At 40.1% G+C, this 68,321-nt stretch overlaps 1 protein-coding gene and 1 long non-coding RNA gene across 2 annotated transcripts; both read left to right on the forward strand.

Moving 5' to 3' along the window:
* The first annotated feature begins 684 nt into the window (after window positions 1-684).
* Window positions 685-15,005, forward strand: LOC129624696 (uncharacterized). Its single transcript, XR_008701104.1, has 3 exons — window positions 685-917; window positions 12,801-12,912; window positions 13,719-15,005. It is a non-coding gene; the product is annotated as an uncharacterized LOC129624696 (long non-coding RNA).
* A 4,935-nt stretch (window positions 15,006-19,940) lies between these two features.
* IPO5 (importin 5) lies at window positions 19,941-60,446 on the forward strand. The gene is made up of 26 exons (XM_055542876.1): window positions 19,941-20,096; window positions 26,280-26,360; window positions 28,672-28,864; window positions 30,664-30,766; window positions 31,847-31,943; window positions 32,162-32,266; window positions 34,536-34,658; window positions 34,741-34,861; window positions 36,639-36,726; window positions 38,616-38,722; window positions 44,257-44,381; window positions 44,475-44,564; window positions 44,646-44,819; window positions 46,573-46,791; window positions 48,213-48,296; window positions 49,685-49,817; window positions 49,915-50,036; window positions 52,047-52,143; window positions 53,323-53,495; window positions 54,409-54,520; window positions 54,609-54,664; window positions 55,717-55,839; window positions 56,695-56,914; window positions 57,495-57,723; window positions 58,942-59,083; window positions 59,684-60,446. Exons 1-26 carry the CDS (start codon window positions 20,007-20,009, stop codon window positions 59,768-59,770), a joined length of 3,294 nt encoding a protein of 1,097 aa, XP_055398851.1. The 5' UTR covers window positions 19,941-20,006; the 3' UTR covers window positions 59,771-60,446.
* The last annotated feature ends 7,875 nt before the right edge of the window (window positions 60,447-68,321 follow it).

Genomic DNA, 68,321 nt, shown 5'->3' on the forward strand with positions numbered 1-68,321 from the left:
TGGAGGAATGGCTGAGATTCACTCCTTTAATATGTTTGTCATACGTCCTACGATCACCTTGTAATCAAGCATTGATTCTTAACCTGTATAACTTCTGATTTTGGACTCTTGGTAGGATCCTCAAGCAAAATGCCATGAGGACACCTCACAGACATGAGCCCTGCTCAGGAGCCAAAATATTAGAACAAATCACACGTGATGGAACTGGGGACAAAGAAGTGGGAAATTGGCACCAAAGAACTTTCAGGATTGGCAGGGAGACCTTGAAAGTGCTGAGACCTCACATTTTACCAAGGGGGGAATAAAAAGTGACCTTTACAAAGGGGTGTGCATGTGTTTTATGAAACAATTTTATAAACTGAAAATTAAGAAACAGAAGAAATACTAAACACAGTGAAACTAGGTCATCAAGGACAATCTAGGCCAAATTTGATCAATTAATATATCATATAAGAACTTAAAACTACAGACCAAAATGCCATATGCTTATTTAACAGGGCACTGCCTTCTGCTTCTATATAAATTTGTCTCTATCTAGTTGAGAAATCAGTTTCTGTTTTCAGTACTGAGTAGTAGAATAGAAGTGAAATCCTAGGTCAAGAAGCTAAGTAGTTTCAAAACTGAAGTTGTTGATATATTTGGAGTCTGAGTAACCCCCAACCGTATGAGTTGTCCCTTCCGTGGCTTTGGGAACAGTTGGGTCAGCTAATAATAACTGAACGGCTGAACCGCCTGGGAAGCCTGTATGGTGGGCAAGTTGAAGGGGGCCAGCAGCGTGGTACTGCTGACCCGCAGCGGGTCACAGTGGTAGTCGGCGGTCTCCATGGTAACGTCTATGAACCATGAGGTCGGAACTGTGGGATTAATGACATCCCACGACTGGAGCAACCAGAGTGCTGAGAACAGCTTTGACTACGGTAAGTCATCCCTGGACCTGAGATATAAATGAAAAACTGGAAGAACTCAATTCATACTGAGGACAAATTCAGGAGATTCTGGAGGGCAAGTCTTTCGTGTGAGATCCTGCAGGGTCTTTTCACTTTCTCCCCATTTGCGGTCCCCACAGTGGTACCAACAAGGGAGGAAAGGCCAGAAAAAGTGATTCTGAGAATGGATTAGACAGAAACCAAGAAAGAAAGAATGTGAATTCTGTGACCGCAAGTTATTCCTTGAAACTGTGTCTTAAATTAGCCGTTGACCGCCTTTGTGTATTTAAGGAAGCATCATTTGGTTAGAGTTGCCCAAAAGAATGTAGACCATTGCCCGAGTGATCTGGGTGGCCATCCTGAAAGAGTTGGAATTGCGTTTTTGTTTCATTTAGGTGGTTCTGGGAAGAAACTTTTCCAGGACCTATGTATGGGCATGGCTGTTTCCCCTGATCAGGATCCTTGCAGCACCCAAGTAAGACTAAAATTATCAGATACATTTTGTTATATATCTGGCCACTGCTAACTGCATTCTTTGTTTCCTTTATAACAAAAAGTATCTACTCTTTTCTTCTACAGTGGTGATATTCATTTCTTGATCATTTAACCTTCTAGTCATCAATAGATTGCAATCCAAGTCACCAGGATTTTCCACCTGACTTTCCCACAGGAAAATAATCACTTAAAAGCAGTTTGACTCTTAGCGTCTTTCATTTCTCAAGCATCTCAAGATAAGCTCTGTTTAAAGTCTTTAGAATTTCCATCCCAGGCCTCCATACATCCTGGCTGCTTCCTCTCAGAGGCTGAGGACACGTTATTTTCATTTTCAGGGACTATAGGCTAGTAAAGGAGGGATAACATAATTCATTTTCATTGCGGGAAAAGTAAATCACTTAGTAGTCAAAAGACTACTTACTTGATGGACTACCTTACTTAACTGTTTCTCTGAGAACTTAATCCCCTAACAAGGTATATGAAGTTGCTGAGTCGTGTCCAACTCTTTGCGATCCCATAGACTGTAGCCTACCAGGCTCCTCCATCCATGGAATTTTTCAGGCAAGAATACTACAGTGGGTTGCCATTTTCTTCTCCAGGGGATCTTCCCAACCCAGGGATCAAACCCAGGTCTCCCACATTGCAGGCAGACGCTTTACCATCTGAGCCACCAGGGAAGCCCAGCAAGGTATAAAAAAAGCCAAAATTACAAAGAAAATGATTAGATACAGGCGGCTTGTCAATGGCAATGCTCTTATTATTTAAAGTTCTAATTTAGGCCTCCCTAAACACTTTTGCTCCACGTTTTTAAATGTGTTGAAACATATATATGTCGGAACCTCTGTAACACTAGCAGTGAGAGGCAGCTTTGTGCTGGGGCATTGGGTCTGCACCTGCTTAAATGTTTGGAACACAATTAGGAAGCCCTCAGTGAAAAATATCTGAGAGGCCAAATAGTAGTAAAGTTCATGCATGGGACTCTACAGAAAATATACTCAGTTTTCCCTATTTCATATACCATTTAATATACTTGGTTATTCAGTCTCCAGAGTCCACAGCAAACCAGATGATGAGAGCAGTTGACAAGGAGAGACGGCTGTCATTTTACGTCGGCAGCTACGAAAAGTGGCAGGAGACCTGTATTCGATCCCTGGGTCGGGAAGATCCTCTGAAGAAGGAAATGGCAACCCACTCCAGGACTCTTGCCTGGAGAATCCCAGGGACAGAAGAGCCTGGCAGGCTAAAGTCCATGGGGTCACAAAGAGTCGGACATGACTGAGCGACTATTACTCACACACTCACTCATAAGAAGTGGCAGCTGAACTGACAGGAAAAATGAAAAACGAAAGAGAGAAAACTTCTAAAAGCCAGGCAGATATAAGACCTCAAATCCCAGAGGTGCAGAACAACTTTGTTTCAGGACAAGCACCTCTAAGTGCCCTCTGTAGTCATCTGTTTCAGCAACAGAGAGATAATTGACTTAATTATTCTCAAAGCTTGGTGCTGGAAAGATTTCTTGGGACTCGGCCCAACTCTGCCAATTCACAGATGAAGAGATGGAGGCCTAGGGAAGCTCCAGGGGCCCAGGTCAGCATTGTAGCTGGTTAGTAGTGGGGCTGTAGTTGGAACCAGTTTTATTCTGACCCCAATACACTTTTTTCTTGAGAAAATGGTTGAAGCCTCATTGGTTAAAGATGAGGATCGACTGAGATCAAGTACAGAAAGTTCATACAAAAACAGAAAGAAATTGAAATCTTGTTAGCTATTATTATGAATTTTTAAATCTGATCTAAACAATGGTTGAGCATTTTTAATACAAATCTTTTAAATATTGTTTCTTCTTCTGAAAATTAATTTCCATGAAGCAACCCATTCTTGGGTGCTAAAATGTCACCTCTTCAGAAAGGTTCTCCCTTGATCACCCTGTTAAAAACAGTGCCTCTTTCTTTTACTTTCTATCTCCTTACCTTGGTTTAATATGTCTTATAACCTACCACCATATGAAGTTATATATCAGTTCAGTTCAGCTGTACAGTCATGTCTGACTCTTTGCAACCCCATGGACTGCAGCACTCCAGGCTTCCCTAGAGTTGGCTTCACCAACTTCCAAAGCTTGCTCAAACTCATGTCCATCGAGTCGGTGATGCCATCCAACCATCTCATCCTCTGTCATCCCCTTCTCCTCCTGCCATCAGTGTTTTCCAGCTTCAGGGTCTTTTCCAATGAGTCAGTTCTTTGCATCAGGCAGCCAAAGTATTGGAGCTTCAGCTTCAGCATCAGTCCTTCCAATGAATATTCAGGACTGATCTCCTTTAAAATTGGTTGGATCTCCTTGCAGTCCAAGGGACTCTCAAGAGTCTTCTCCAACACCTCAGTTCAAAAACATCAATTCTTTGGTGCTCAGCTTTTTTCCATAGCTTTGACTAGATGGACTTTTGTCGGCAAAGTGATGTCTCTGCTTTTTAATATGCTGTCTAGGTTGGTCATAGGTTTTCTTCCAAAGAGCAAGCATCTTTTAATTTCATGGCTGCAATCACCATCTGCAGTGATTTGGGGAGCCCAAGAAAATAAAGTCTGTCACTGTTTCCATTGTTTCCCCATCTATTTGCTATGAAGTGAAGGGACCAGATGCCATAATCTTCATTTCTTGAATATTGAGTTTCAAGCCAGCTTTTTCACTCTCCTCTTTCACTTTCATCAAGAAGCTCTTTACTTCTTTTTCACTTTCTGCCATAAGGGTGGTGTCATCTGCATATCTGAGGTTATTGAATTTCTCCTGGCAATCTTGATTCCAGCTTGTGCTTCATCCAGCCTGGCATTTCACATGATGTACTCTGCATATAAGTTAAATAAGCAAGGTGACAATATACAGCCTTGATGTACTCTTTTCCCAATTTATATATATATATATATACACACACATACACATACACACACATATAGAAAGGCTTTCCTGGTGGCTCAGTGGTAAAGAATCTGCCTGCCAATGCAGGAGACACAGGTTCAGTCCCTGGGTTGGGAAGATCCCCTGGAGAAGGAAATGACAAACCACTCCAGTGTTCTTGCTTGGGAAATCCCATGGACAGAGGAAACTGATGGGCTACAGTCCATGGGACCACAAAGAGTCACACATGACTGAGCCACTGAACTGAACAAATTATACACACACACACATATATAAATGTAACTTATTATAACAAGCCTAAATTATAACATATAACAAAATCCTTTTATAACGATGGTGTTTATATATAAGTACCAATATTCCCACCTTAAACTGAGTTCTATCAATATTTTCTATCTGGAGTTAGGTTTTAAGAGGAAGTATTTGGGCTGCAGTAGAGGTGAATTCATGTAACACAAGCATTCTTTTTTTTAAAATTAATTTGTTTAATTGGAGGCTAATTACAATATTGTAGTGGTTTTGGCCATACATTGACATGAATCAGCCATGGGTGTACATGTGTCCCCCATCCTGAACCCCCCTCCCACCTCCCTCCCCATCCCATCCCTCAGGGTCATCCCAGTGCACCAGCCCTGAGCGCCCTGTCTCATGCATCGAACCTGGACTGGTGATCTATTTCACATATGGTAATATACATGTTTCAGTGATATTCTCTCAAATCATCCCACCCTCGCCTTCTCCCAGAGTCCAAAAGTCTGTTCTTTATATCTAACACAAGCATTCTTATAACACAGTTTCAATGTTACTGTTACTGGACATGGCATAAAAAAATTAGAACACCTTCCTGAATCTTCCAATTTACTTTCTGTGTTCTTTAAAAGGGCCTGGACTTTCCTCTCTGAAGATCAAGCAAAAACTTAAGTGTAAACAAAATTTAGATAACAGCTTAGATTGAGATGGGAAAAGAATAGCATTTGACATCTTAGTTTTGATTTGATCTTGTAATTGCTTTAAATGATCATTTTAATTCCATATTGTTAAAGCGTGGTTTCTAAGTGAGCTTGAGAAGTAGATGAGATAGTAGGAAGGCTGATAGTCGAAGATTCAGAGAAAATAGTATTTCCTCAGTACCACCACCACTACCACATCCCCTGAAACGTGAAAAATAAAAATAGGGAGACTTCCTTCATGGTTCAGTGGTTAAGACTTCACCTTCCCATGCTGCAGGGGCACCAGTTCCGCTCGCTGGTCAGGGAACTAGATCCCACATGCCTCATGGGCCAAAAAACCCAAACAGAAAACAGTAACAATATTGCAACAAAAGCAGTAAAGACTTTAAAAATGGTCCACATCAAACAAAATCTTTTTTAAAAATCCCCTCAAATAAAATGCTGTGCAATTGACATTTAACATTTGTACCGACTTGTTCCTTTGACTACCTGTACTTTCGCCCTTAGTGGACGCCTAGATGTTAAAACAGCCCTTGCAAACAGATCAAAGGAAATTAGAATATAAGGGGACAGGTTCACTGTGCCAGTTCCCTCTTATGATGATATGTGTGTTATGTACGAATTAGAAACCTCCTGCCTGACCTCTAGTGTTAAGATGTCTCGAGGCTGAGTCCTTGGCCCCCTTCTCTCTTCCCCAGGCAACATCACCCACTTCCACAGCTTTAAATGCCATGAATGTGATGGCTGAAGTTGGTATTTCCAGCTCTGCCCTCCTCCTTGATCGCCTGGCCTCTCTGTCCAACTACTTGCTGGACATTGTCACCCAGGTGCCTAGTGGCATCTCGAATTCACCATGAACAAAACCCAACTCTTATTTTCTTCTCTCCAGACCTTACCCTTAAAAGATCTTCATCTAAATTCCATCACCCATTCTCAGACCCCAAACCTAGGTATGCTTGATTTGCTTGATTCGTCCATCTCATCTTCATCAGAGAAGGATCCACCATAACGCTTGTGAAGTTTCATCTGCCATGCCTTCCACACGCACAGGACCCTTGCAAGGCACCCCATTTTGTGTTCGGGTTTTCATTTTTCTTACAGAGGGCCCTCAACTTGTGTGTATTTCAGGTCCCGTTAAACTTGCATCTGCCTCTGCACCCTACCTCCTGCCCTATTTCGTAAGAAAAGTATTTCAAGCCACCACCTTCTCTGACCTCGAGTACAACAATGACCTCCTGATGTTCCCCAGCTTCCTCACTTCCCTCTATATAGCAGCCAGAATGATCTTTTGAAACTGTTTTCCAGTGGTACCCCTTACTTAACCCACTGGCTTCCCGTTCCACTTAAAATAAGTCATACCACGGAACCATCACAATGCCTGTGGTCATCTGGTCCTTGCTTAGCTCCCAGGCCTTTCTCTGCACAGCTGACTCCCCTCTAGCTGTACCCTTCTTTCCTTGCTGGAATATACCGCAGTCTTTTTTGCCTCAAGGCTTTTGTACTAGCCCTTTCCCTGGCTTAAGGGAATCTTCCCCATTTCTTCACTTGTCACCTCATCATTCAAGTCTCCCTCGTGGCTCAGACGGTAAAGTGTCTGCCTGCAGTGCAGGAGACCAGGGTTCGATCCCTGGGTTGGGAAGATCCCCTGGAGAAGGAAATGGCAACCCACTCCAGTACTCTTGCCTGGAAAATTCCATGGACTGAGAGGCTCCTCAGAGCCTCGTAGGCTGCAGTCCGTGGGGTTGCAAAGAGTCAGACACGACTGAGTGACTTCACTTTCACTTTTCATCAAGTCTCAGCTCAAACGTCACCTCCCCTCAGAAGACTGTGTTCTTTGGGTGGAGATTCAGCTCCACCCCAGTCATTCTTGATCCCATTATCCCCTTTTTTCACTTGTCACAATAAGAAACTACCTACTCAGTTTTCTTTATTGTCTGACTTCTTTCAAAAGATTATGTACTCCCTGAAGGTTCACTTGCTCACCACTGAATCCCCACAGCCTAGCAGTATCTACTGCAGAGAAGGTTCCCATAAAGTATTTGCTAAATAAATGCACAAGTGAAATGTGTGTTAAATAAATACTGATATAGTAAAATATACTACACATAGTGTCAGTAGGATTGAGGAATACGAACTTTTTATGAAGTTTTTTTTCACTTGTTCCTTATTAACTGTAGACTGTTAAAACTTTATCTTTCCAGTGGATGCAAATTTGAGATGTGAATTGATGTCACAATTAATATTCCACTCTGTACAGCATCATAATATGTGAGCTAAAATGTATATGGCATTGTCTCCAAACTGTAAGGTATTTGCCATAAGTAGCAAGTAAATGGAGAGGAAAATATACAGACTAAATCTCATCTGAATCTCCCCATTCCTCTTGCCCCCAGACATTGGTTCAGGAGTGCTCAGGTTTAAGAGTTATGAATGCCATCCATATATTCTTAACAGAACTACATATATTGTGAAAAAAATAGGAAAAAAAATCAGTATTTGAAATCTGCATCAATTTCCTTCATCTAAGGAAAGGCATTTTTTTTTAATATCCATTTTATCAGAGATATAATTCATATACCATAAAGTTCACTCTTTAAAAGTGTACAGTTGAGTGTTTAGTATATTTACAAGAGTTTCACATCCATCACCACAATCACATTCCAGAACATTTCACTCCCCCAAGAAACTCCAGACCTATTACCAGTCACTCCACATTCCCTCCCCTCCTCTCTTACTCAGCGCCCTCACCTCCCGGCTCCCGGCAACCACTAGTCCATGTTCAGTCTCTCTGAATTTGCTGATTCTGGAAATTTCATAACCATGTAACCAAAAAATATGTGACTTTTAACATTAGGTTTCTTTCACTGATAATGTTTTAAAGATTCATCCATGTTATACCCTGTGTCAGTATTTCATTTATTTTTATTGCCAAATAATACCTCATTGTGTAGACAAGCAACATTTTATCTGTTCCTTGGTTGATGGACATTTGGATTGTTAATTCTTTTTGGCTATTATGCATAATGTTGCTATGACCATTCATGTACAAGTTTTGTGTAGATATACATTTCCATTTCTCTCAAGGATATACTTCAGTAGAATTGCTGAGTCATATAGTAGTTCTGTTTAACTTCTAAAGAACTGTCAGACTGTTTTGCAAATCGACTGCTCCATTTTACATTCCCATCAGCAGTGTACGAGGGCTCCAGTTTCTACACCAATCTTTCCATCAGAACTTGCTATTATCCTTTTTATTACAGTCATCCTTGTGGTATGAAATGGTACCTCATTATACATTTCCCTAATAATTAAGGATGTTGATCATCTTTTAATGTACTTAAAGCTATCGGTATCCATATATCTTCTTTGGTGGAGTGTCTATTCAAATATTCTGCTCATTTATTAGTTTTGGGGGGTTTTTTGGCTATAGAGTTGTATAGTTCTTTATACATTCTGATGTAAGTCTCTTAACAGCTATATGATTTGCAAATATTTCTCCCATTCTATGGATTGTCTTTTAATTTTCTTGATGGTTTCCTTGCAAGCACAAAAGTTGTATCTGTTTTTTTTTTTTTCTTTGTCTTTTTGTAATTTTGGTGTCACATCTAAGAAACCAATGCTTAATTCAAGGCCATGAAAATTTGATCTCATGTTTTCTTCCAAGAATGTGATAGTTTTAGCTCCCACATTTAGATCCATGCTTCATTTTGAGGTCTACACATTGTGCAAGCTAGCAGTCCATTTCATTCTTTTCCACGTGGATATCATGCAAAAGATAATATCAAGTTGTACCGGCAATCTTTGTTAAAAAAAAGAGTGTTCTTTCACATTGAATGGTCTTGATACCTGTATATATCAGCATTCTCCAGAGAACCATTAGCATACATTATAGAGAGATTTATCTTAAGGAATTAGCTACCACGATTGTCAGGCCTGGCATGTCTGAAATTGTAGGGCAGGCCAACAAGTGGAAATTCAGATAAACGTTGATTTTGTAATCTAGAGCCTGAACTTTGCAGATCAAGTAGCAAGCTTTCTTATGTTGCCATCTTGAAGCAGAATTGCTTCTTCTTCTGTAAACCTGTCTTTGCTGTCCAGGCCTTCCACTGGTTGAATGAGACCCACTCACATACTGAGGGTAATCTGCTTTACTTGGATCAACTATTGTAAATGTTACTGACATCCACAATACCTTCCCAGCAATATCTAGACCAGGGTTTGACCAAACAACCAGGCTTCATAGCCTAGTCAAGTTGAAACATAAGACTAACCATCACAGCACCCTTGTCAAAAATCACCTGACCACAAATGTATCATTTATTTCTAGATTCTCCACTCAATTTCATTGATCTATATATGCCTATCCTTATGCCAGTACTGCTGTTTTGATTATTGAAGCTTTATGGTAAGCTTTACAATCAAGGTGTGAGTCCTCCAACTTTTGTTTTGTTCAAGATGTTTTAGCTATTTTGTAGTCTTTGCAACTCATACGAATTTTAGGACCAGCTTGTCCATTTCTGAAAAAAAAAATAAAAAAAGAAGTTGAAATTTTAATAGTTACTCCCTTGAATCTGGGCTTCCCTGGTGGCTCGGACGGTAAAGTGTCTGTCTGCAGTGCAGGAGACCTGGGTTCGATCCCTGGGTTGGGAAGATCCCCTGGAGAAGGAAATGGCAACCCACTCCAGTACTCTTGCCTGGAAAATTCCATAGACTGAGGAGCCTGGTAGGCTACAGTCCATGGGGTTGCTAAGAGTCGGACATGACTGATAATTTGAGGAATACTGCCATCTTAATATTGTCTTCAATTCATGTACATAGAATGTCTTTCCATTTATTTAGCTCTTTATAAATTTCTTTTAACTATGTTTTATAATTTTCAGTGTACGAGTCTTACTCTTTTGTTAAATTTGTTCCTGAGTATATTATTTTTGATGCTGTTATAAATGGGATTTCCTTAATTTCATTGTTTTGATTGGTCATTGCTAGTTTATAGCAACGTAATTGATCTTTGTATATTGAGCTTGTGTCCTGCAACCTCGCTGAGTTCTAATAGCATTTTTGTGGATTCATCTGGATTTTTTTCCATACAAGATCATGTCATTTATGAATCTACAGTACAATGTAAAATAGAAATGATGAGAATGGACATTCTTATCTTATTCTTGATGTCAGGGACAAAGCATTGATTTTTCCACCCAGGAAGCATGATATTAGCTGTGGGTTTTTCATCAATGGCTATTATCAGTTTAATGATGTTTCTTTCTTTTCCTAGTTTGTTGAGTGTTTTTTGTTATGAAAGGGTGTGGGATTCTGTCAAAGGCTTTTTCTGCATCATTGAGAGAACATTGTGATCTTTGTACTTTATTCTATTACTATGATATATTACATTGATTGATTTCCTTATGTTATACCAACCTGGCATTCCTGGGATTAACTCACTTGGTAATAGTATATAATCCTATTATATGTTGCTGGATTCACTTTCCTAGGATTTTGTTGAGAACTTTCACATCAATATTTATATTGGTAAGTGGCTCTTCTGAGCTGTCTTTAGTTTTGGTATCGGGTTAACATTAGCCTCATAGAATAAGTAAGTGTTCACTACACTCCTGTTTTTTGAGTTTAAGAAGGATTGGAGCTAACTCTTCTTTGAATGTTTGGTAGAATTTACAGTGAGTCCTGGAATTGTGAAAAGTTTTTTTTTAATTATTAATTCTATCTCTTTTCTATTCCAATTTTCTATTTCTTCTTGAATTTACTTTCAAAGTTGAGATTTTCTAAGAATTTCCCCATTTTATTTAGGTTATTTAATTTGTTAGCATATGATTCCTCATAGTATTCCCCAATAATTCTTTTTATTTCTGAAAGTTTAATAGTGATCCCCTCTTGTCTTATTTTATTTTGGGGGGCTGTGCTGTGAGGGTTGGGGGATCTTAGTTCCCTGACCAGGGGCTGAATCTGGGCCACTGCAGCGAAAGCACCAAGTCCTAACCACTGTGCTGCTGCTGCTGCTGCTGCTAAGTCGCTTCAGTCATGTCCAACTCTGTGTGACCCCATAGATGGCAGCCCACCAGGCTTCCCGTCCCTGGGATTCTCCAGGCAAGAACACTGGAGTGGGTTGCCATTTCCTTCTCCAATGCATGAAAGTGAAAAGTGAAAGTGAAGTCGCTCAGTTGTGTCCAACTCTTAGCGACCCCATGGACTGCAGACCACCAGGCTCCTCCATCCATGGGATTTTCCAGGCAAGAGTACTGGAGTGGGGTGCCATTGCCTTCTCTGCCTAACCACTGTACCACAAGGGAATTCCCCCCTTTTTATTTCTAATTTTAGTAATTTGAATCTTCTTTTCTCGATCAATCAAGCCCAAAGTTTATCAATTTTTTGACTTCCCAAAGAATAAAAATTTTTTTCTATATTGTTTTTCTATTCTCTATTTCATTTATTTCCTTTCTTTTTATTTCTTCTTCTTACTCTGGGTTTAGTTTGCCCTTTTCCTAGTTTCAGAGAAATTAGATTATTCATTTGAGATCTCTCTTCCTTATTAATAAAGATCCTTACAACTCTGAATATTCCTATGAGAATTGTTTTCACTGTATCCCCTAAGTTTTGGTATCTTATGTTTTCATTTTCCTCCATCTCACACTTTCTAATTTCTCTTGTGACATCATCTTCAAGCCACTTTTTATTTAGGAGTGGGATGATTAATTTCTACTTATTTGTGAATTTCCTTTGTTCTTAATCTCTAATATCATTTTACTGTGGATGGAGAACGTACTTCACATGACTCCAATCCTTTTAAGCCCACTGAAGCTTGTTTTATGGTCTAACATATGATCGATCCTGGAGAATGTTCCCCATGCACTTGAGAAGAATGTGCATTCTGCTGTCACTGGCTGGAGTGCTATAGAGAGACGTCTGTTAGGTCTTCTATTTATTGTTGCTTTTCTGCCTAGTGGTCCTACTCGTTATTCAAAGTAAAAATTGAAGTCTCCAACTATTTTATTAAATTTCCCTCTTCGGCTTATTAAAGCTTTACTTCATGTATTTTGGGGCTCTATGGGTAGGTACATATGTTTATAATTGTTAAGTCTTCCAGACTGATTGACACTTTTATCATAATAAAATGTCCTCCTTTGTCTCTGATAACAATTTCATTTTAAAATCTATTTTATCTAACATTAATATATCCATTTCAACCCTTTTTTGGATACTGTTTGCATGTATATCTTTTTCTATTCTTTTACTTTTAACCTATTTGTGTTCTAAGGAACAACATTAAACTTAAAAACTAAACTGTTGTGCTAAGTATATTTTTGTCTCAGGTATTAAAATGCAGCAAATGATGGCTTTAAAATCCATTTACCACATTTAAATGAAAATATCTAAATAATAAAAGATAGTCTTCCATCCCCCCCATCTCTTAACCAGTCCTTGATTTAACCCATAGCGGTTTATTCCACAGGATTAAATCTGGAGTCTTACTTACCTTCTAAAGGTTCACCAATCCATTTATTGTCAAACCAGCAGGGAAAGGAAATTCCTAAGCAAGGAACACTGCTCAGAAAGTACTGTACCATGTCTCCAAATCCCTGAGAATCAATTCTGGAAAACTGGAAGCAACGGAGAGCACTATAAGGTAACTGATTTTCATTTGAGTTCCTAAATCTAAGTGAACAAAGTACTCAGGACACCTGAGTTAGTTTTATTATTTTATTCTCTGGGAAAGCACTGTCCAATAAAAATATAACATGAACAAATGCAAATCACATATGTAAATTTTAAAGTTTCTAGTAGCCACATATTATTAAAAAGAAAAAAAAAGCCAAATTTATTTATTATTTAGCTAATAATTATAGTTTATTAATAAATATATTTTATTTAACCCAATATAATATCATTTCTACACATGACTAATACAAGATTATTATTCTTTGCTGTTGTTCAGTACTAAGTCATGTCCAACTCTTTGCAACCCCATGGACTGCAGCACACCTGGCTTCCCTGTCCTTCACTATCTCCCAGTTTTCTCAAATTCATGTTATTCTTAATTTCCTATTGAGTCTCTGAAATTTACACTTAAAGCACAACTTAATGAAAGCTAGTCACTTTTCAGATGATTAACAGCCATAGTCACTAATGGCTACCACACTGCACAGTGCAACAGTGGTATTTAAAGCTGAGAATTAGCCTTGAAATCCTCTATGATGACCAAATCAAACCTAAAATGTTTTTCTAAACCACAACTATTGTCCATTGCTTATATAATAGGAGCATAAAAATGTAATAACCTAACAGGTGGTACAATCAGAATTAAATTTACAAAATTTGGAAGTTCCAGTCTGCATTGGTTCAACAGACTGCATGGAACAGACTGGTTCCAAATCAGGAAAGGAGTACACCAAGGCTGCATATTGTCACCCCGCTTATTTAACTTATATGCAGAGTATATCATGCGAAATGTCAGGCTGGATGAAGAACAAGCTGGAATCAAGATTGCCAGGAGGACTATCAATAACCTCAGATATGCAGATGACACCACCCTTATGGCAGAAAGCGAAGACTAAAGAGTTTCTTGATGAAAGTGAAAGAGGAGAGTGAAAAAGTTGGCTTAAAACTCAACATTCAGAAAAGTAAGATCATGGCATCCAGTCGAATCACTTCATGGCAAATAGATGGGGAAACAATGGAAACAGTGACAGGCTTTATTTTGGGAGGCTTCAAAATCACTGCAGATGGTGACTGCAGCCATGAAATTAAAAGATACTTGCTCTATAGAAGAAAAGCTATGACCAACCTAGACAGCATATTAAAAAGCAGAGACATTACTTTGCCAACAAAGGTCTGTCTAGTCAAAGGTATGGTTTTATCAGTAGTCACGTATGGATGTGAGAGTTGGACTATAAAGAAAGCTGAGTACTGAAGAATTGATGCTTTAAACTGTGGTGTTGGAGTAGACTCTTGAGAGTCCCTTGGACAGCAAGGAGATCAAACCAGTCTAGCTAAAGGAAATCAGTTCTGAATATTCACTGGAAGGACTGATGCTGGAGCTGAAACTCCAATACTTGGGCCACCTGATGAGAAGAACTGACTCATTAGAAAAGACCCTGATGCTGGGAAACATTGAAGGTGGGAGGAGAAGGGGACGACAGAGGATGAGATGGTTGGATGGCATCACCGACTCGATGGACATCAGTTTGAGTAAACTCCGGGAGTTGGTGATAAACAGGGAAGCCTGGAGTGCTGCAGTCCATGGGGTCACAAAGAGTTGGATATGACTGAGCGACTGAACTGACTGAATCTGCATTGGTAATGATTTGTAACATTCATTAAGCATTTGCTCTGTGCCAGGCACTATGACAAGTATTTTAAAACATGGTGAAAGTTACTTCTGTTATCTCCATTTCATGGAAGAGGAAACTGGGGCTAAGAAAAGTTAATTAACTTGGGCAAGATCAAGCAGCATGTAAGTTGTGAAGTCTCTTTATGGCTGGCTCTGGAGCCTGTAAGCCTAGCCTCCAAATTCTACTGCCTCCCTAAAATGAATCAACCACTTGCAGACATATAGTGAATTTCATATATAAAGCTATGAGAGAGAGTCCAAATTTCCCCTGCGTGTGTTCAATTCAGCAATTTGCTGAGGGCCTATTGTGTTCAGTGCCCTTGGGAATCAGGTTTCACTCACCCCTGGCTGGCATGCTCTGACTGAAACTGACTGCTTCAGAGAGGGGCTTGAACATTTTGATAAAAAGCGGCAGAAGAAATGTGAACTATTCAGCATTTTTTATTTTGAGTAAATAGCTCTTCAACAGCTCTCAACTTTTTCTGCTTGCTCTCATCTAGGCAATTGATAACATCAGTAATGGAAAGAGTTAGAAATCTTCTTTATAAGCCAAGTGTCTACTAACTATTCTTTAAATTCATCCACGTACTATTTTAATTTGTATAATTGAAAGATTAATAGAAACTATACAGATATATTTTACACACACAGAAATGTGATTACACATTTATATCATATGTAGCTTTAAAAGTAATTATTTAAGGCCTGTTTATTATTTAATACCCAAATCCATCTAATAATAGCTGCAACTGCCAAGTAAATACGATGCAGATGCCACACTATGTACATTTACAAATGTTATCCTAGCTTTTACAACACTCCTATGAAGAAGTATTATTCCCATTTTACAGATGAGGAAACACAGCCAACTTTTTTTTCAGTATGTTATGTTATTGGGGAGAGGGCAATGGCAACCCACTCCAGTACTCTTGCCTGGAAAATCCCATGGACAGAGGAGCCTGGTAGGCTGCAGTCCATGGGGTCTCTAAGAGTCGGACACGACTGAGTGACTTCACTTTCCCTTTTCACTTTCATGCATTGGAGAAGGAAATGGCAACCCACTCCAGTGTTCTTGCCTGGAGAATCCCAGGGACGGGGGAGCCTGGTGGGCTGCCGTCTATGGGGTCACACAGAGTCAGACACGACTGAAGTGACTTAGCAGCAGCAGCGGCTATTAATAAAATACAAACATCTGTAAATAATATCATCACCTTAAACCTGTGTACAGTTACAGATGATAATACTTCCATTTACATCATCCAAACTGACTCTCATAATAAGTCGTGATACAGAAAGCCCATGTGCTTATAACTACCAGGATAGGTAATTAAGGTTCTTTTGGAGTCCTGCAGCAACTTTAAAAAAATTACAAATTGTTCATTTGGGAGAATCTTATTTTATTTGCATTCAGCACCTAATGAACCAGAAATGACAGACAAGACCAAATTCTACCACAGCTGACAGGAGCTTCCACAGAAGTTTTATAAGCCTCATTTCCCCAGTCTCCTCCCATTTTTAGGACAGGCCCATCCATGCCCAGAAAACGAAGAGCAGCAACCAGAGAGGATTCTGAGGCTCTCTTTTGCCTCCTGTAGCTTTATAAACAGACTGATGGCCAGTCAGCACAGTGCCTTCTCATAAACTTCAGATATCCTAAACTACCTAGACGTCAGGTCGCAGGTGACAGAAACTTGCAGCTTTCCATTTTTCCCACCTCACTGTCTTTTACAGGGAGTTGTAAATGCCCTAAGCAACTATGCCTCCAGAATTTAATAGAGGTCTGGAGAATTCCAGACTGTACAGTCCATGGGGTTGCAGGGTCAGACACGACTGAGCGACTTTCACTTTCACTTTCAATAAGCTAAGACAAAGGCATCAAGAGCTGGCTGTTTTCCCAGTTAACCAGCCCAAAGCAATGCCAACCCATTGGCAGTAAGACTCAAAAAGTTTTCTGCTCCTCCATTTCATTCCCAATTATACTTTAATGTTAGAACTTTTGTGATTAGTAATATCATACCTTATCAACCATTATTATTCCTTTTTATAGATGAGACATTGAGTTTTAAAGACATTAAGTGCTCACTGAACTTCACATGACTAGTAAGAGACTAAAGACTCAAACCGGTTCAACTCAAGTTCAAGGTTCTTTATATTAAACCATCTAATCTCCTTGGGAAATAAATCTCTATTCTTGTGGACTGCCTTTATACAATATCTGAGCTATTTTCTTATGGGGAGATAATACGCAAAAAACAAACTGCATTATCTCCATGGGAAACTGGTTTCCAGTGCAGTAAATTCCTAGAAAGCCGAGCATTACAAACTCTTCTAAGGTGGCAGGCAGCCCTGCTGCTAAGAGGACAGTAGGTCTTGCGATCTATCCACCTAGTAGGTGTTCTGGATGCCAAAACTGGTCTCAACTGTTCTGTTACCTACTCCAAGGTTATAGGCATTTCTCCCATTTGGGAATCTCCTTATTCATTACCCTTAAAAATCTCCTTCTCTTTTGATTAGATGCTTACAATATTAAAAGAAAGATGGGCTGTCCGTCCATATTCTAGCAGTTGATGTCACCACTAATACTAACTTGTGTTGTTTCTAGCCTGAAATAATTTTATGCTTTTTTGCCTCATCAAGCTTCCTGTTTTGACAAATCTGTAGACTTAGGTTGTGGTTTAGTTGCTCAGTCATGTCCAACTCTTTGCAACCCCATGGACTGTAGCCCAGCAGGCTTCTCTATCCATGGGATTCTCTAGGCAAGAATACTGGAGTGGGTTGCCACTTTCTTCTCCAAGGGATCTTCCCGACCCAGGGATCAAACCCGCATCTCCTGCATCTCCTGCACTGGTAGGTGGATTCTTTATCACTGAGCCACTAAGGGACCTCTAGGCTTAGGTTGGATTTTCTATTATTTGAGATATTTGAGATAAATATATGTAATCTACAGAGTCATTGCCTATAAACACACATACTACAGCAGGTGTTAGATCAGGCCATACTCTGAGCAAGCCTGTAGGCAATTCACTTCATAGGTAAGCTAGTCATTAAAAGTAATTGTTGTAGTAGGTAATTCCCCAAATCCTAATAAACCTTGGGTGAGGTTATTAAGCCTCCTCAGAATCCAGACATGTCCACTGCAAAAAACAAAAATCAAAACCTACCCCAAATTAATGTACACAATGGTTTGTCTTTGAAGAAATAACGTGTTGTAAGGATGACAAATTGTCACACCTAAGAAACATCAATTCTACAAAGCTAGGTTGGCAATCTTCTTATGGACACCACCGTCACAGTCAGAGATAAAACTCTCTAAGGGAGTTTTCTCCATGAATCAGTCAGAATTCTTTAAAAATATTTTGGCCAGCAATCATAGTTTCATGTGGATCCCTGGCAGCTCAGCTGATAAAAGAATCCGACTGCAAAGTGGGACACCTGGCTTGGGAAGATCCCCTGGAAGAGGGCATGGCAACCCCTCCAGTATTCTTGTCTGGCAGGCTACAGTCCATGAGGTCACAAAGAGTCAGGCACAACTGAGCACACCTAAGCCACAGCACCCAAGCCTTGGCCCACAGATTCTGGACACAGTGGTCTAGACTCTAAATGTACAGCCGAGGGTTTATCATTCACTCAGAAGCAAATGTTGCAAGACTTTCAAAGACTAGAACCTCAATAGAATAGTCAATGGGAAATTAAATCCCCTAAATAAATACTACGAGCAGCGAGAAATGTAGTCATCTCTATGTACTCGATGTGGAAACTTCTCTCTACAAATGTGTCTTCTTGAGACAGAAATGAATTGTCATTTTCTTCACTGTCACCTTTAGCCCAATGCATTGGACACAGTAGGAACTCAACAGAAGTGCCCTTTGATTGGAACATTCCTACTCCCTCAGCCTTTGGCACCTCCAATGAAGGCAGATTGGGGGTATTATCCATGCATTGAGTGAAGCAAAAGTGTTATTTGCTCAGTCCTGTCCCACTCTTTGCGGCCTGTCCGTGGAATTCTCCATGCAAGAATACTGGAGAGAGGGTAGCCATTCCCTTCTCCAGGGGATCTTCCTGACCCAGGAATAGAACCTTCATCTCCTGCATCGCAGGCAGATTCTCCACAGTCTGAGTCACCAGGAAGCCCAGGATCTATGGATTAGTGAACTTCAAACTGCAACCAGGTCTCTGAGCTCCTAAGGACTGGTGTGAACCAAACACTTATTGAAAGATCACTACAAGCCAGTCTTTCTTTAGGAAAGGGGATGGGGGTCTTAATTTACCCCAGCCATTTAAAGAATGGCATCACCGATTCAATGGACAAGAGTTTGAGTAAGCTCCGGGAATTGGTGATGGACAGGGAAGCCTGGCGTGCTGCGCAGTCCTTGGGGTCGCAGAGAGTCAGACACGACTGAGCGACTGAACTGAGCTGATTGAAAGAAATGTGACCCCCAAACAAGGAAATCAAAGGAATAGTCTAGGATCCTGGGGTGAGAAGAGGGGGAGGAAAGTGTGCTACGTGGCTATCTCAGGACGACAACGGGCTAGGAGAGGAGGGTAGGCCTGGCGGCAGGGCCCGGGGCTGAGTAACCCCTCTTCCGGGCAAGCCCAGGGCGTGAGTCACCGGTGAGCGTGGCGGGAGGAAGGGGTGGCCTGAGTCACAGCCCCGGGGAAGATCAGGTCTGACTGACGGTGGGATCTGTGGAGCTGGGGGTAGAATGGAAGTAGGAGGTGGATTTTGAAACCCACTCACTCCCTCTGGGGCGGGGGCGGCGGACGGAGTGAGAGGGGTCTAACCTAGGGTCCCAGGGGCTGGGGGCGCTGCTGGGGTAGCAGGGAGGGGCTGGCGGACAACAAGGGGAGGAGACCCGCCCGCCTGCGGCGCCGAAATCTCCCGCGCTCTGGAGTTGGCCCCTCCTCCCCAGCCCGGTCTCACGCCCCCTCGCAGCCCGGCAGGCTGGCCCACCGGCTCCTCCCGCTTTCCCCGCGACACAGCCGAGACCACAGCTGGGCTGCCAAGGCCCCGCCCCCGCCCCGCCCCGCGCCCAGCCAGGCGGCCAGCCGCGCTGCCAGTGACGGCGCTGCAGGGTGCGTGGCCAATCGGCACGGCCCCCGAGGAGGCGGCCTCGGCTCCGCCCCTCCACCGGCGTCCAGGGCCAATGGGGCGCTGGCGCCGGCGGCCGCGGCGGGGGTGAGGGGTCACGAGGCCCCGCCCCGTCCTCCCCTTTCCCCTTTGCCCCGCCCTTTCCAGCCCGCTCCGCCCCCCCGCCCCCCTCCTCAGTCCCGCGCCGAGGCTGGTGCCGGTCCCCGCGCTGGGCCCGCCCCCGCCCCTCCCGCCGGCCCGCCAGCGCGCCTCACGGCTCCTGTCTCCCCTCCCTCCTTCTCTCTCTCTCACGCCTAGCGCAATGGCGGCGGCCGCGGCGGAGCAGCAACAGTTCTACCTGCTCCTGGGAAACCTGCTCAGCCCCGACAATGTGGTCCGGAAACAGGCAGAGGTAACCAAGCGCGCCGCCCCCCGACTCTCGGCGCCCCGGGTCGGCGCGCCGACCCTGCCCCCCGACGCCGCCCGCCCGGGCCTCGGTCGGTCAGCTGCGGCGGCGCAGGCCAGGCCGGGCCGGGCCGGGCCGGGCCGGGCGGGCGGCGGCCGCGCAGCCCACGTGTGAGGCAGCCCGCGGCTCCCTGCGGTGCCCCAGGGCCCTTCCGGCCCTTGCAGCCGCGGCGCCCGGCGTCAGTTACCTCCCCGCCGCCGCTCGCACACACGTGCGGCCGCTGCTGACACGCTGCCCCCGCCCAGATGGGGAAGCCGGGCGGCGGGGAGGGATGTGGGGTGTGGGGCGGGCCCCTCGGCTCCCCTCGCCCCTTTCCCGCTTTTCTCCGGCTGGGGGCCTCCCCCGCCCTTCCAGCTGCCGTCTCCACCCTGCCCAAGCCCTTTGGTCCCCCCCAAACCCATGCTGCTCCCTGAACCATCACCCCTGCTTTTCTTCTCCTGCCCCTCAACTCTTCACACCACCGTCGGTCCCTCCCTTCCCCGACCCCTCCTACTGAATAGTGTGCCTCGTCTTCTTTCCACCTATTTCCATTTCGTCCTCTTTCTCACTCTAGTTCCTAATATCAGAAGCCGGATTTCCATTCCTCTCCCGCCTCCCCCCTCGCCCCCACACACAAGTTTTTGCGAAGTTGCCTTTAGGATTTCTTTCTAAGCAGCTTGCACCTTACTTTGCTCATCTTTCAGATAAATTTTCTTTGGTCTCTAGAGACCAACGGGATATCCCTGGACTTCCGTTGTCTATCTGGGCTAGTGCCACATGTTTAAGGCTTTTTTTAATTTCACCCAATCTAACCTGAATTTCTCTTTTTTTTAACCACCTTATTGGCTCCTGACCGCCAAAATGTGGAGCTGTGGATAAAGTTTCAAGAGACAGTATTTGAAATGTATCTGCAAGTTCATTTATCAGGTAGCGGTAAGGCACACTTGGTTCTGTAGAAGACTGTTGTTCGAGTGTGTTGAGATGCGATTTGAGACACGTCAAGGGAAGGGCAGAAACTTTCCAGTTTCTGTTTAGTGCATTATCAGATCCTATCCTCAGACTTGATTACATATGGAATTTTTTGTCACCACGTGATTGAAGATTTTTATAAGATTCAGTGAAGGAAAAGAAAAAGATTCAATGAGGGATGTTCAGCCAGATATTCTTACAGAGCAAACATTTATTTTTACGTAACTAATGAAATCCTTTTCAGGACTCACGAGATTTTATAGTTGTTTTTAAAATCACAGCATCATTCCTACTTTAAATAGAGGATCTGCTAGTTACACTTAGTGGTTTTATGATCTGTGAGGTAAATACTTTGGAAGTTCAGTGCTGTGTGAAAAGCATTTAAACTATGATTAACTTTGTCCTAATGACTGTCGATTCATTTATTATACACGTAATACATACTCAGGGTAAAAAATTCAAATTGCAAATAGTTTTTTATCCCATTCCCCAAAAGTAACCACTTTTAAGTGGTTATGCATCTTCCTTGCAAAATATTACATCTATATATGTATACATTTATTTTTACACGAATGGGTTTATAATATGCATCCTGTTGCCAAACTTGGAATTTTTTATTCAGTGTATTTCACATTGCCCTATTAGAGGGTTTTGTTTTGTTTTTTTAAAGCAGCTATGGATGCCTTTACTCAACCAGCCTCCTATGAATGAACGTTGAAGTTTCTAGTGTCCTGCTGGTAGAAACAGTGCTGTACATAGGAGCACGTGTATACTATCTTTTCAGACTTCTGCCAGGTTTGTTTGTATAATACTTAAAAGTTGTCTTTTCCTTAGAAGTGATATGCATTTGTTGGTTGCATCACTTTGCACTGATACCAGTGGGATGTGATGAGCCTGTAAAAATGTTTTAATGCTGTCTGCTAACTCTAGAGGTGATTTTTCACCAAAATAAGTTCTTAATCCCAACCCATAATAGAAATTTCCATGTGTTGCAAAGCAGAACAGCATTGTAATTAGTAAGCTAGTTTAATTCTCCCTCTTCCCTCCAGTTGCTTAAGTCTCTATTGTCAGGCCTAGTGGGGAATCTCTCTTCTATTGAACTAAATACCAATGTCTGGTTCAGCTTGAATTCCAATTGGTGCCTGTTGTAAATCTTTTATCTCTCCCATCACTTTGGGGATAGTTAGCAGCATTCAGCACATTTTCTCATCAAGAACAATTGAAAATAAGTACTTTTACGCTCTGAGTCTCTTTATTCTTAGTGAAAACATTCAGATACTATATTTTTCCTTTCATTGTCTATCCTGGGACTATGTTAACATGTAAAGTAAGTACTATAATACACAATTTTCTTAATTTGACAGAAAAGGTAAATGTTTGAGAGGAAGCTCCCTGGCACCATATAATATAGCACTAAACTTGTCTGTAGATAGAGCTCCTTAGGAAAGCAAAATATTTGAAACAGAAATGGCTGCATGAAATGATACCTTAATACTACCTTCTTCTCTTTTTTGCCTTACAAAGTGAACCTTTTATAACTAATCAAACTAAATAAAATTGAATATTACAGTTTGTTGTAACCTGGAAGCCATTGGGCTTCCCTGGTGGTTCAGCAGGTAGAGAATCCACCTGCAGTGCAGGAGACACGGGAGACACCAGTTTGATCCCTGGGTGGGGAAGATCCCCTGGATTAAAAAATGGCAACCCACTCCAGTATTGTAGCCTGAAAAATTCCATGGACAGAGGAGCCTGGCAAGCTATAATCCATGGGGTCGCAAAGAGTGAAGCGACTGAGCGCGCATACACACCACAGCAAATAACAGAATTTTTTCTTAACTAAAGAATTGGCAAGGGCTCAGTAAGTATTTGTGTAATTTACTCAGTCAAAATAAAAATACTTAGTTGACACATAAATACCAAACTGTTGACTAAGGTGACTTGTTTTGACTCCAGATATGAAGTCAAGTACATTTAAAAACTTATTGTTACATATTGTTGAAATCATTGAATGGCTTCAGAACTTTTAAAAAGATAAAGCTTTTTACATTGTACAAAGCATTTGGTAGGCTTTATTTCTATTAAATCTTAAAGGATTTTTCTTTTTAGCTTTACAAAAAAATGTTTCTGGTATTTGGAGAAATGATTTAAATGCCTCTAAGTCCCAAAATTCAGTAATTAACAGAATAAGTTGAATGTCCATGGCATTCATGACTGGACATTCTTCTATGACATAACCTTGAGTATTTCACTAATCATATATGCATGGATTTTATATTCTCAGTTGTTTCCAATGACTTATATTCTTCATTGATTCTAGTACGACACTTGATTGATGAGATTTGAAGGAGGGCAACGTTTTAAAATTTTACCTGAACCACAGTGTTCATTAGATAAAAGTTGTTTGTCCTCTCTACATTTCCACATACAAAGTAAGTGAAAGTGTTAGTTGCTCAGTTGTGTCTGACTCTTTAGGACCCCAGGGACTGTAGCCCACCAGTCTCATCTGTTCATGGGATTTCCCAGGCAAGAATACTGGAGTGGGTTGCCATTTCCTTCTCCAGGGGATCTTCCTGACCCAGGTATTGAACCCAGGTCTCCCACATTGTAGGTAGATTCTTTACCATCTGAGTCCACCAGGGAAGCCCATATACAACATAGGCTTGCCATAAATATGAATGGAATGAGTAAGATGAGTGCATATTTCTCCTTTGGGAGGGTTGGATGAAGTCTGCTTTACATTGTGTGATTGTTTTTGATGGTATCAAATGGAATTGCGCTTTTATTACAGTGGCACTGCTCACATTTCATTGAACCTGCCTGGTTTAGTGCTAGGAATATTCTTAGAAACATTGTATTTGCTGTTCTCTAACCTGCTCGGTGCTGAGAATACAACCAAAAAGTGATACCATTTCTGTCTTTGTGGAACTCCGTCTACTTACACTAAGAAAAAGGTATTCTTTTGACTTGAGGGCTGTGTTCTTGCTGCCAAACTATCCTGACGATGTTGTGGTATAAATGTAATAATACTAGATATGGATTGCCACACTGAAACATATCAAATGGGGAGAACCCTCTTGCAGGAGTCAGGGATCACACTAAACTCTCATCTAGTTGACTTTTAATTTGTTATGGAATCGAGTTTAATAAGTTTTCTGAGCATGGTGTCTTAGTGAAGAATATTTTTTTTTCAGAACTTGATTTAGACCACTGAAAACTTAAATGTTTATAGCATCTACAGGGCAACAGGGGCTAAGCTAGTACAAGGAACAAAAAGACATTTTTATTGTACTGTGAGAGAATTTGTTTAAATGAAAATACCTTTACATGAATTACCTCATATCTGGATAAATTCAGACCCTCTTCTCTCCTCAGCTGTGAATGCTTTTGGTCACAGTTTTCAGCAGTGTTATGTTCCTATATGTTTATGTACTAGAGAGGAACTTGAGGTCATCAGAAGATTTTGTATTGTCTTTTCCTCAAAATGTGTTCTTCCCCAAATTCAGATACTAAGAAGTTTGAAAACTAAATAGCACTGGTTGTTTAGGACAGTCAGGCTCCAGAGGTGAAACCCAGAGAGAGCATTCACTGTTGGGGAGGTTCGGGGTATGGTTAGCCTCGGAAGACCAGAGTTCTTTGCACTATTTATTGGCTGTGATATTGAGCCAGTTGTTTAACTTCTGAGCCTTTATTTCCATATCTGTCAATATCCCAGGGTACCACAGAGCACTAGACAAATGGGAGATGTGGATTCAGAGAAGTCCAGTTTTCCTTTCCCTGTCTTCGTCACTTCTGACTAGAAAGAAACTAGGTAAATTATAGGGCACAGCTGTTTAGAGTGCAGGCCAGCTCTTTGAATTTAGCCTGCTGAGATATTAATGTGTTATCTACATGTTATACCCTTAAAGTGGATAGATGAGAATAGAATGTTTACTCAGAGACTTCTTGGGGAAAACAATTCCAAGTGTACTTAAAAGAATGATTTCTTTCCTACATTATTTGCATGCACATGAATCTATTTGTTGTTCAGTCTCTAAGTCATGTCCAACTCTATGCAACCCGGTGAATTGCAGCCCGCCAGGCTTCTCTGTCCATGGGGATTTCCCAGGCAAGAATACTGGAGTGGGTTGCCATTTCCTTCTCTAGGGGATCTTTCCAACCCAGGGATTGAACCCACATCTCCCACATTAGCAGGTGGATTCTTCACCACTGAGCCACCTGGGAAGTCCACGTGAATCTATACCTCTCTTAATTTACTTTTGTAGGCATCATATACTTAGGTCTTTTATTTTGATCCACTCTAACAATCTGCCTTTTAATTGGTGTCAGGTTTTGTTTTGTTCAGTTCGCTGTCATTATTTATGTGATTAATGGAAAAGGGAAGAAGTGTCCTGAGTTACAAAACCTAGATTTCTAGATCTATTAAAGTGATATCAAAGAAATGATACTAAGTTTTCTGGCCAATTTTCTCCTGACCTTCTATTTATGTATATAAAATGATTTCAGTATAATCCTTGCTTGAAAGAAAATGTAGCATAGAGAATTTGAATACTTGCCCTTTCTCTGACTTGCTTCATCTGAGCTTGTTTCTCTGGTGGTTATAAGTGGTAATTTGAACCAGTTCTACATCATCTAATCAAAACAATGTTGACAAAATAAGCAGTTTTCCATGATGGAGAAGGATATTGAGTGAGCACTTAACTGGCAGCATGATAGCCCAAGTCACATTGATCAAGGTTTTGGTTCTCTTAGGCCTTGAATTTTTGTTTTGTTTTGTTTTTTCCTTTTAATTTATTTATTTTAATTGGAGGCTAGTTACTTTACAGTATTGTAGTGGTTTTTGCCATACATTGACATGAATCAGCCGTGGCTGTACATGTGTCCCCTGTCTGAACCCCGCTCCCACGCCTTGAGTTTTATTAGTTAGAGGAGCCTAAGATCCTGTACATCAGAAAAATCTATTTAAGAAGGGTAGAAAGGATCTTAATTAAGTCACTTATTTGATATTTTCCCTTTCCTGGCCTGTCCAAAGTATGTTCTGTCACAGGAGAAAACTTCCACCAGACCCAGATTGGTGGACTCATCATGCATGAATCTTCCCTGCTCCTCTTGTCATTTCCTGTCACTGGTATACTCGTGAAGTTTTCTAACATGATATTCTAATCTTTAATGTTTTTCATGTAGGAAACCTATGAGAATATCCCAGGCCAGTCGAAGATTACATTTCTTTTACAAGCCATCAGAAATACAGCAGCTGCTGAGGAGGTACTTCTTTAATACCTGAGAAATGTGCCTTTTTTTTTTTTTACAAACAAGTTGGGTATCAGATGGTGGTCAGAGTGAGTAATGCGAACTGTTGTTTACTGTGTAGACGTTACCAGAACTCTGAACTTAATTCGTTGTGAAAAGCTACTTGGAATGATAATTTTTTAAAATACTCTGTTTTAAGAGTGAGAATTTCTTTTTTTCCATGTAAGATGGTGTATCTCGAATGTTTTCGAATTAATGGTTCTTAAAATAATTACATACAAATTATTAAATTTAAGTGATTTTTTTAATAGTTATAAAAATTTTTCTTCCTAGGAACAGTTCATTCTAAAGGAGGAAATTGAGTTCAGTGTTCTAATGTGTTGCCAAATGAAAAAATACTTTATGCTTAAGCTATCTCTGGATGGTGAAGAATTTGTGCTACATATGCGTAAGAACAAGGACACACTTTGTTAGAATCCTTTAAAAATCATGATTTTTAGCCAATTACCTAGCTTCTGTACTGAATTCAAATGTATAGTTTGTTACTGCTCTTCTATTCATTTAACAGCCAACTTTGTCTTCTCAAAAGTAATATCCTTGTGTATAATGAATGTTCATTGAATAGCCTCCCTCATGGAAAAGGCATCAAAATACCCAAGTCTAGAAAACTTACTCCAAGTACAAAACATTGCATTAGAATTTTGTAAAGTGATACTTTATTGCTAGCAGTACATTAGATGTAAAATGCTTCTATTAACACATGATGGAAATGAAGTCACACTCATCTTATAGTGTTAAACCTGCCTTCTAGTAGGTCAGTTTAAGCTGGCAATTTAGTGCTTTCCAGTACCACTTAGGAAACACTATAAATGTGCCTCAGTTTTTTAAAACAGGTGATAAAAGACACTTCTTCACCTTTGTAACATACTATTTTTAATTCAAAATAAATGTCAAATGTGAGGAACAAACATAGAAGTAACTTAAATCCCTAAAATAGTTGGCTGTTTTAATTCTTGAAGATCGATGCAGGTTAGCTGTGAAAAGTTTTCAAGCCGAGAATAATGTGAAAATTATTGAATTTTATCTTTAAAAACCTATTTTGAACCCTCTTTAGATCTTACTTTTATTTATGAACTAGCCTCAGAACCTCCAAAAGTCAGTGTATGTGTGAGAAGAATTGCACTAATTTTAACCATTGTTTAACCTCTCTTGAGGGGCTTCCCTGGTAGCTCGGACGGTAAAGAATCTGCCTGCAGTGCAGGAGACGCGGGTTCACATCCTGGGTTGGGAAGATCCCCTGGCGAAGGGAATGGCTACCCACTCCAATATTCTTGCCTGGACAATCCCCATGGACAGGGGAGCCTGGGGGGCTACAGTCCATGGGGTTGCAAAGAGTTGGACATGACTGAGCAACTAAGCACTGCGTAGCAACCTCTCTGAATCCTTTGTAGAGCATAAATTAAATTTTCTCTCTGCCAGAAATGATTCCAAGTAAGATTCAGATAATGGAAAAAGTGGAAATTTTTATTTTTATGGCTTTTTGTTTTCACAATATCAAAATACAGTGATCCATGAGTACTTGCAGTCCAGAAAAAAAGAACATGAAAAATTCAGTTTAATATTTTCAGTGGTTTATTGACTTATGATAAAATTTTAAAATGGCGTTTGTTTCAGCTTTCTTTTAATAATCTGAAGGACTATTATGTAGGAAATGCCAAATTTAAATACATTTTACAGATTTGAAAATGGGTTAGTAATACACTTGCTGAGATTAGTTAGTACTTTTTAGGTGTGGGGAACTTGTAATATTTGCATGAATGAAATATAAAGACAGATGGATTTGATAGCATTTTATGTAAGAGGCTAATGAAAGGGTAATAATATAGTAAGATAGGCCAGGCTGGGAGCATAAGATTAAATAGGAAAGGTACTTTATATACTGGAATGAGAGCCAGATAGAGACATAAGAAAAGACTTATTATAGGGTTTTTGACTTATATAAGATTTGCTTTTCTCCAAAGAGAATATTAAAAATACAAATTAAAGACAGGTTTATCATTACCAAGATTCAAGGTATAATATGCTCAGGACTTTTCCTCAGCTATAAACAAATAGCTTTTGTATGGCATTTTCTGTACAAAAGACTAATGTGATTAGAAAGATTTTTATATTTTTTATGTATTTTACCTTTTTTTAAACAAAATGCTTTTGAAATGAACTGTAAAAATAGAATGGTGAAATATATCAATGGCAGAGTGAATGTAGTTTGTTGGAAATTTTTTCTCCAGTAAGACACCAGGTCATTAACAATGTTATCTATTTATAGGCTAGACAAATGGCTGCCGTTCTCCTAAGACGTCTTTTGTCCTCTGCATTTGATGAAGTCTATCCAACTCTTCCCACTGATGTTCAGACTGCCATCAAGAGTGAGCTACTGATGATTATTCAAATGGAAACACAGTCTAGCATGAGGAAAAAAATTTGTGATATTGCTGCTGAACTGGCCAGGAATTTAATAGGTGTGTATGCAAATACAGTTATCATTATGTTACAAAAGAAAGTGAGTACATATTTTTGTTTGTTTGTTTCAGTGGAATCTTAGAGGACGAATCACAAGTACTTGAGTATCATTTATTCTGTTCAAAACGAGAGTGATTGTGGATTTTGCATTTAAAACCAAACATTACAGATGTTGTGAAATGCAGATATAATTCTTACCTCTTAATCTTCAGAACCATTTCTCTGTAGAGAAATAATTTTCTAGTTTACTGTACAATTGTCAGTTTTATCTTCCCCATAATCTGTAGTTTTGAAAGTATAGTCTAACTTACAAACCTGGCAATAGAAGTAGAAATCATGGACTCCAGGAGATTTTGTGCTGTTATATTTGTGTTTATAAAGAAGCACATGTGCTTACTATACTACTATAGTTTGTTATTCAGTACCACAAAATATTTTTAGAAATTAAGTTAAAACATTTGAAAATGCATTTTATCAGCAGCCAGATCTTTTTTTGGTCACACTTAAAACAGTAGTAGTATAATTGGATATGCTGTTACTTTTTTTTTTGACAGAATCATCATAAAGTCTGTTCACTTAGGTGGTATTTTTTAAAGGTTGAAAAGAATAATTCACTAAGATAAGGCTAACTTGGAGAATATTTTTAGTTGTGCTTAGTGAATTATGACATGACTTTTTAAATCTCCTTTCCTGGTGGCTCAGTGGTAAAGAATCTGCCTGCAATGCAGGAGATGCAGATTTGATCCCTGAGTCAGATCAGAAAGATCCCCTAGAGAAGGAAATGGTAAGCCAGTCCAGTATTCGTACTTGGGAAATTCGGTGGGCGTAGCAGCCTGGCGGGCTGCAGTACATCGGGTCACAAAGGGGCCAGAGACGCCCGAGCAGCCAGACCACCACCACTAGTGATGCGTATGTCCACTTACCGAGACGACCAGTTCTTGAAAATTAATAGGAAATGTGTTAAGTTTTTAAGTAAGTTCTAAACCCACAGAAACTTGAATTTTTAAGTAACTTGGGAAGTTCTATTTTCAAGTTTTTTGCAGATGAAATTTTTATAGGTTACATCACTCCTAACTCAAAATCACTTAATAATGGAAAAAGTGCTCTCTCCATAAATTTTTTTTGTCATCCCACTTCTCCTTTCAGAGAAGTTCAGCAAATATGGGGGCGATTTTTAAAAAAGAAAAAATGCATAACATGTCTATATTCTCTGTAACTCCTAAGTTCTTTGTGACAGTAAAACCAACAAGTCTTAACTGGTTCAGTAGATTTTTGTGGTTCATTTTTATCGCAAGGTATCACAAAAATCTGTGTTTTGAAATCTGTTTAAAATGTCAACACATTGATAACATCCTGTAGCACTTAAAACTGCAAAGCGTGAGCAGTGCTCTGGGATTCCCATTCTGCAGTTTGTAAGCAATAAGTATTTTGGTTTCAAGACTTGTTATCAGATACTAACTTTGCCTACTTTTTAGCCTCTTTAATAGCAATAATATGTGTGAAGGATTCAACTAGTCACATAGTCAAAGTGTGCTTTCTTTTCTCCAAATCCCCCTCCTGAGAAATAACCACCACTAATACCTGTGCTTCTGTAACCCAGATTTACACAGTTGTTTTTTACTGGATTATAATGCCATTTTATGATTGAAGGACTTGATTTCATTAAAATTTTTGTAAAAACAGAGCAAGTGACACTTTCTATAGCCACATATTTTGAATGGGGCTTATGAAATGAATTCACCATCAATATTTTGAAGTTTAATTTACACACCTTATGCCTGGATTTCTTTACTTTTAGATGAGGATGGCAACAACCAATGGCCTGAAGGTTTGAAGTTCCTTTTTGACTCCGTCAGCTCTCAAAACATGGGACTGCGGGAAGCTGCCCTTCATATTTTCTGGTATATACATTGGGCTGATAAGCTTGGAAAATTTAATGTTATAAGTGCCCGAAGTGCATTTTAATTGATTGTTTTACTCTAGTTTAACGTTTTAGCCTTAACGAATGCCTCTAGATAACCTTTGTACTTTTGTTGGAAGCAAAATTGGAAAGAACAAAGCTTTTCATTTGATATTATGAATCTTTTTGTTATACGAGGAGTCTGCAATTTTTATTCCTTTCCTTTGTCCTTTATGATTCTGAAAAAATTTCTGGGACAGTTTGTTCTTCAAGAGATTAACAGTACCAACTGTAACTTTTAGAAAGCCATTCTAATATTAGCATCTGAAAGAAAAGAAAGAAAATTGTGAACCCCCACTGTCTTGGTCTGTGACCAAGTCTTATAAAAATGTATTTTAATTACGTCATTTATAAGCAAATGATCTAAGTTTAGAATTAAATGATTGTCTGCATTTAAAAAGTTTGGCCTAGTGTACAGTTCTACTGCATTTAAAATAATAATATATAATTGAATTTGTAACTTACCAAGATCTTTTTTTTTTTTAATGAGATCTACCTTGAACCTCTAAAGAAGGGTAGATAATACACCATTTTCTACTTTAGTTGTCAAATGTATCTTGTTTCTATCAAAGGTCCAAACTGGAGAATTAAGTAAAGGTATTCAGTTTAATTATTTACCAAATTTAAAACAGAGCAGAATGTGGACTGCCTGGATACCAAGGCTGGAAGCAGCTTGTGAGCGTGGTTAGTATAGTTACCCCTGAACCCCAGTGCTTGCTCTTGTCCCGTCCTGCACACCAGATCAGCTTCCTGCTGAGACAGAGCAGTAAGGGTAAAGCAGAGACCTGGGCAGGTGTGCTCCTGCGTCTTCTCTTCTCCCAGTCTGATCTCCTCTGCTGCATTGTTTCTGTTCACCCAAGCCCAGAGTAGAATTGCTTGGAGGTCGGGTAGGTGATGTTCAGCCTTAGGGATTAATGTAAACTATTGAGTCATGTAAATAAACATAGAATTAGATGTTCTAGCTGACACCTTACTAAGATATAACATAGTTTTCAAAGGATATTTTCTATCGTATTTTCAGGAACTTCCCAGGAATTTTTGGGAATCAGCAGCAACACTATTTAGATGTCATCAAACGGATGTTAGTTCAGTGCATGCAAGATCAGGAACATCCATCGGTGAGTAATTTCCATTCCATTAATATTAACACATAATTTAATACAGCATCTAACTTGTGAAAGAATCTATGTGTTTGGAGATTGTCTTGGCTCTTATACTTGAAAATATAAATACTAGTTTTACTGATAAAGAAAATTTCATCTTGTGGAAGGAAACTTGAATTTGCACATCTGTCAAAAATGTCTCATGTTTGGCATTTGTCCTGTCTTCATTTCAGATCCGAACATTATCTGCTAGAGCTACCGCTGCGTTTATACTTGCCAACGAGCATAATGTTGCTCTGTTCAAGCATTTTGCAGACTTGTTACCCGGTTTCTTACAGGTAAGAAAATAGGTGATAATTATATCCTTAACTAGTTTTCTGTTGCTTAAATTCTCATCAGAGTTCTGTATTGCATTCATTTATTCATTAAATATTTATTGCCTACTGTGTGCCAATTAAGGATACAGCAGTGAACAAAACATGCACGTTTCTTAATATTTTTTGCCTTTGATATACCTTGGGTCTCTTCATTTCAAATTTTTCTTTAAGGCAAATGATAATAAGCAACATATGCTTATTATTGAGTATATAATCACAGTAGTTATTTCTGTTAGAACAACCAAATAACCTATGAAATGCTCATTTTACAGAAGGAAAAGCTAAGGAGGGGATAAGAAACTTGCCCAAGGTCACAGTGTTGAGTGGTGCGTGGTGGAGTTGTGCATAGTTGAAACCCAGATTGGACCATGGTCTTTACTGTTAAATACAGGGCTTGTGACAGTTTATATCACAAAGTAATTTTACAGTTAAACATTACTGGAAGCCAAGGATAAATTATTATTTTAAGGACATCTGCCCCAATGAGAAAGTAAAATAAACTTGGGGAAGTTAGAGTAATTGGTCTCAACCTTGTCAGACTTCAAACCTCCTTTTATAACAAGTATTTTATAATTTTCCATATTCTCTCTTAAAATGAAATGAATTTGTGTGCGTACAGCTCATGTACGCACATAAGTTTTTAAAATATCAATGTATGGTTGTAAGTGGATACAAAGGAAAAAGAGAAAGTAATGTCTAGTAAAATGATATGCTTTTCCACATATAAATGCTAGGGCCTGACCCAACACAGACATAGGAGACGAGGTGATTTCTACATGGTCTATACGAATGCAATAGCTAAAAATGTGGACTGATAGAGAGATATCATTGGCAATTTGAACACCATGATTTCTGTTACTGTTGGTGTTTTGAACTGGTGATTTCCAGAAAAGGTACGGTTCCAGATGAAACAAAATACGGGTTCCTTCTTTATTTGTACAGTATCTGCATTTTAGGGAAGAAATATATCATAGTACATTAAAACCAGGCAAAAAGGAATTTGTGAGTTAGGGTCTAGGTTGAGACCATTATAAATTGAGTTTTTTATATATATGTTTGACATAATCATGTAAAGATGCATGATAAGGTCAAATGAATTCCTCATAAGCGTTAGTGTCACAGGTGTGGGACATCTAGTACCCCAGCCTTTCCATGTCCTCAATCTTGTGACAACCAAAGAAACACCTCCTGAGAGAGATAGTGCCCTATTGAGGGCCAGATTAGAGAGGGTTTAGGGAAACTGAAATGGCAACCCACTCCAGTATTCTTGCCTGGAGAATCCCAGGGATGGTGGAGCCTGGTAGGCTGCAGTCCATGGGGTCGCTAAGAGTCGGACACGACTGAGCGACTCCACTTTCACTTTTCACTTTCATGCATTGGAGAAGGAAATGGCAACCCACTCCAGTGTTCTTGCCTGGAGAATCCCAGGGACAGCAGAGCCTGGTGGGCTGCCGTCTATGGGGTCGCACAGAGTCGGACACGACTGAAGTGACTTAGCAGTAGCAGCAGCAGGGAATCTGAAACTAAAAAGTTCATATGTGATGGAATTGCTGCCAGGACTTAGTAGAAACTGTTTTTCCCATGATACTAAGCTGAAAAGATAGTTTAGTCAATGACAAAACATTAGCTGATGAAACAAATGTTTTATATTACTGACACATCTTGACGTACTATTTAATTTTGTATTTTTCTTGTCTCAATTTAGAGTAAGTTAAAATGTTAGCCAGAACTTCTAGGAGTTATGGCTGTGATATAGGCAAAGGTAGATACAGAATGCTATATTAAAATTCCAGTGACTGAACTTGTCATTAAAGAGAAATACAGTATAATTGGACACTTTAAATATATCATGGGATCTAGTATTTACTATCTGTATGAATTTTGGAAGGACAGAGAAAAGGAGATTCCTCCTGGTTATGAAAACACTTCCTTGCCGGTCTTAAGTTTTGTCGTTGTGGTTATTGGAGATTGACTGGTTTTAATGTTGACTTAGGTTTAAATCTTTATATTATACGTTTCTAGTTAACATTAGACTAGAGTAAAATATGTACGTAGTTGTAGGTAGAACATCTGCATAAGATTGATTGCAAAGTTACTTAGTGAAAAACAGCACGCTAGTGTTTCTCTGTTGTCCATTCCTCTTGATATTCTGGCTAATGAGGCATCATAAAGTGACTGTTGAACACAGACTTTTTTTTTTTTTTTTTTTAATCTATTTCATCTTTTCTAGGCTGTAAATGACTCCTGCTACCAGAATGATGATTCAGTCCTAAAATCCCTTGTTGAGATTGCAGACACGGTTCCAAAGTATTTACGTCCTCATTTGGAAGCCACTTTACAGCTGAGTCTAAAGGTAAATTAAATACTGCAGTGAATGTTCTGTTTCTTGTTTTCAATGAATCAACTAAATGTGTACAAATATATCTTCTTTGTAGTTGTGTGGAGACACTGGCCTCAATAACATGCAGCGCCAGCTTGCCCTGGAAGTAATCGTGACCCTCTCTGAGACTGCGGCTGCTATGTTAAGAAAACATACCAATATTGTTGCACAGACAAGTAAGTCAAAAGTCTAAATAATTTGTTTTAAGGTGGAAAAATTGTCGGATAGGTTTGCTGAGAGTTGTGCAAGGCCACAGATTTATTGGAAGACCGAACGTCCTTTCAAACTCAGGTGAATCTGTGAAAATGCACCCATACATTCTTAACTGCATAGGCCCCGCATGATGGCCATGCTCCAGCAGCCTGAAACCTCCGCGTAGCAAGCGTAGTTTGTCATACTTGGAAGTAAACCGAAAGATGTATAAGACCTCTGGGGAAAATTGGGTAACACATTGAAAGACTAATAAGAGAACCCAATGTCAATACCCTTCAAATTAACCTAAAAATTTGGTATAATTTCAGCCCAAAATTATAATAGAATTGGTCATGATAAGATAGAGTCTAATGTAGGGCCTGGAGTAGCCAAGACAATTTTGATGACTGAAGTGCAGGTCTTGCCTCTCAGCTATGAAGATTTAGTTTGTTGATGGTACAGCTATAGACAGATGAATCAGATGGGACAGGGTGGCCCAGCAGCAGATCCAATCACGTGGAAACAAATTGAACTTTGATAATTCATCAAAGATAGTTTGCACGACTGGTTGTTTCTATGGGAAAAACATATTCGAACCTCAATTTTCAGTTGATTAGACATGAAATAATACAGATACATTGTACATGTAAAGCTTAATAGTAGAAAGTGATATTTTTTTTTAAAGACAGAGTCAAAACCATAAGTGCAAAACATTGCTAAATTTGTACTAAAACAGTTGTTTGACCAACCAAATACACCATAAGTGAGATCAAAAGATAAGCCAGACTGGAAGAAAGTAGTTGAGTGCACACATCAACAGAGTTTTGCTGTGCGGAAAACAGTGGTTGGAAACAGGAAATTCACAAAAGTTATAGCTGTTGAACACTGCTCAGTCTCAATAAACACAAGTGTGATTGTGGAACACCAGTTTTCAGAGTTTGACATTGTCAGGTGTTGGTTGATCAAGGGTGTGGGGCAGAGAGGACTTACAGGAGACTTCACAACTGTGACATAAGATCAGCCTCCTTTTGAGCTTCCCATAGGAATTAAGCTTATGGTGCCACTATGGAGAGCATGTGAGTGGGTTCTAGTAATAAAGATACTTGTAACAGTTCCAAGCACAGAAACAGGAAAGATTGATTTTCCAGGGTTGTATAGCCTGGCTGTACAGACCGGGTTTAATATATGTTCTCTTCCTTTTCCCAATGCCCTGACCTTGCTCTTGTTAAGGAAATATGTGTATCTCATCAAAGCACATTTTGTCATGTCCACCGCAAGGTTGATGTGTTTATGTAATGGAATGCTGTGAAGTAATTCAAGTGAAATCCATGTGTCTTGAGGAAAAAGCAAGTTGCCGAAGGGTATATGTACCATTTATTATATAGAAAATAAAAGCTTTGAATACTGCTATATGTTATACACAGAGAAAACTGTAGTTCAAGTGTAAAAAAGAAAAAAAGTTTGATAATGAGGAACACTGATTTTATTACGGTCTTACTTCTGATGAGGGAGGAAGAAAACGTAACAGGACTTGGAAATTTTGATTTTTCGCCTTAATGTTTACTTCTTAAAAAAGAACAAAACGTAAAGCCAGGGAGATGAGAAAGGTGAAAATAGAACAAGCCACATGTGGGAAGCACAGGCAAATAAGTTTTTTGTTTCAGTATGTCCTTTGTGTTTTACCTCTTACAATTCTTGAGGGTGACATTGATAAGATCATAGCGTCATGGTCTTTGGGTATGAAGTAGTTCTTTTCTTTAGTTCCACAGATGTTAGCCATGATGGTTGACCTTGAAGAGGATGAGGACTGGGCAAATGCGGATGAACTGGAAGACGATGACTTTGATAGGTAATCACACGCCCCGAACACTGTACGGAGCTTCCCTGGTGGGACAGAGCGAGGCCAGCTGGCGGTGAGAGCTTAGGGTTACACGGTCTGTCTCTGCCCCACGTGGTGGTCTACAAACCTGAGGTTAAGCTTTTAAATTTGAAACGTGGGACATTTTGGCTTTCTCCATTGTGTGTTTTCCTATATCAAATTTTGTAGATATTTATTTCTAGTGAAGGTAGCTGTCTTTTCTACCCTGTCTTACTCTAAACTGTTCGTCACGTCAAAAATTTTTTAGGAGTATCTTCAGAAATATATATGAAGGAGCTCTATTGTGGTAAATACCTTTGTGTATGTGTAGACCTTAACTTATAATAGTTGTTTCAGCAAATTCCTTGTGTTTTCCTCATATAATGCAAGTTAAATGTAGAATAGAAAAGGGGAATGATGGTGAGATTTACACACTGGATGACAGTGACACTGAACTTACTGATTCACTTGTTTTGACTCAGTAGGCGCCCATGAATACAGATTCCTATGGAAAAGTCCCCAAAATGTGTATTCACTGTGAAATGGTGAAAATGGCCCCTTAAACATGTATGAAACATAGCGCCTCAGAGCTACCGTTTTAATTGACCTTTCAGTGGGCCTGAGGGTTTAGTATCCTATTTTAAGTGCAGAAATGGAGAGAAAGATTGAGTGACTTGTCCAGGGTTTATGGCCAGTTAGTAGACTGGACTTAAAACCAGTTCTCTTACTCTTCCCAGGACATCAGACTGCCTAACCTCCTTTTCTTAAAAACAACTGAAACTATTTCCCTGAGAGATTGGTAGTCAGTGTAAGCTACTTTTAGAGATATAATTAAAGACATTCGACTTCGAAAATATATGGTGTATTTTTGAAGCTTGATCTGTCATTAAAAATGACTGACTTTTGGCCTGAATACCCTATAGAAGTATATGAAAATAATCCTTGACTGGAAACACCTAAATAGGGCTGAAGAGGAGGCGGGGCTCTGATTGAGTTTCCTTGTCCTGGTTCAGTTACTGTGATGTGTTGCTACCCTGGCTTTTAATTTGCCCTGTAAAAGGCACTAAGGTGTATGTGGTGTTAAGAAGCTATTTTTTTCTGAACTAGATGAATAAGATTTTATCTCTGAGTAAGTAGGACATAAATACATTTTCAAGGTCAGGCTAAGTCTTAAGAGCCTGTTTTCAAGGTCATAGTGTTGTCTTTCTGGTCTTACCTTCACAAAGCAGTTAGAGGTCATGTACGTGGCAACTGCTAATCTTGAGGTTCTAAAACAATAAATGTGCAAAGGCATTAATGCCCAAATTCCTTCAATTTTCAGTGAAAAAACTGTAATTGAGTTTCACTTACACATAATATTTTATAGGGCAGACTGCACCCCTTTAAAAGATAAATAAGCTCCCAGTTTAGAGAAAATCACATACAGGCTCAGCACCCTTTTCTGTTTTCTGTGTTCTGATAAGTTTGAAGACTATATTTCCAGGAAATGTGATTCAGAGGCTCTCCTAAACACTGCTGATCCCTCTGAGTCTTCAGAGTGTCTGATTCAGAGGCTCTCCTAAACACTGCTGATCCCTCTGAGTCTTCAGAGTGTCAGAAGCGAAGTTTTAACCAGTGAGTGGGGACAGAGGGAAGTCGTGAAAGATCAGATTCAGACATAAGACTTTTAAACTATTGATGAGGCATGATAAAAATTTTATCCACACACCCCCCCCCCCCCCGCCACTTTTTAAATTCTAGGGGTTTTAACCCAAAACTTCAGTACATATATTAGAAAATACTACTCGAGCTATCTTCTTCAGTCTCGGTTTAAAAACATGTCCGTGCAGTGTCCTGTTTTTACGTGTTTCCGTATGTCAATTATATTGTTCTCTGTGTAGCAATGCGGTTGCTGGTGAGAGTGCTCTAGACCGGATGGCTTGTGGACTCGGTGGAAAGCTCGTCCTGCCGATGATCAAAGAACACATTATGCAGATGCTTCAGAACCGTAAGCTATTACCTCTTTGAAATGCTGGAATAGTGGGGCTTGGCTTAGACTGTGTCTGAAAGTTAGTCTTTGCCTTTTTATATTCTCTGTTTAACCTACTTCTCATATTGATAAAATACTACTTAGTCATCTTTAGAAGCACTCAGTCTTAATGGTAAAGAATGTTTTTTCCTCGATACTGCAGCTATTGCTCTATTCTCCCTCCTCAGAATTATTAGCTTCAGTATATAGGAAAAAGTTTTTAATTCTAGGAAAAATTGTTTTACTCCCTAGTCAGAAATACCTAAGTTCAAATTTAACGTACCAGTATTTGCAATGTTTATGAAATATTAGTGTATTTGATTTAGTTTTCCTTCATCTAATATCTTTTATTTAAAAAAAATAAAATGCCTTGTACAAATCAGAGGGGAAGCCATGTCAGTTTTTGTTTTTATAATTTAACAAATACTTGGTCACTAGCCTTGAACCATGTAATTTTTTTCAATAAGAAAAATTGTCATTTTTGTGTTTTATATTACAAAGTGATTGTGCTCGACATATTTTAAAAAGTTCAAATCTGAAATGTATAAACTGAAAGGCCCTTAACTGAGATTCAGAGGTGTTCACTGTTAACAGTTCTCTGAGACTTGAGTCTCTGTCCTCATTACGCACATAGGCAGCTGTGTTTAACGTGAGTAAAGCACCCAGACCCCATGCTTCCGGGAGCTTCTGCCCCACAGCGCATCCTGTCACTGCACAATAACCTCCCATTCGCTTAACAGCGACACAGCGCTGCACAGTTCCCCATTAAACTGAACAGTTTTGTTGGCAACAAATAATGCCACTGCATACATTCTTGCAGAAGTCCTGGCTTACCTGTATTAACGTGTATGTTTGTAGCGTAAATTGCAGGAGACGGACTTGAGGGTCCAGCCTTTGATTCTGGGTCTCAATAACAGCTTCATACCAGCCCTTATGTTTTTTATTATGTAGGTCCTCCTTATGCTATAAAGCTCTTATGTATTCTAAAAGGGCATTGTCCAAAACCATTGTTTCTTTAGGATGATGGTGATTTTACATCTGGGTCTTGAACAATAGGTTCCGCTTTTATTACCCCTAAATTTTGAAGGATTTTTCCCCAAACAGAGATAGCATCACAGGCTGGTCAACCTGTAAGAGCTAGTAGAGAGAGTCTAGCTTTTCCATTTTTAAGATGAGGAACGTAAAGGCCAGAGATGTGAGAGTTTGCACAAAGTCACCCAGTTGTCAGTGTTGCACACTGCTTAGTGCCAGTCTTCAAATATATTGTGGACCTGCTCATTTGCAGTTAAAGAATTTGATTGTAAGTTTCTGCTACAATATTAGCTGGCTGCAGAAGGCTTTGCATGTATTACAGTGAACTCACATGTGTTCACAGTAAGGCAGTGAACTTTTGGTACGGATTTGCTGTTGTTAAATGTGTGGCTTGGAGCAAGTCTGGACCTTTGATTTCCTTGTTCATGGAAAAAAAAAGGCTCTTCCCGTGGAATTAGGGTCCAAAAGTGTATTTAGTGTTAATACTAATATTTAGTGTTAATAGTGTGAGAAGGAAATGGCAACCCACTCCAGTATTCTTGCCTGGAAAGTCCCATGGACAGAGGAGACTGGTGGGTTGCAGTCCATGGGGTCACCAAGAGTCGGGCATGACTGAGCAACTAACACTTCACTGCATGTGAAAAGAGTGTTAAAAATGACAAACAATACTTTTTCTCTAGTAACTTAACATCTCAGTCAGTTCAGTTCAGTCTCTTAGTCCTTTCCAACTCTTTGCAACCCCATGAACTGCAGTATGCCAGACCTCCCTGTCCATCACCAACTCTGGGAATTCACCCAAAGTCATGTCCATTGAGTTGGTAATGCCATCCAACCATCTCATCCTCTGTTGTCCCCTTCTCCTCCAGCCCTCAATCTTTCCCAGCATCAGGGTCCTCTCCAATGAGTCAGCTCTTCGCATCAGGTGGCCAAAGTATTGGAGTTTCAGCTTCAACATCAGTCCTTCCAATGAACACCCAGGACTGAGTTCCTTTAGGATGGACTGGTTGGATCTCCTTGCAGTCCAAGGGACTCTCAAGAGTCTTCTCCAACACCACAGTTCAAAAGCATCAACTTAACATCTACCCCACTGTAATTTTTTTTTTTTTTTTTTTTTTTGTTTATTTTCTTTTTGGCTGTGCTGGGTCTTCACTGCTGTGTGGGCCTTTCTCTGCTTTCAGAGAGTGGGTCTGCTCTCTCGTTGTGGAGCACGGACTCGAGGATGCTTGGGGTCAATAGTTGTGGCTCCCAGGCTCCAGGGCACAAGCTAAATAGCTGTGGCACAGGCTTAGTTGCTCTGCAACGTGTGGTATCTTCCCGGATCAGGGATCGAACCCATGTCTCCCCCTTGGCAGACGGAGCCACTGAGCCACCAGGGAAGCCCTTGTTTTTTTTCTAGCATTGATAAACAGCAATTTTTTTTTTTAATCTTAAAATTCAAAGCAGGAAGACCATTTTCACATCCCAGTACCATCCCATCATATTTGCTGAATATACTTCCAGGAACTCTGCCCATTGAGAATATATGAGACATAACTTTTAAATGTCCAAACCAAATATAGACATTTTTCTATTTCAATATTTGTTGCATTAAAGTTTTTTCTTTACTATTTATTTTTGTTTGAGTTATTGTCATAACAATATATTGGCTTCAGATGTATAGCATAATGATTCAGTATTTGTATACATTGCAAAATGACCACCACAGTAAAAGTCTAGATTAATCTGTATCCAATATTCGTTTCTTAAGATTCTTATTCCTCAGTTGAGAAATTCTGGCTTAATAGTATAATGATAACTGGAATACATTTAAAGTGTGTATCTATTTCTGCTTAATTGACTATGCCAAAGCCTTTGACTGTGTGGATCACAATTAACTGGAAAATTCTGAAAGAGATGGGAATACCAGACCACCTAACTTGCCTCTTGAGAAACCTGTATGCAGGTCAGGAAGCAACAGTTAGAACTGGACATGGAACCACAGACTGGTTCCAAACAGGAAAAGGAGTATGTCAAGGCTGTATATTGTCACCCTGCTTATTTAACTTACATGCAGAGTACATCATGAGAAATGCTGGGCTGGAAGAAGCACAAACTGGAATCAAGATTGCCGGGAGAAATATCAATAACCTCAGATATGCAGATGACACCACCCTTATGGCAGAAAGTGAAGAAGAACTAAAGAGCCTCTTGATGAAAGTGAAAAAGGAGAGTGAAAAAGTTGGCTTAAAGCTCAACATACAGAAAACTAAGATCATGGCATCTGGTCCCATCACTTCATGGGAAACAGATGGGGAAACAGTGGACACAGTGGCTGACTTTATTTTTTTGGCTCCAAAATCACTGCAGATGGTGATTGCAGCCATGAAATTAAAAGATACTTGCTTCTTGGAAGGAAAGTTATGACCAACCTAGACAGCATATTAAAAAGCAGAGACATTACTTTGTCAACAAAGGTCCGTCTAGTCAAGGTTATGGTTTTTCCAGTGGTCATGTATGAATGTGAGAGTTGGACTATAAAGAAGGCTGAGCACCGAAGAATTGATGCTTTTGAACTATGGTGTTGGAGAAGACTCTTGAGAGTCCCTTGGACAGCCAGGAGATTCAACCAGTTCATCTTAAAGATCAGTCCTGGATGTTCGTTGAAGCTGAAACTCCAATACTTTGGCCACCTGATGCGAAGGGCTGACTCATTTGAAAAGACCCTGATGCTGGGAAAGATTGAGGACAGGAGAAGGGGACGACAGAGGATGAACTGGTTGGATGGCATCACCGACTCGATGGACATGGGTTTGGGTGGACTCCGGGAGTTGCTGATGGACAGGGAGGCCTGGAGTGCTGTGGTTCAAGGGGTCGCAAAGAGTTGGGCACAACTGAGTGACTAAACTGAACTGATATAATAATGTTATCATAAATAATAAAGTTTGAATGTTTAGCAAATAATTCAGCAGTTTTTTCGGTAAAGTTAGTTACAACATACATCTTTACATGAGTTTTGGGCTTTTCCTTTGGGCTCCCCAAAGGAAAGAATTAAGTCTGATCTCTCATTTAGGATTTTCTTTTATAACTTAGTTAGCTCTTACACCAGCCCTTCTCAAACTTTATAATCTCAGGACCCCTTTACAGTGAGGATCTCAGAGTGCTGTTATTTTTGGGTTTTTTATATGAACATTTGCTTCCCTTTATAATATGATGAGAGCTTTTTTTTTCATTGAATATAGTTAATTTACAATGTTGTGTTAGTTCCAAGTGTACAGCAAAGTGAATCAGTTAAACATATTTATCTATCTATCTATATATATGTATCTCCACTTTAAGATTCTTTTCCTATATAGGTCATTATCGAGTAGGGTAGAGTAGAGTTCCCTGTGCTATAGAGTAGATCCTTATAACTATTTTATGTATAGTAGTGTGTATATGTCAATCTCCCGTCTCCCAATTTATCCTTCCCCCTCCCCCTGGTAACCATTGGTTTGTTTTCTACAACCATGACCCAGAGTGTGTTTGTAAAACCTGTTACATGTTAACAGAAATGACATATTTCATGAAAAACGACTCTCTTTTCCAAGACAAACAGGAAAATATTAGTGAGAATGTCTTTTTTTTATTTTGGGCATTTTTGTAAATATCTTAGGTAAAACTGAATTCTTATGTCTGCTTTTGGGTTGATTTTCTTGATATTCCACATATGCTGTAATCCTGAGAATGCTCTCTGTACTCTCAAAATGAAAGTGAAAGAATAATGTTATTAGGAGAATGATTTTGACCTTGTGAACCCCATGAATGAGTCTTAGGAAATCGCAGGGTTCTTGAACCCCACTTTGAGAACTATTGCTCAGGTTTTTATATTTAGGTGTATCTTCTTTTGTTCCACAAGGAATTTAAAGCAGCCTTAAAGTGAATGATAATATAGTAAAAACAAATATTTAGAAATGAGAGTCAGGGAAACTATATAGAATAGGATATGAAGTCCAGTAAAATAAACATTGGTTTAGTTAATATTCCCTTAACGAAAAAGCAGATAGCCATTATTAATGTTAGAATACAGATAAGGTTCCATGCTCATTTACCATATTATTAAATAAAAATTTTTCAAAAACAGCATCTTTTCTCCTTGGCGTTTTTTCTTTTTAGAGAAATATGACTGTGGAGATCATTATGTCTCTGTTCAGTGAACAGCAGTGTGTGACACAGAAGATCCGTATCTTCACTGCCCATAGTCAGTCTGTGGGGATGTGTCCTAGTTTAGGCGGTTGGTATAAATGACAAGCCCTTTGCCGCCACACTGTCTTTTCAACTTTGGGAGTGAAATGCTTGTGTGACGTAACCGCTGTGACAGTAAAGTAATCCAGAAACAGAGTTTTTCTGTTTGCCTACCTAATAGCCATGTATAACCATACTTTGTTACTGTCATACTCCTGACGACTGGAAGGCCCCATCAGTGGTGTCTAATTGCTCTTCCCCACCATGTAACTGTTCCACAGCTGACTGGAAGTACCGGCACGCGGGGCTCATGGCCTTGTCCGCCATTGGGGAAGGATGCCACCAGCAGATGGAGGGGATTCTCAACGAGATAGTAAATTTTGTTCTGCTTTTTCTTCAGGATCCTGTAAGTACCAGTAAACATTTGATTCCTTAATATATTGCCATGGTTTCGCAGGGGACCCTGTTGCCTTTACTAACACACGAGCTCCTCTTCCAGCATCCCAGGGTGAGGTATGCGGCCTGTAATGCTGTGGGACAGATGGCTACTGACTTTGCACCTGGTTTCCAGAAGAAATTCCATGAGAAGGTAAGTAATGAGTCTGCAGACACTGAAAAACTCCAAGAAGAGGGGTGGTGTTTGAAAAGCCTGTGTGATTTCATTTCACAGGTGATTGCAGCGCTGCTGCAGACCATGGAAGACCAGGGCAATCAGCGTGTCCAGGCCCACGCTGCCGCTGCCCTCATCAACTTCACAGAGGACTGTCCCAAGTCACTGCTTATTCCATACTTAGACAGTTTGGTGAAGCATCTGCATTCCATCATGGTCCTTAAACTTCAAGAGGTACGTTTCACGGTCTTTTAAGCTGTCTGTTTGGCTGGTAATAGTGGAAATCAGAGGGAATGGTGATTCTGAAAGAGACTTCTCAGGAAACGTTAGCAGTTTCTGCCACTTTGATTTTAAAAAGATGAAAGAGAAGGAAGCAAAAAGTGCTGACCACTCTCTTAACCAGAATGACAGACATAGAGAAGACGTGAAAAAAGAATATCCTTTTTGTATTATTAAACATGTTGAAATCTTAAAATAAGGCCTGGCCATCCAAATAGAAGATGGTTTATAGTTTACAGCTTAAGTAAGAGGCAACCTAAAAACAAGTGAATAATAATCAGTGCAGCAGCAGAAAAAGACAGGATGCAGGTAAGACAGGCAAAAACAGAAACCTGGTTTGTTATCAAGTAGAATGAAATGAAATTTTTGCTATAAAATAAAAAGGACGCACAAAATAAAAGCCTTTTAATTTGAATATTCAGCAAACATAAAGTTACTGTCAGATTGCTATAAAAAATTTTTATAAACACTCAGCGTCTGTACTTTGGCTCATGATGAACTGGTAACAGTTGGTAAACCGCACTTCACCTAGCCCTGGTCTAAAGGAGAGCAGAGAGGAAGACAGGAAATTACAAGGTTCCAGAAGGCAGAGAAGGGGTTTGAAGCAGAGGATGGGCACTCAGTGAACTACGATAGCAAACTAAGAGCATGATACAGGAAGGTGAGTGTAGTATGTGAAGACAGGGAGGTAGTCGAGTTGAGGGCAGATCAGTTAGGTTAGTTAGTTAAATCAGAAATAGATGGGTCAGATAGGACATTCGAGTAGATTTGGCTGAAGGGTGGCTCTATATAACCCAGCTCCCCGCTGGGGACCCGTGTGTGAGGTGCAGACTGAAGGAAGGGGCTGCTGAGATGGGATAGGGGAAGAGGGTCGTGTGTGTGAGAAGAGCTGTGCGGAGGCAGAGTAGCCAAGGAAGAAAGATGTTCCTGTGGGATCACAGGCTGATCATGACGTTAACCGCAGAGCAGATGCAAGATGCCAAAGGAAGGAGTGAGCTCACCTTGCAGAGTAGTGTGGGGACTCGAGGTACAAGTAGAAAGAGCTCTGCCAAGAGTGGCTGTGGTTGATGAGGGGTGAAGGGTCCGGAGCAGTTGCCGGCTCAATTATTTCTATGAACCCCCAAGGAATTACAGAATAACATTGCCAGGAGCTGACATGGCCTGACCGCAAGTACCCAGGAAGGATTTTCCTCGGCAGGTCAGAGAACACTGGATTGTTGGTGCAGGGGGAAGGCTGATCTCACCTGTTGCACCAGGGTGGAGAAAGAGGGTACCTCTCAGGGGTGTCCTCAGTGGTATTTTTCTGGAGAGAAATAGAAAATAAAAGAATGGGCCATAAAGGGAACTTTCTCCACGACCTAATCGGACAGCACAAGATATAAAATTAAGTACTGGAAATAAATGCAGAACAATGAGTAAAATTAAGCTTGCTGGATACAAAAATTTAAGGGAGTTCACATTTATGCTCGAGAATTAGCCGTGCTTTGAGATAAAGTGGACACAAGTGAGGAGTGCTGTGCTGACAGGAGAGAACACCTCACAGATAGTTCAGCGGGGGCTCTTCAGTTTGCGCCGAGACCTAGTCTCCACTCTGGCTGCCGTAGGGTGGGCTCAGCGTGCAGTCTCAGTGCAGCCCTCGGGAACTGGCCAGGAGTGCTTGCCCCATCTTCTCCTCTGTGGGGCTGATGTTCTGTTGTCTTCCTTCCAGTTGATCCAGAAAGGCACCAAGTTAGTTTTGGAACAAGTTGTGACGTCTATTGCATCAGTTGCAGATACTGCAGAAGAAAAATTTGTCCCCTACTATGACTTATTCATGCCGTCACTGAAGCACATTGTTGAGAACGCAGTTCAAAAGGAACTCAGACTTCTCAGAGGAAAAACTATTGAGTGCATCAGCCTCATTGGTCTGGCTGTTGGGAAGGAAAAGGTAAGTGACTTGTCAACAATGTGTTGGGTTTGTTGTGTGTCATCTGGCTTTGGGGGCATCAAGGGTACCAGAGGATTTTTTCTTTCTGATAAGAGGTTTTCTGAAGATTTAGTTGTTTTCCATCATCTTATTCTTGTATTACTTTAATTTTATATATAAATTGTCAGCTTCATTTTTTCATTGCTAATAAGATTTCTTCTTAACTCAGTCATGCTTTTGAAACCTTCCCTTACATGTGCAGTCTTATCTCTGGAGGCTTGTGGAATTCCAGACCCGTATGTTCAGTTTTACCCATATTTAAACATATGCTCGGGGGACCCAAGTCCAGTGATTGAGACTCTGTCTTCCAGTGCAGGGGGCACAGGTTCCATCCCTGGTCAGGAAACTAAGACCCACATGCCTCAGGGTGTGACTGAAAAATTTTTTTTAAAAAACTAAAACAAAAAGTGCTTGGGAACATTCCAGTTGCAATCCTGTTAATCCCCAAAGCTTCGAGTGTCCCAAGAGAAATATGCATTTAGATCTTCAGAAAAGAATTAAAAAGGACCGTTGGCCCATGTGTTTTTCATCCTAGCCAGCATCTCAGCTGTCAAAGCTAACCCCAAAAAAGTTTCTGTTGTCAGCCCCTCCCATTCTGATTCTCAGAGCTTTCAACATAGAACCTTTCTCTCTGGTCTCCTCCACAACTAGCACTCTTATCTTACAAATAGTTTTCTGGGAGACACTGAGAACCTAATCAGTAAAACATTTTTATGTTCCATACTCTGTATTTTGGCTTGCAAACTATCTTTGTGCAGCACTGCCTGTTTATACAGTGGAGATAGCCAAAACTAAACAGAGAAGTGAAAACCATACAGCTTTTGCAGCTCAGTCACTCAGTCGTGTCCAAGTTTGCAATCTCACGGACCATAGCCCACCAGGCTCCTCTGTCCCTAGTAGGATTTTCACAGAAAGGATAGTGGAGTGGGTTGCCATTTCCTCTTCCAGGGGATCTTCCCAACTCAGGGATTGAACCAGGGTCTCCTGCATTGCAGGTGGATTCTTTACCACTGAGCCACCAGGGAAGCTAGAGAGCAATCCAGAATTGTTTTTCTGAATTTGAGTTATCTTTTTACTGCTGGAAATGCATAAGCCATGGACCAAAACTGGATGCCACGAGAACTATCTTTATACTGTAATTCATTTTGACTTCAACTGGAAAACATTTTTCTAGAAATTCTAGAGCACTAAATCTATTGAAGTATATGTGAAAACTTCTCTATATAGTACTTTTATCTGAGGGGTTAAAACTCACGTGGGAAATGTTAATAGATTTGGGGAGAGAGATTTATTATTATGTGAGAAACAAAATTAGGTGGCAGTAGTATCTCTGTGATGATATACATGAATAATATGTGTCTTCCCCAAACATTTCCTTCCAGTTCATGCAGGATGCCTCTGACGTGATGCAGCTGTTGCTGAAGACGCAGACAGACTTCAGTGACATGGAAGATGACGACCCTCAGGTAAAGCAGCGCTCACGGTCCCCTCCATCCTGGTTGATAGCGCAGGGCTAAATACTGAGAAGAAAAATTGAGCAATAGGTTTCTTGAGATAATACCAACCCCTGGTTTCAGGGGCATTCTTCACTGGCTTCCACACCGTGTGTGCATACATGTGTTTACTTTGCACACCGTGTTTTTCCTCAGTCGATTTTCAGGCTGCTGCTCTTGTGACTGAAGGTTTTTGGTGCTGTTGATCTCCATTATCCTAGGTGCTCAGATCTCCTCACTTCACCTGAGCAGCGTCATCCACAGTCGTGGCTTTGGTTTTCCTCCATAGGGTTGTGACTTCAGTCACTGAACGCAGGGTTTATTTATCCAGCCACTTCCAAGACATGTCCGTTTGGATCTCTTCTGGCCCGTTCAGTGCCACGTGACTTCCTTCCACTTTCAAAAGCAAAAGAAATGTCGCAACCAACAATTTTAGAATGTGTTGTGCTCTTTTCTCTGCCCAGGAACAAACATCTTGTAGCTTAGAAAGAGCCGTTCCCACTCAGCCTTTCTAACTCCTGCCCAGATTTCCTAGCCGGTACAAGTCTCAGTGGTGGGTGCTTAGGACCCGGTTGTAATAATGTTGCAAATGTCTATCCTATTCTTGGCGATATTCCCAGTGCCTGCTGCACAATGAGCATTCAATAAATAATTGTTGGATTAAATTTTAACTTTGCACAGCCATGCTGTAATTGTTTTCCATACTTAAAATGTTTTGTGGTTTTTTTTTTTCAAACATTTTTTGGTTTTGTTTTTGAAATTAGGAGTAGGGGAGTATGTTTGCACATGCAGCCACATGAGGTAAACAGGTATATAAATAGATGCCAGAGGGTAAAAATCCCTTTGTGGGCAATAGAGATGAAACAGAACCAGATTCTCTAGGGTACTTTGTAGTGATTAAAGTCTTCGTAAATTGAGTAGTAGAAGAAGTATCTTAAATGTGGACGACCCCCTACACAGAAAACTTAAACAAAGAGGAGAAAGGGGTGATTAATATTGACTGAGTGGAGTGTTAGGCTGTAGGCAAAGTCAGGTAAAGTCCTGCCTTGGGGAAAATTAGCGGCCAGGGGTTGATAAGTCTAAGTGGATTTTTGTTACATGAATCATGTGCTGTTATGTACTGCTTGAAAACATAAGACATAGCACTGGTCTGTCTCTTGTCTCACCTGTTGTCTGTATCCTTATGTAGAAGTAAGTTCTCAGTGACTTTATTGTTTCCGAACATTTTAAGTATGTGGTCTTTAGCACACTTGTTGCTTGAAGGGCCAAAATAAAACATCATTTCTATGAGAAGGGGAAAGGGGCTTTACACATTTTTGAAACATCAATTTAAATTTAATTTCTAATTGTTTTCCCCCCAGATCTCTTACATGATCTCCGCATGGGCCAGGATGTGCAAAATCCTTGGGAAAGAATTTCAGCAGTACCTACCGGTGGTGATGGGGCCTTTAATGAAGACAGCTTCAATTAAGCCTGAAGTAGCCCTTCTAGATAGTAGGTGTCTTCATGAGGAAGTGGCACTTGTAGGATTTCTCTTTGTTATCATTTTTAACAAAATTAAAATGAATTTGCTTTGATTCTTTGTTAATAGCTCAAGACATGGAGAACATGAGCGATGATGATGGTTGGGAATTTGTGAACCTTGGAGATCAGCAAAGTTTTGGTATTAAAACTGCAGGACTGGAAGAAAAGTCAACTGCTTGTCAGATGCTGGTAATTATGTTTACTGAACTTTATTTTACAACTTCTCATGAATACGTGTGTGTGTAAATATATTTCATAGGAGTGCTTTTTATAGATATTGAAGAAGTTAGTTTGAAGAGCCAGGAATGTATTCTTTAAGAAATAAGATATAGAAACCTTTAGACTCAACATTTCCACTTACAGATTTTGATCCTAAAGAAATCATGTGGATGAAACCTTTCATTACCAGTGCTGTTTTTAATAACAAGAACAAAGTGAATAGCCCCAATACAGTGAACAGCCCAAATACCTGTTGTTAGATGATGATCAGGAAGCACTGTGCCTTGGAGTATTACAAAACTGTTACAGAGCTAACTGAGGGAAGGATTTTTGCCCATTTTGTGCTTAGTGTATGACAGGGGCTAAGGAATGTTTTTGAATGAACAAAAAATGTGCTCATAGTATTAAAAATAAAATTGGTATGATTTCATTGTATGAAAAAAGACATGGTAGGAGAACCAGGATATTTACAGTGATTATCTTAACCTGTATGAGCATGTGTTGTAGACAGGGAGGGGTAAGTTTTGTTTTGTTATTAACTGGTTAAGAGACTATGGGAACACAACTCTGTGAGTCAACTAAACTTGAGTAAAAAAATTTTTAAGAGATTCAGTTCAGTTCAGTTCAGTTCAGTCGCTCAGTCATGTCCGACTCTTTGCGACCCCATGAATCGCAGCACGCCAGGCCTCTCTGTCCATCACCAACTCCCGGAGTTCACTCAGACTCACGTCCATCGAGTCGGTGATGCCATCCAGCCATCTCATCCTCTGTTGTCCCATTTTCCTCCTGCCCCCAATCCCTCCCAGCATCAGAGTCTTTTCCAATGAGTCAACTCTTCGCATGAGGTGGCCAAAGTACTGGAGTTTCAGCTTTAGCATCCTTCCTGCCAAAGAAATCCCAGGGCTGATCTCCTTCAGAACGGACTGGTTGGATCTCCTTGCAGTCCAAGGGACTCTCAAGAGTCTTCTCCAACACCACAGTTCAAAAGCAGCAATTCTTCGGCACTCAGCTTTCTTCACAGTCCAAATCTCACATCCATACATGACCACTGGAAAAACCATTTTATGATATATTATAAATCTAGCAGTTAAGTAAGCCTAAATAAAAACTAATGGCTTCAATTTTATTTTTCTATTAACAAGGCATTGTTTTCTAATTCATTTAAGCATATCTCTTGAACTTACTCTTATCAGCGCCTGTGTGCTTATTTACTCTATTGTGTTAGACTCTGTGACCACATGGACTGTAGCTCACCAGGCTCCTCTGTCTGTGGAATTGTCCAGGCAAGAATACTGGAGTGGATAGCCATTAGCTCGTCCAGGGGATCTTCCTGACGCGAAGACTGAATTGCATCTTGTGCGTCTCCTGTGCAGGCGTATTGTTTACCACTGAGCCATCATATTTGCCTATAATTTATAAATATTTTGGAATTTTTATAGTATCAACTTGAGAAAAAATATAAATGTAACATCTTTTATAGTTACATAAACACAATTATCAAATCTTTTAATGTGGTAAAAGAAAAGAATTACGATTTTTTTTTTTTTCGTTTGATTGTTGTAATGATTTTTTTTTAATTCAAAACAGAAACTCATAGCTGCAGATTTACAGAAGAGATGTGCCGTGATTACATTTTCATGGTTTTTAAAATAACTTTTTATATTGCCTTAATTAAGTGGTATCTTTCGTTTGAAGTATTTTCAGAGTACGGAAGCTTTTGCTAAATTCTTCCCCACACTAAATAAGAATATGAAACATTCCACCTTTTAAATGACAATATATTTTACAGTTGTTTCATGGCCCTTTCCCATTTTACAGTTCCCATGAGTTTGACTAATTTCCTTGTCCTGCATATAGCTTTAAAAGTAGTTAACTCTAGTTAGGGTAGAGCATTCTGTGGTCCTTAAGTTTTGCAGTTTGTAATAAAAAAACAAATGCATGACATGGATCTTGATTTCTCTTCCAATACTTTCATTTCAGGTTTGTTATGCTAAGGAGTTAAAAGAAGGGTTTGTGGAATATACTGAACAGGTTGTCAAACTCATGGTACCTCTACTGAAATTTTATTTCCACGATGATATCCTGTAATTTTTGAACAGAAAATATTTCTAGATAGACTTCAGGTGTAGAAGTATTAGACTTTGTGCTAGCTGAAGTAAGTGGACATCACCAGTATTCTGTTTGCACTGACGGTGGTTTCAGATTCTTTGCTTGTGCCTTTGTTTCACTTGTGCCAAAAACCGGGAAAGGAGAATGTCAGCTATCCACTAGTTTGACAGTTCTCTGTGAAGCACTGAAGAGTTTTAAGGACTGGGATTTTATTAGCAAATATCTATAATTGTGTATTGCCACTTTCCCCAAATATCTTTTGGTGATGTTAAGAAAGATTCTTTTTAACAGGTTAGAGACCAGCTTAACTTTCTAGCTCATTTCAAATGTGGATAATACCTCTGGGGAGAAATGTCTCTTAATAAATCTGCATGTAACAATTGTCCTCTTCAGTATAATGGTAGTTGTAATAAGTATAGGTATATTTTTACACCTTTTTGCACACGCACACACACACACACACACACACTTTAAGATGGGTTAAAAAATGACAGCGCAGTGGATTGAGAGCCACACACGCAGATCTGCGGCCCCAGAGCCCCTTGGTTGCGGTTCCTCGCGCAGTACCTGACGGTGGTGTCCTTCACAGAAGGGGGCTTTTCCCCAGCAGACGTCCCATAATGCCTGAGGACAGGGCAGAATCATTTCTAAGAGGAATTCTCAAGACATTTATTTTAGACATGATATTAGATGGGGGAGGCAACTGTGCAGAGACTGATTCAGGAAGAGATCGTTGGTAGTTTTCTTAGTAAAGTCATTACTTCAGTTGCCTTTGTAAGAAATGTACTACCCGAAGTTTGGGGATAGGTATATCCTGAGATGCTGTGAGAGTCCTGGCTCTTTCCTCTGTTATTTTTGTGTTGAGGGGTTATATTTGAACCTTTATTCCTGTTATATTGTAGGTGATTTGAAAGACAGGAAGTATGTCTTGGGGTGGGGAGACTTGAGTTTTTATACACAGGTTATATTGAACGCAAGCTCTTGGAGAGCACTCTTAGATAAACAGAAGTTGCCTAGCACTCCTGTTAATAACTGACTGAGCACTTCAGTATGTAACTGAGCAAAACAATAGAACAATATTGAGGATAGTAATCACGCTAAATGTTGTCTAAGGTTCGTTTGAGTACGTTTTCCTTAACAATAAAACGCGTTCGAGTGGCAGCAGCAGAATCCATGCCTCTTCTCCTGGAGTGTGCAAGGGTTCGTGGTCCTGAGTACCTCACACAGATGTGGCATTTTATGTGTGATGCGCTTATCAAGGCCATTGGCACAGAACCAGATTCAGATGTCCTCTCAGAAATAATGCATTCTTTTGCAAAGGTAAATATTTTTCTCTTCAAAATTAGTGTAAACGGTTTGTGTGTTCATATATTTGTCTTACTAAATAAATGGGGGGATTTTTTTTTTTATGCTGTAACATAATTTGCAACCAAAAATATTTAATTTGGTGTTATCACTCTTTTCCTTACTTTTTAAGAGTAGCTGCTCTTGTATTCTGGTCTTGATTAGTTTCCATCGTCATTTACCCAGTAATCCAACCACCAGATGACACTTGGGTGTCATCCAAGTCAAGTCTAGTCTCTGTCCTCTTCTCTCCTAGATTTCTCTGTTTTTTGCTGTATTTTTTCTTTTTCCTTGAGCCTCACTTAATCTGCTCCAGAAGCCATTCCTTCTTTCCCTCACAGTTCAGTCACCTTTCCTCAAGCATTAATTTGCTCTTGAGTCACTCCCCATTTTCCAAGGCTTACAACTCCATAGCTTGCTCCACAACTGGGTTTAAAAATTCTTTGTCCTCATTTGCACTCCTCAAGTTCAGATTTTGTTACTTTTCCAAAGAATGCATGCTTCCATGCCTTTACTCATCTCATTCCCTCCATTTGTGGCACAAGCTTAGTCTTCTCCAGCACCATCTCTGTACAGAGTATGCATGTGATAACAGCTTCTTAAGAGCTGGTTGGTCTTTTCCATCTTTGAATTTGCAACACCCAGCATAATTCCTGGCACTTAAGACGTGCTCAGGACATGTTTAAAGGGAAAATATTTTTTTAATTATTTTTTTTAAAGTACTGATGTGGTAGCAAATATAATCCAAGTGTATCTACTGTTTAATCTCAGGGTAGGAGTTATGTTCATTTTTCTCAATGCCTCCATCTGATTCTTAATGGAGTTTAACTTTTGACTCCAAAACACTTAAATCTCAAGAGTTGCTTTCTTTCCTCAAACTCATTTTTAGTGCATTGAAGTCATGGGAGATGGATGCCTTAATAATGAACACTTTGAAGAGTTGGGTGGTATACTGAAAGCTAAACTTGAAGAACATTTTAAAAACCAAGAATTGCGGCAAGGTAAGTTTTCCACGCTTTTATTTCTGGATGTAATTCTTGACCATTTTTGGCGACCATTTAAAAAGACATTTATTTGGGTGTGTTTTAGTTAAAAGACAAGATGAAGACTATGATGAGCAGGTGGAAGAATCACTACAAGATGAGGTAAGTTACCCCATTTAGAACTTAACTTATGTGACCATTTGCATTAATGCTTAAGCTTCTCATTCATCTGACTTCTCCTAAAAGGTACTTCTTAGTAATTTTCAGCAGAAGAATCTGATGTGTGTTTGTTTCATTTATTAATTTAGAGATTAAATGGTTTGAGGTTAGCTGGTTTGTGTTTTGGGTGCTGTGTGTGCGCTTTGTTGCAGTGACCTTACATATAAAACCTTTGGAGTTCCCTTGTATCTTCTACACTCTCTCACAGCACTCATCTGTGCCTGCTGGTGCTTTCCCCATTTTGAAGATGAGTGAACTCAAACTCAGATGTTAAGTGATTGCCTAGAGCCACACTGTTGACACTCTCATGCTTAAGGCCAGGTCTTTCTGTAATACCAGCTCTCTTTCCCCTGGACCACAGAATTGTGCAAGTTTCCCTATCCCTATAAACAATAGGCATGTGGTTGACATAATTCTTCACGTTGTTACTCAGAACTCCTACCATCAGACCACTTGATGCCATCAACATATGTCAGCTCTATATGTAGGGTCTGCCGTGTGTGGCATGTGGCCATCTGATGGACCCGTGCTGGCTCGTGGGACTCATCCCTGTCCTTGGCAGGTACTCACCCTGACACGCACATGGTTCCCGGGGATGAGGTGTTGTAAATAACTGACCCCACATCTCCCCACCATCCCACTCCAAAGCTAAAGAAATCCTAGAAAACAAACAAAAGATAGTAAAGTAAAATCACTCATTTCAAAACTTTGAAATTTGGGATAGTCTTTCAACCATCTATTTTAAATATATTCCAAGGAAAGTATTTGCAGTAAGTGTAGTACTTCAATACTCCTTCTGTCTTTTTATTGCCAGACAAGATATCACTGGAGTAACCTCAGTCTCTGGACTCTTGCTATGCTCTTAAGAAAGTGACAAGAAACTTAATTTTCTGTGTTTCTTAGATTTTTTTATAATGTTAAGAATAGTGAGGACACTTTTTAAATACATACATACTGTTTTTAACACATAGTATGCCCACTTGGTTTTTTTTTAGGATGATAATGATGTTTATATTCTGACCAAAGTGTCAGACATTTTACATTCAATATTCAGTAGCTACAAGGAAAAAGTGTTACCATGGTTTGAACAGCTGCTTCCGTTAATTGTCAACCTAATTGTGAGTATTACCTCTTTTTGAAAATTATTTTAGATAGTTGACCTGAAAATCTATTACAGCATTTGAAAATTTAACACTTTCAGGTTAAAATGGATCCTAGAAATCATAGTTTTCACCGTACCTCTTTAATTTACTGAGTTTATTGCATTGCCTTGGATACTTTCTCAGTGTATGCTTGGAAGTTTACTAATTAGGTTTTCTGTAGTCCAATTAATTTATAATGCAGTCTAAAAATATACAACTGACTTTTTATTATTTCAGATTATCTATACTCTGCTAAATTAATAAATGGAAACAAAATGGTTACAGGTTTTTGTTTTAAAGTAGACCCTAGAAAATTCAGTTTTGATCTTTATTATGTACCACCAACAATCATAGGTTCTGGATGATAGCATTACATATTCAGTTTTTTTACATGTATTATAAATTAAAAGCAGTCATTGGATATTTACCCCTTTTTGGCTTTTAATTTCGTGTTTTGTGATACTTCGTAGCACAGTATGTTTCTAGAAGTGATTTAGGCATGTGACATGCTGTCGAATCAGTACTATAAAGTTTTGCAGCTTTTGCTGTTGTTGTGTTTTTTAAATATAGCATTGCTGTTGTCTTTTTTGTAAAGTAAATGTATGTACGTAGATGCTGCTGTCATTCTTCCTCATACTTGGTAATTTCAGATGGTGGAAAATCTGTAGAGTAGTTTGAGGGTTGTTATTCATAAGAACTGATTGTTGCAATGTTTATTTTTCATTACCTGTATCAGGAATATCCCTGTGAAATGACAGCCAATAGTGAGTGTTTGTTTCTTTATAGTCTTCACTCCAGTATCCAAAGCTTAAAAGAATGTCTCTTTTGTAGTGTCCACATAGACCATGGCCAGACAGACAGTGGGGACTGTGCATCTTTGATGATGTCATAGAACACTGTAGTCCAGCCTCATTTAAATATGCAGAATATTTCTTAAGGCCAATGCTCCAATACGTATGTGACAGCAGCCCGGAAGTCAGGCAAGCAGCTGCATATGGCCTGGGAGTCATGGCACAGTATGGTGGCGATAACTACCGTCCTTTCTGCACAGGTACTTCTGTTTATCTGGTTACGTGCATTTCGCCCCAGACATCCCTGTTAGCCCTACCTTGCTTTCTGCCCTGACCCTGAAAACAGTATACACTGCTTCCTTCTCTTTTCCTTTTGCAAACACCTTATTACAGCACTTAGACATTTACCATCCTCATTCGCATAGAGATGGGAATGAAGTCTGAGTGGGACCAGCGCCTCCTCGCCCCGGTCCCAGGGTGCAGTTCATCTGGGGCTTGGAGGACGTGCTTTTAAGGCACGTCTGGGTCCCTGTGAGTTCAGCATAGGACTAGAGCTTGGAGGCTTTTAAAAGCTGTAGTACGCTGAGGTGATCAGGAGTGCAAGTCTGGAGACTGCTGACCTCTTGGGGCCTATAAATTAATGTAGTGAGGCTGGTCCTGAGCACACCCGGCAACCTCCCTCTCCCCTGTCATGGTTCTGAAGTCATGAAAACAAAGTGCTCCTTACACTTGAACATTTTCTCACTGTGATTTGTAGCTGGACCAAAAAATAAGACATATTTTTGATCATTTGCATGTAAATGAGCCTTGAACTGACTTCTTTCCAAATGCTTATTTTAGAAGCACTTCCACTGCTGGTAAGAGTTATTCAGTCTGCTGATGCTAAGACCAAAGAAAACATCAATGCTACTGAGAACTGCATCTCAGCGGTGGGGAAAATGATGAAGTTCAAGCCTGACTGTGTGAACGTTGAAGAAGTCCTCCCACACTGGCTCTCTTGGCTTCCACTGCATGAGGATAAAGAAGAAGCTGTTCAGACTTTCAATTATCTTTGCGACCTCATTGAGAGGTGGGCAGCGGGACAGGGCAGCCTTACTTCCTTCCCCTTCATGCAGCTTGGTGATTCCTGTGCGTGCCTCTCAGGCGTTCAGGTCCTAATAATGCTGTGTTTATAAATCAGGTTAAGAAGCCTTGTCACAGTTAGGAGTGCCTTATAATCACATCTAATTTTGAGTTATGTGCAATTCAGTTCAACAGATGAGGCATTATAGAATAAGATGTTCAAAGAAGGTTCTGTTCTGTCTTCCACCCCATTCATTCATTCTTTTATCCATTCAGTCATTAGCTTTACGGAGGCATCATTGGCATATCATTTATTAATAGAATGAGACGAAAGAACATGGGTTCATACTGTTATTTGACCCTCTGAAATACTAGTGTTTTTCTTTGAATTAAAAAATCAGTGGTCTAAGGGAAATATACCAGCAGGGCACTCATGGTCTGGCCCTTGACCTTTGGCGTTATTAGTGTTATTTTGTGTCTGTGAGTATTGCTAAGAATTAGAACAACCAGGAGGTTACAAAAGCTATCACATCAAAGTTGTGTCCATTGGTGGTCTGGGCTCTGTCACTATTAACTACTGCTTTTAGTTCATAAATCCAGGGGCTACAACCACTCATCTCATGGGGGTTTGTAGAAATGGGCCAATGGGTGTATTCCTTCACACCTAAGTTCTCACTGGTCATAGAAATACTAGAAGTGTTTTCACTGAGGACATCATTAAGGAATACTTCAGAGCCATCATGGAGACGCGTTAACCTGTTCTTGCCTCTGAAGTGACCTGTTCTCCATCATGCTATTTAATCTTCTCCCTTGGAAATGACTGCTCTGGAATTTTCCTGATGAAAAGGATTAAACTAGTCAGATTCACTGTTAGGGTTCTTTCCATTAAACTTGACTGGAACTCATTTCCCAGTTTACTTTTGAAATGCCTGTAAGTCTTTTTGAACTTCAAATTTATTTTAGAAACCATTCTGTAGTATCTAAATAAAATTTATGTTAAGGAACTGTTCTTATATGTATGATTTACATGGGAAGAAACTGCAAAGCTAATCAGGTTTCCTCCTACTGGATTTAAAAGGCAGTTGATTTTAGTGCATAATCATTGTGTAAGGAAGGACCTAATAACAGAATTTGGTATTGGGGGAAGGGTATGGGAAAGTATATGAGTGCTTGAGTGATTTTCTATTACAATTTTCATTTTGATGGTTTTCTTCTCTTATTTCAGTAATCACCCAATTGTTCTTGGCCCAAACAATACCAATCTGCCCAGAATATTCAGTATAATCGCAGAAGGAGAAATGCATGAGGCAATTAAACATGACGATCCTTGTGCCAAACGTCTGGCAAATGTAGTTCGCCAAGTACAGGTAAGCTGATTTAGTTAAATTGGGAAAGAAGAACTAAAATGGTTTTGGGGTTTTTTGTTTAGTTTTGTTTTTCTGTATTTTTTCTATTAGAGGAAGAGAATAGAAATTCAATAAGCTAAGGAAATTTCACTTTTATATTATCTTGTCATCAAGCCTCAAATAGATTATACTTAATATAATCTATCCGTATATTCTCATTATCTATTAAAACTGAAACCTTTGTCTTAAATCTGAGATTAGCACATACTCGTTATGTTCTTTTTCTGTATATATGTGAAAACAGAAAGGCGAGACGTTAATCGTAGTAACTGTCAGCTACCAACGTTTTATAATCGAGTTTTCCTCCCTAAGTGGATGTGTGTAGATAACTTGAACAGATCATCAAAAGTGTAGCTTTATCAATGTAAAAATGAGAAAGCTTACTGTGAGTGAAACATACTTCATAGAAATGAAAAGATGTCTTGCTTGTCCAATGGTGTTCATCAAGCTAATCTACTGGAAAGAGTACTTTGCCATTACCGTCTGCCTAATGCTGGTTATGAGAGCACTGCCCAGTGACCGTTTTGCCAAATCTAAACATGTGACGTTGTTCTTTCCTAGACTTCTGGAGGACTGTGGACTGAATGCATAGCGCAGCTCAGTCCCGAGCAGCAGGCAGCCATACAGGAGCTCCTGAACTCTGCCTGAAGGGCCTTACTACCACCGCCAGATAACTAACTCCAAATAAACGTTTACCCTTTTGTTTAGGTTTCTTTGTTTTGTTTTTGAGCAAAAGAGAACGGTAGAGTTGTGTGTAGGCCATTCTTCTGCAAAGCCACAACAGCAGAACGAGAAGCCCTGGGCTTCAGGATGGTGTGTAAGTGGATTTCCCACCACCCGACTACTGAGGAAGTCCCGTGAGCCCTGCAGTAACACTGAAGAGTATTTTTCTATTGGTGTGACCCACCCATGTGAAGGCAAAAGGGAAATAAAATTAATTTTCCTCACTAGATATAAGGAAACTTAAGACAAAACAGCTTTAATTAAGATCCGTTCCTCAGCATAAATGTGTGTTAAAACAAGTTGCTGTACACCTAGTATTAATTGGAGTGTGAGCCTTTTTGTGGGGTAGAAAGAAGCCTTCTACCCAGCAAGCTCATGGATCCAAACATTGAAGAAAAGCTGAAGACAAAAACAACAAGCATGAAAATGTTATTTTACATCACTCTCGACCCTTTTCCCTAAAAGGCTTATGCAGTGACTCAGTTTGGAAAGCTTTTTGGCTTCCAGCCCTTGAATGTGAAGTGTCGTTGGCATGTCTGGCAGTAGTCTCGTTCACTCCTCAATAAACAACGTTGAAATACTAAAGAAGTTTGTGTAAAAATTTAGTACTGTCTGGCTTTGATTCATTTAATGTTTTTAATATAAGAGTAATATTTTTTAAACTGCTGACAATGGCTCTGAGTTTTGTTTCCCCCTGATATTTTCTTCGTGCAATTCAAAGTTAAAAGCATCTAGTTTTTACCATCTTCGACTTTAATTTAAGCTAAGTTATGATACACCTACACCATTCACAATTGATGTGCAAACTTCAGTCGTTTTAAAGCTAGCATTGTTCTTGTTAGAAAAAAAGAATTTGGCTTAGTATTTTTATTGCAAATTGTAATTGCTATGGAGCCACACACAACTTTTAAACGTTTAATTTTATGATAAGTATTATGGCTAAAAGTATTTACTGATAAATTCAGTAAAATGTGTGAATGTTTTTTTCTTTATGTATTAACCTCATAGCAGTAAATGACTTGCTGTTGTTTCTTTAAGGAAATTTTCTAAGAGGTCTTACTAGATTTCTGTTGAAACTCAAGTGTTAACAGTTTTATAGTTTGTACTGAATTTAACCGTGATACAAAAATGAATTTTATGCTTAGATCAGAATTTAAAATTAAAGGTTTTTTTCTTTAAATGATTTGCATTACTTTATTAAAAGTAAACCTGAAATGAAGTAGAAAGTAGAATAAATTATATAAAGATGGTTTGGTTGGGAGCAAATACCCTTCACATGTATTTTGTTTCCAGCCCAGAAGCTTTGGTATCTGGCAGGGCACACACCATGTTGAATGACTTCCCAAGAAGATCATTGCCTTCAGTGGTACCTGTTTGACTCTCTTAATATGGTGGGAGGGGATATTTGAAGCTCCCTAATAGCCTGTCTTCCTGTTGGAGTAAAATGTGGTAGGACAACCCATCAGTCCTTTCTTAAACAGAATGCTGTTTGGAAAGCTCATTCAAGTAGTGATGGCAATCAACTGGAGCAAGTTAGATTTGCTTTTTTTTTAACTTATTACTATACTTAAAACATTAAAAATGTGTGTGCTCACCTAATTTGAGATGGAATATGGTCAGAAGATGGGTACATTTTTTTGGAGAGTCTAGTGTTTGTGGAAGGCTGTACTGAGCACTTACTTAAATGTTTTTTGGAAAAAGTCAGAAGACATACCCCTGTCACAGGGGTCTAAGGTCCCTGAAAGAAGTAGGTGGGTACAGATCAATCAGTTGCAGGTTGACTGCATCCTTCTGCATAGAAATAGAATAAATAATTGGAGTTGAACCAAATTAATCAGAGAAGTTGGGTTTTAAAGACAATGTGACATGATCCTGAAATCCAGGGCTTGAAACTAATTGTGACACACAATTCTTTGAAATTACCTGGGGAAACCTTTTTAACACCTCTACAAGATTTTGTCTCTACAAGATGAAAATTCATGTGTTTTTTTCTTTTGTACCAAGTTTAGTGGCCTTGCATGACAGCCAATAATGATATATTTACGAATCCGAGCTATTTCTAGAGGAAAAAAATGTGTGTGACCCTTACATTTTCTGGGTCTTTTGTAACACAGAGGGTTAAGCTATGTGCACAAGTGTCAGAAATTTTTAGCATAACTCATTTGGAATATTTTTCTTAATGCTGTAAATCTGAAGAAAAAATTGTCTTAAAGCTCATATGGTACTTCCATAATGAGAGTCAACTTGATCGTAACTCTGTAGTTGTCGTTTGACTAACAAAACCATCAGTAAATACGTAAGCAAATAAACATCCATGATGCACCTGGTCTCCTGATAAATACCGGGCAGTGCATGCTTGCAGTGCCTTACGCGTTGTGTCCTCGTGATCTCATGTTGAATGACGGCCTATTTGGAGGGCTAAAGAGCTAAACTAAACGGTTCACTTAGTAGTTAGTGCAGCTTCATTCTGCCTACAAGTATTGCATCAAACCATCTGGCTCTTGGCTTGTTCTGTAGAAATCACTTAGTTCCTCCTAACTCCCTGCCTCAAAGGAGTCATAGCCAAAATCTTCTTTCATTTCCTCAGCCCTGAAGGTATGAAGCTTTAGAAGGAAGTGAATTACCTGCAAGGAGTGGGGTTGGATTTTTACTTCCAACACTTGAACTTCTGACCAGGTAGGGTGTTAGAACCATCCTGGACTGACTGACTCCACCCGCCCCCCCCCCCCCCCCATTTTTCCCTCACACAATCTGTAATCTTAACAGTCGATTGCTGGACAATATTTGGTCATGTTTTTTCTGTGTATGTTGTATGTTTGAGTGGATGAATACAAATTCTTTGAAGATAAACTGTAGCTCAGTTACTCATTTCTAAGAAATCCCAAAGCAGTGTGATCTTAGTTTTTGTGTAAAACACCACAAAAATTGTTTTTAAAAAAAATTCCAGTTAGAGTAGCAGAATATTGTTTTGAGACAATACTTAACGGGTGTGCCAGTAGACTACAGAAACAAGATGGGCCATCATGCCTGACAGCTGATTAAAAGCTTTGTTTGGGTTCCAGAATCTCCGCATACACGGTACATGTGCTGAGACTCCAGACAGGCTAATAACTTCAGTATGCTAGTTGCCTTCTCTTTAAAATGGGAATAAAATAGTACCCACCTTATAGAGAATTGAGTTGAGTTTAGAAGTCAGGCTTGGTATTAGTTATCATCATTTAAGTTTTCATTTTTTCAAAATCAAGTATCTTTTTTGCAAATTCCTTGAAAAGCCTCAGCATTGAGAGGAAGTTGTGAAAAGGATCATCTTTGCAGAGTCAGCGGAGTGGTACCAGGAGTGTATCTGGCCGATGGAAATGGGATTTTACTTGCTCAGCACCAAGTGGCTGGTGTTTGGAGATGTATGCATGTGGCACAGCCCCTAAAGCCACCCATTACCTCGTCTGCACCACGACCTCAAAACGAAGAGTTTATCCTTGATTAGGGAACACACTTCAAGCCTTGGGTGGTTCTGTCCACCAGACCAGGGACTCTTGCCCTTACGGTGACTGCCCCCCCTGTAGGAGGAGGTCTCCATGGTGGCCATCCAGAGGTGGGCAGCCTGACCCCACTGTCGCCAGTCTGGACCCTCGGGAAGCTCTTTGGCCTTTCTGTGCCTCAGTGCTCACTTGGAAGCTGTCCATCTGGGCATTCCAGCAAACTGCACCAGACACTGAAAGTCTGGCCTCCCCTGGTCACTGGGAAGCCCGCCCTGAGCGGAAGCAGTCTCTCCAGGCCTGCTACTGCCGCAGGCTGTGTCGCAGATGGCCCACGTGGGAGCACGTGCAACCAACGTGTAGCGTGTGCTGTCTTGGAGGGTGAAAGAACCAGCAGCAAAAAGAAGGCTGAGTCTCTCTAAGCCCTCCTCACACCCACCTCTGGTTCCTGCTAGGGACTGTATTGCTGCTAAGTCATTGTTGGGTTGACAGTGAAGTTCAGTTCAGTTCAGTCGTGTCTGACTTTGGAGTGGGGTCTTTGTGACCCCATGGACTGCAGCACGCCAGGCCTCCCTGTCTATCACCAACTCCTGGAGTTTACGCAAACTCATGTCCATCGAGTCGGTGATGCCATCCAACCATCTCGTCCCCTGTTGTCCCCTTCTCCTCCCTCCTGCAATCTTTTCCAGCATCTGGGTCTTTTCCAATGAGTCGGCTGCATTTACCCTCTTACTTTACCTCTTAGTGGGGCATCCAGTCTTGTTTGTTTCTGGCCTAGCTGTCAGTGGCCGCTGCTTTCCACTCTGTTTCACACACTCCTGGATTTTCTCTAACCCCTCGCCCCTTGGGGGCTTCCCGGTGGCTCGGACGGTAAAGAATCTGCCTGCAATGTGGGAGGCCCGGGTTCAGTCCCTGGTTTGGGAAGATCTCCTGGAGAAGGAAACGGCAAACCCATTCCAGGATTCTTGCCTGGAGAATTCCGTGGACAGAGGAGCCTGGCCGGGTAGAGTCCACGGGCTGGCAGACAGTCGGACAGAACTGAGCAACTGACACTTGCACTACTTGCACTTGGCTCTCCCCTTGGAGGTGAGTTTTAAACAGCCATTGAAATGAAGTGGATCCCCCTTTGATCAGGAAATAGTGAAAGAATGTTTATAGGGTTACAACCCTGTCGCGTCTTTTTACTAAAAAACACACATTTAAATTTATTAAAAGGCCAGAAAAGATAGTTCTACTTTGGGAAAAATACAGCCCATCAATGTCATGTTTGTGAACTGGGTCTTAGGGGGAATGGTTACCACTACTATGAATGATCGATAAGCCTAGATAAGCTCTTATGGCTGCTGTCTCAAGACGAAAGTAAAGATACAAATAGCATCACCAATTTGGAGATACTATAATGCATTGAAATAATCGTGTCTTAAAAGAGCAGTTGGTGAAGGTGCATAAGCAGAGTGGAGGTTGCGCTTGAGGACACCAACTCACTTTGTGTCGCAAAAGGGATTGCTTCTTCCAAAGTTAGAAACCTCAAGGGCCCTGTCAGCAGAAGCAGAGTGAGCGGCACCTCCCTGGCCCTCAGACCTGCCATTCACCCTTTGGCAACTTGCTTTACCCACACAGCCTGCCCACCTCCAACACAGCAGCCAGTTCCTGGAAGTCACTCCCGAAGGCCTGCAAAACGGGTCGGCCAGCCAGGCCGGAGCCCATCCCCACATCTGACTAGTCACCATCCCTTTCAGTCCCAACTCTTCCCACCTGATAAGGGAGCCCTAGACCCACAGGCTTCCTGCCTAAAAAATAGTTTCCACCTGAAGGTAAGGTCTTTCCCTCTGCTTGCTCCTGCTTTATTACACAGTATACAGAGAGCATTTGCATCCAAATAGCTCAAAGGTCAAGATGGGATGTTTGCAATGAACCAGGTCGAGGTAAGAAGCAAATGCTCTCCCCTTGAAAGTGAAAGCGCTCAGTAACATTTTCATATGGAAAGCATTTGCTTCTTACCTGGACGGTTCATTGCAAACATCCCATCTTGACTTTTGAGCTATCTGGATGTTGTTCAATCGCAAGTCTTGTCCACCTCTGGCAACCCCATGGACTGTAGCCTGCCAGGCTCCTCTGTCCATGGGATTTCCCAGGCAAGAATACCAGAGTGGGTGGCCATGCCCTCCTCCAGAGGATCTTTCCAACCCAGGGATCAAATCTGCGTCTGCTGCTTGGCAAGCATATTCTTTACCTCTGAGCCACCAGGGAAGCCCATGGATTACATTATTTCCAAATAGTTTGTTCTGGGTGCTCCAAAGGCTTCCTCTGATTGGTGTGTGGTGGAAGGTGGTGGTGAGGATTGGATGGAGTAGTGTAAGCACAGTGCAGCGTGCTTGGGGAACTCCAGTAGTGGCTGTTACTTGAGAGCTGCATCCAGGCCTGGGGGCCAGTCCCCAGTCAGGCAGACGTTCCAGATACCAACAGAAGTGGAGAATCGACTAGCAATCTGAGGTTCCTGTTCCTGCTTCCCAACACTTTGCTGGAAATATTATGGAAAAAAGCACTGACATATTTTCTCAATTCAGGTGGTAGGAGCGAGTGGATAAGTAAGGGATGCTCTCTGCCTTTAGTTCTGATATGTTACAAAAATATGTGGGTATTTTGAGAAAGGGGCCCAAATTCTCAAGAGTCTTAATTTCCTTTTTTAATCACTTAAATTTTACAAAAAGGGCCACTTGAACCTGGTTCAAAATTTAAGGTTTATAAAACATTATTCGGTGAAGTCTCTTCCCACACTTTCTCTTCAGCCACCTCCACCTAGCTCTACTCACAAGGAGAACTTGATCCCTCCAGAACATTTTTGCTTGATGCAATTCATAACCACCTTCTGGAAGGAAATTAGCATCCCTGATGAAAATGCAGACATGTCTTTCTGTGGATATGAGTCTCAGGTTAAGAATTAATCTGAGAAACTGCCCACCCTCTTAGGTAACCTAGCCTGAGTTGTTTAAAACATTTGGTTATGTTCTTCCCACCCTACCCCCCATTAAGTCAACAGTGATTATCTACCCTATTTTTTTCTTTTGGCTTCTAAATACCTCTGCTATGAAAGAAATTTTTTAAATTGGCCAACTCAAGGTCTGTGCCCTTGCAATAAGTGTATAATAAAGTTCCCACAGAACTAAATTATCCAACAATTATTTTTTAAAACATTCTCAGAAGGAAAGATTGTCTATTTTAATGTATCCTTCCAGGGCAATAAACATTCAAATACATTTTTGGAATAAAAGTACCGTCCTTTTGGTTAGGAATTAATTCTCAATATTGAACTTTGTTAAAGATGGAGGTTAAATGTCTCTTGTCCTTTCCAAAAAATGAGGATATTTAAAGTAGTGTGTGCGGTGCTGGTTACCATCAAAATTTTAAAACTAGCTCATTATATTGATTTAGAACCTCATTTCATCTTAAACTAAGTGACATCTGGCCAAAATCCTTTTATACTAAATCAGCATAAAAAGTTCCACTCTCTTTAGGGAGCATATTTTCAAGAATGCATTTTCCTAAATTAATTGTCTCATTTATTTCATTTCATCTTTTTTAAGTTTAATAACACTTCTGTTTTTAATGTGTGTATTTTGTGGTTGCATGCTATTTTCATAGCAAATGATATCAGTCTGTGTTTCATTCATAGTAGTAATTTAAAATTTTCCTTTAAAAAGTCACTGAGTGGACTTTTTAAATTATACTGTAAACAGAGGCACAGTTGCTTTGAGGTATGGCAAGTACATGGACAGTATTCATGAGTGAAGTTCAGGAAACACTTTTTCTTGGATGAGGTTTGCAACACAATTGTATAGGTCCAAGAAGTTTTGTTCTACTTGATTAGAAGAAATACAGTGTGGTAATTATTCTGTCACATTAGATGAACAAAAGCCAGCAAGAAGAATATGGCTCAGCCAGTGAGACACTTGGAGGTGTGAATCAGAGGAAAACAGGAGACCTCCATAGGTTTGTTGGGGTTTGCGCGGGGGGCAGGTTACTTTTCATTTTGAAATAATTTTCAGTTTATGAGAAAGTGTAAAAAAAAAAAAAAGACAAAAACTCCCAGGTATCTTTTATCCATACTTTAAAATACTGTGACATTTTCTCTCTGACTCCCCTGAGAGTGACAGACTCTCCTTGACCCAAGTTCTAATCAGACTCCTCTCAGCTGTTTCCCTCATCTTGCTGTTGTTCAGTTGCTCAGTCGTGTCTGCCTCTTTGTGACCCCATGGACTTCAGCACACCAGGCTTCCCTATCCTTCACCATCTCCTGGAGCTTGCTCAAACTCATGTCCGTTGAGTCGGTGATGCTATCCAACCATCTCATCCTCTGTTGTCCCTTTCTCCTCCCGCCTTCAATCTTTCCCAGCATCAGGGTCTTTTCTAATGAATCAGTCCTTCACATCAGGTGGCCAAAGTATTCGAGCTTCAGCTTCAGCATCAGTCCTTCCAATGAATATTCAGGACTGATTTCCTTTAGGATGGACTGGTTGGATCTCCTTGCAGTCCAAGGAACTCTCAAAGAGTCTTTTCCAACACCACAGTTCAAAAGCATCAATTCTTTAATGCTCAGCTTTCTTTATGCTCCAACTCTCACATCCATACATGACTACTGGAAAAACCATAGCTTTGACTACAAAGACCTTTGTCGGCAAAGTAATGTCTCTGCTTTTTAATATGCTCTCTAGGTTGGTTATAGCTTTTCTTCCAAGGAGCAAGCATCTTTTAACTTCATGGCTGCAGTCACCATCTGCAGTGATTTTGGAGCCCAAGAAGATAAAGTCTCTCACTTTTTCCATTGTTTCCCCATGTATTTGCCATGAAATGATGGGACCAGATGCCATGATCTTAGTTTTTTGAATGTTGAGTTTTAAGCTAATTTTTTCACTCTCCTCTTTCACTTTCATTAAGAGGCTTAGTTCCTCTTTGCTTTCTGCCATAAGGGTGGTGTCATCTGCATATCTGAGGTTATTGAT

The sequence above is a fragment of the Bubalus kerabau genome, chromosome 12 (genome assembly GCF_029407905.1).
Source record: "Bubalus kerabau isolate K-KA32 ecotype Philippines breed swamp buffalo chromosome 12, PCC_UOA_SB_1v2, whole genome shotgun sequence".
In the NCBI taxonomy this organism is placed as follows: domain Eukaryota; kingdom Metazoa; phylum Chordata; class Mammalia; order Artiodactyla; family Bovidae; genus Bubalus; species Bubalus kerabau.

What these genes read in the sequence shown, in the direction of transcription:
- IPO5 (XM_055542876.1), top strand. Translation starts at nt 20,007, where the DNA reads ATGGCGGCGGCCGCGGCGGAGCAGCAACAGTTCTACCTGCTCCTGGGA. An exon ending in TGCTTTTTCTTCAGGATCCT is followed by an intron (nt 44,382 to 44,474) that starts GTAAGTACCAGT and finishes CTCCTCTTCCAG; the next exon opens with CATCCCAGGGTGAGGTATGC. An exon ending in TGGTCCTTAAACTTCAAGAG is followed by an intron (nt 44,820 to 46,572) that starts GTACGTTTCACG and finishes TCTTCCTTCCAG; the next exon opens with TTGATCCAGAAAGGCACCAA.